Consider the following 63,884-nt stretch of genomic DNA (forward strand, 5'->3'; position numbering starts at 1 on the left):
ATCAATTAAAAGAAAAATTGTGACTATATGCTTGTTCATTATTGAAAACTACTTTATAAATCTGTTTTTTTGTTTTAATTACAAGATCTGTATACTTTTTGATATAAATATCAATCTAAATATAAAATAAATTAGTTCGACATTTTGAAAACTAGTTTTTTCTATTTTAAGTAGGCTTAAATACTTTTAATCAATTAACTTTGAATTTTTTAGAGTTAAGCAAAGGTTTAAATAGTTATTATAACTTAGATTAAATAATAAATACTATCATAAGGAACATGTTATAAAGATAAACAATAACACAGAGAGTCAAAGCTAATTCTGTAGCTGTTATACAAATAAGATTCAAATAAAGAAAGTTCTATAAATGAATTCAATTTTTGTTAGTAACTTAATCTTCGAATCAATCTACTGAAATACATAATAGCATAACTATTTCAATTTTAGAAAAATTTAAGATATTAATTTCTTAACACCGAATATAAAGTAGCATTGTTTTTATAATTTTAATATCATAACTAGAACAAGTGAAACTTAACGATTAAATAGACTATTTACTTTTGTGTTTACAAAATATGATTTGATCAATAAAGCATAGCTTTAGTTGTATGTAAACTCGTATGCTGATACGAAATATATATTAGTTAATTATAATTTAGCTGGTTTAGTAAATTTCAATATAAAACTTGAGTATTATATGTTTTGGTTTTAAGAAAACAAATAGAGAGATCTCAACTACTGGAGGAGAAATAATGAATTTATTCTTTCAAGAATTTATTCTACAAACTAAGTTTCGGTCAAAGACCTCGTCAGTGCTTAAATAATTCTTATTCAAATAGAATACTTATGCATGATAGGTTTTGTTGTTGATGATATCTTTAGCGTAGTATTTTAAAAGAGCTTATTATTGTTTAGTTCTATTTAGCTCTTAACTGTGTTGCATTTTATAAGCAGTTTTATTTAAACATCGTAATAGTTTTCGAAATCGACAATAAATTAACTTTTTAAGTAACTTTTATTTTATTTTGTTTTTTGTATCAGCTAGTATCATATGCTATAAATTAAGTACATAAATGTTACAGTACTTGTATTTAAATTTTCATTTATAAAAGTTAAGTTCGATTATGGTAGAATTAACTTCTTTAGAACTATTTAAAAAAAATACAATGGTTTATTTAGCTATGCAAACGTAAAAATCTTATTACTGTTCAAGTAAAATTATTTACTAAAGAAGAAAAATTACACTTTTAGCACAAATAACTGATAAATTTTAAGGTAAAATATCTCAAATATAACATTTTTACCTTCTGTAAAAAGTTGTTACTTATCATTCAAGTATTCATATATTTGCTATTAGTATTGTTTATCTCCTTTTGTAAGTTAATTAAAAGTTATTTTAGTTCTTATGTTATTAGACATGTTTTTAAGTACATTTTTAAACAGAAAATTTTGTTGATTTTTGTTTAGTTTTCTTTTCTTTCATTTCGTTTAATTTATTGATTTATTACTAAAAATTCAGTTATCTATATGATAAAAAAATTAATAGTAATAGCTCGTAAGAAATTGTATAAGAATGTGGTGTACGACTCGATAAGCGAAAGGTTCCTTTGTACACCAGGTCCTTAGACCAAACTTTTTAAGCGCTTTTTTTATCGTTCAATAAATAATATATACAAAAAAAATTAATTACAATGTAGTTTACATGATTTATAGATACACTCAGATTAAATAAAATTTGATTAATCAATGTATTATCTATCAATATTTTTCATTAGTTTTGTTTGCAGCATTTTTCATATAAAACCAAGCTTAGTAATAATATTATCGTAAAAAATCAATTACATTTACGAGTGTTTGGCTTGTAAAAGTTCAAAACAAATAAAAAATAAAAGTTCAAAACAAATAAAAGCTCGCGAACGAAACGATTAGTTGCCTGGCAACCGGCGACAAAGCTAATATTTGGTTTTGAGCGCGTTTTAAGTGAATGTGGAAAAAATACTTGAAAGTTGTTAGGAGGCATGCTAGACTTTCCACTATGAATTGCAAATCGCACAATGAAAATTTCGCAGACGCGCCGTTTGGGACGCAAAATAAAAGGTTTGGTTGTTTTTGTAAGGAGTTTGTTTTATTTGTTTTTATTTTAATGAAGCAAAATAGAGATTAGCGATTTGAATAGACAAGAGTAAGAAAAAGGCTGTTTTCTTTTCAACAAAGAAAGAGTTTTGTGACAATACTCAGAAAATTTAAAAAACTAAAAATAACTTAAATAAAAATAACTTCAAAGCTAGTAATGAAAGAAATTAAGTTTTCATATAAAAATTGCAACACTTGAAGACCATATTGTTTAATTCTACTTAGTTTGTCAGTTTTAAAGTTTGATTCTACTTAATTTATTTGTTTTATGTTTTTTTTTTTACTAATTTTTATTTTTAAGTTATCTATTTCATTATGTTAGGCCAATCCAGTTAAGTATGTACATTTAAAGGCAAGATGAAAAAATAATTAACAAGCAGCTTATTTTTATTGAACTTATTATTTGTTTGGAAAAGCCAAAAAAAAAATACTTAATAACATTATTAGCTGAACTTTGGTATCTTCTTTTAAAAGCAAAAGTAAAAGTAAAACAAATTTTAATAAGCTAGTAACAAAAGATTTTTACTATTTTAAAAATACTGTCTAATCGTGCTTGTTTAAAATAAAAGTTTAAATGTTTGAAAAAAACGTCTCTGGTTTTGTTGGATTTAAATTTAATTGTGCTTTAAATCTGAATTTAAATAAAGTTAAATACTTTTTGATAAAAACTTAAAACATCAAGCTTAACACTTTACTATTATAAGAACATTTAAAATAAAAAAACATCTAAATTTGTTTAAAAATTATGTCAGTTTTAATTATTCAAAATATAAATTTAAGAGTTTGCTAAATAAGATCCTAGCGAAACAAGTTTAATAGAATATATAATTATCACACATTTAAACAGTACTCTTTCTTTATTACACTGACATATGTTTCTGTGGATCAACAAGTTAACACACTTCAACGGAGCTCTGTAAAAAACAAATACTGTAAGGAAAACATACAAGCTAAACTAGGTATAATTATATATGTGTTTATTAAAAATAAGAATAAATACTATAGATTTTTGTAGATTAGTGCCAAATAGTAGATACAATATATAATGTTATTTCCGACTGATATAAATCACTTAACATTTGTAACTATTAAGTCTAAATTAGATAATTTAAAATAAAACACAAAATAAAGTAATAAATCACAACGTTAAGCATCACATGAATGTTCATGAAACAACAGTTTAATACTTTGAATCAGTATTGCTTAAACTTTCATGTGAGTTTTTTATGTTATGATTTATTATTTTGTTTTGTATTTTACTCTACTTTATTTAATTTAAACTTAATAAATAGTTTTAATTATTATGTGATTTATACCAGTCGGATTTAACATTATATATTGTATCTATTATTGAGCATTAATCTACAATAATCTATAATATTTATTCTTATTTTTAATAACACCTACTTAAGCTTGTATTCTTTCCTTACAATAGTTATTTTTTACAGAGTTCCGTTGAAGAGTGTTAACTTGTTAATACACAGAAATATGTGTTAGTGTAATAAAGAAAAAGTACTGTTTAAATTTGTTTTGTCAGTTTTACAAAGTCCTAAATAGTCAAGTACATTTTGATTATGCTAGTTAATGCTAATTTATGCTATTTCATTGTTACGTTATGCTAATTTGTTCAACTTACCAAACAAGTTTGATTGGTTCACATTTCAATTAGACTCAAAAAAGTCAACTAAACTTGAATTAAGTTCAAACAAAAAAAGCTTGTACTTTTGTTTACAGCAAATAAAGTAATTAATTATTATAGGTTTAGTGTTATACCTTCTATACATCCGAAATTAACAATGCCTGGAACAATAATAAAGAACCAAAATCCTAAGTAAGTTGTTTACACTTATTTTTATTAGAAATTTGAATAATTTATTCATAAATTATTCAAAAACTATTTTCAATTCTAAAGGTAAACAAAAATTGTGTACAATAGATTAGTTATTTATAATAACTTCTAATAAAGCTTTAACTTTTATGGCTTAGTTGTTTTTGTTAGTAAAAATAACTTCAAAGATCGTTATTAAGTAGCAAAAACAGATTTGTTAAATAAAGTTTAGAAAAATTATACTTTTTTTTGCAAATAGTCATTGCTCTACAAAACTTATCTAATCAAAAACAACTTTTTTTAGAAACTCTGTTCTAAAGTATAGGCTGCTATACAAAAAAAGTTTAAAAAGGTATGCAGTTAACAAAAAAAAAAACTAATAAGATACTTTGAATCTATAGCTTTGAAAAATTGCTAAAATAATTTAACATTGTTTAAATTTGAGTTAATCTTCTTTTTTATCTAAAAGTTACTAGCTAAAAAACAAAACTGCATTAACTGTTCTGGTGAAATAAAAATAAAAATGGTTGCAATTCATGTCGAATGTCAGTAATTAAAATAACAGTTTGTATAAGCACTGGTTAAACACATCTGTTACAAGAGTACTTAATAAATTAAATAACTATTTCGAAATATGTTCCTATAACGTTTTATGTAGTTGAAATTAAAACATTTTTATATAACTTTTTGTCTAATTTTGTAAGTATTAAACAATTAACTTTACCTTTATTAAAGCTTTTAAAGCTGCATTTGAAAATCTGAACTAATAAACTTTATTTTTCATATTATAAAAAGTATAAATATTTGATTTAGTGATCATAATACGATTTACATTAGTTATAAAAACTGCAAAAAAGTGTTTCCATTTATCATAAACCAAAGTTTTGAACACACATATACTCATAAAAACTCTAGTTATACTGTTTTATTTTTAACATACTTTAATTTAAGCTCATCAACGCTTTCAAAACAACACTAACAAACATTTAAACTATAGTTTAGGACCTGGAACGTACAATATAAACTGCAAAAAAAAATTTTTGATTGACGATGAAACTTTTATACAAATAAAGTTATAAAAATGTTGTTTTAATTAGTTTCTTTATCTTTTATTCCACTAAAGTTTTCAAATAAAACTAACAAAAATTTGAAACTATAGTTTGGGACCTAGTACGTACAATATAAACTGCAAAAAAACACTTTGATTGACTATAAAACAAAACTTATATACTAATAAAATTATAAAAATATTGTTTTAATTAGTTTCTTTATCTTTATTCCATTAAAGGTTTCAAAGCATTACTAACAAAATTTTTTAGTTTGGGACCTGGTACGTACAATATAAACGAGTCCACATTGAAAAGACCGTCAACCGGACCCGGATGGGCTAGACAGCTGGACACGGAGAAAATGGCTAAAATACCTCATATTTTGTACAGGTATCTATTTTAAACTTTTTTTTTTGTTTTTTACCTTTCAGTTCAGTAAAATTTTGTACCATATAGACTAATATTAAAGTTTCTTTTGAAGGTTGTAATCAAAATACTTTTTTTATACGTTTGTAACTCAATCTTTTTTTATCGTTCTTTGTATTACGAAAATCTAAAGAATTTTTTATATATTTGTTCAACTTTCATCAAGAAGTTTAGTTATTAACAAAATTTTTACGTCTTAACAAACAAAATATACGTTTTATATTTTTATATTTGAAATATATTGTAACTTATAAAACTTTACTGAAAAGAATTTTTGCATGATGAAATTAACTGAATATATCGTAAAAAATTTTTTTCCAACAATGTATTTTGTGTTTCGTAAATAGTATAGTAAATAGCTTTGGTAATTTTATATAGAAGTTACACAATAAATATTATTATGTCTGTACTTCACAAGTTAGTAGTTATGATAAGCTACAAAAAGTAAATAATGACAAAATACAATGTAATTGAATGTTTTCTGAGGTTGTTAAGTACGTTTGTGCTCTTATAGTTGTATATAGTGGTTTGATAGAATAAATAATAAAAATACTATACGTCCATATATCTTATTTCAAAAGTTGTATGAAACTTTAGAGTTTTACGTAATAAAAATGAATTACATTACTATGTTTTAATTATTGTTTGTTTGGCGTTAAGTTTTACCTAATAGAAATTAAAAACAGCACGTCATTTTGTAATTATTGTTGTTTTAATTGTTTAAAAGTTTTACAATAAATCGTATGTCATGAATTTCAAGAGTGGATTTATGTTTTACGTAGTAGAATACAAATAAAGTACATATTAAATTAAGTGTTATTAATGATTGTTGTTTTAACTTCGAAAAATAGATATTTCGCATAACGCATGAAACTTATATAGAAAATGTTTTTTGATTCAAAAATAAGTGAAAAATTTTATGATAAACTTCACAGACAGTAAAAAATACATACAATAAGGTCTAAAACTTGATTTAATTTTATCTAGTTTATTTTAATTTATTTTTATTTCATTCAAAAAGGGAGACATGGCAGAAGAACAGGGAGATAGCACGTCTCAGGGGCCCGGGGATGCACAATCCTAAACTCCCCGTGACTGGAACAAAATACCTGAGCAAAGATTACCAACGAGGAATGATTGATATGAAAAGCGACCGATTTAACTACAGATATGTTGGTTTTTGATAAGAAAAATAAATAACAAAACTTTTTATTGATAGTTTTACTTTAATCGTATTTTGCTAATTAATTTTGTTATAAAATTTTTTATTTGTTTTTAGTTTAAAAATGTAAATTAGTAATACTGAATATTTCAATTTTTGTAAAACATTAATCCACATAATTAATAATATAACAATTATAATAACAATAATGTAAATAAACTGATAAAAAAAAGTCTAATAGAATTTTAAAGCAACAACTAAATAAAACAAAGTTTTGAGTTTATTAGTTTGAATTTTTTTCAGGATACCTATCCGGGACCCGGTAACTATGGAATACCCGATCAAGTTGTCGTTGCTAAGAAACAATTTTCGAGGAAGGGAATGTTAGATGCAGGTAATTAACTTTAATACAATTATAAAATTTAATGATAAATTTTTATTTTTATTTGTTTGGAAACTTTATTTGTTATTATTAAGAGTATTCGTAAATATAATCGAAATTTTAGATATTTAAATTATAATTTTTTTGTTATTAACTTACTTATTTCAAAACAATTTATTTAAAATTTTGTATTTTTAATTTTAAGTAGTTTAGATAGCTGTTAACTTTTTTTTTTTACTTAAACTTAAGGTGAGAAAAAAAGCTAAAACTGAAAACTAACTATTTGTAAATAACTTATTCTATAATTTTTTTTTAACTTTAAGTGAGAAAAAAAAGCTATGTTTAAAAAAAAAAAAATTTTTTTTTAATTTCTTAACCCTGCTAATTATTTCATTCAAAGAAAAAAAATTGATAACTTTTTTTGGTTTTTAGTTTTTTTAGTTTGTTTGGCAACTTAAAGTAATGGAAGAAAAAAAGCACTATTGTTAAATACTATTTAGCTAAACAATTAGTTGTTATAAAACAGTTATAAGTGTTAGCCTATGTTTTTTAAATCTACTCGTTTCCAAGGCAACCGAAGCAGGGAACTGCCCCACGTCGGCTCCAAACTTCCCCCGGGAGCCTACGACCCCGAACTGGGGTTCGCCAAGAAAATAACCAACAAGGTGGTCAGTTTGAAGGGTCCGTACGAGCTGTTCACCACGGACAGGGGGAAGTACCTGACCGGACACCGACTCGAGCAGGTTTCGAATTAGGGAAAGTACCTGAGTAAACGATTATGATTGCTCGTTTTAGCAAAACTAAAAAAAGAATTTGCGATTTAAACAAAATTTATTACCATTAAGCTTATTTGTAAATAAAATCTACTTGATGACGTTTATTCAAAACATAAGTTGTTCTTTTAAAACCGTTTATAATTATAACTATAACCCAATCTTAAAACCATGAGTTGAATTGAACCACGACAACAAAAGTTAGTTTTATTGTATTTTCTCAGCACAACAAAGTGGGCCCGGGTCAGTACGAGTCGCCCCCATCGTTTGTTGATGACCTCATCAACAACCCAAGCAAAAAATACCACGGCAGATTTCATCAGGTCAGATTTTGTTTAAATTTGTAGTTGTACACTTTTACAACTTCAACATAGCTACAGAAGTTTTAACCTTTATGGTTGAAACTTAGTTTTTTTATAAACTACCTTAGTTTTGTTGAGATTTAATGCCAGCATTCTTTAAAAGTAATACCTACCTTTCTAAACACTGACTAATTGTAGTTTTTACCGACAACGACCATTTACAAAAACAAAAGCTACCTTGCTCAATAATAAATCAGTTTTATTTTATTGTGTGCATTTAAAACTTTTTAAGTTAAGTAATTGAACATCTTAAAAATACTTTAAAACCTTTTCCTAGTACACAACTGCATTTTTTGTCAACTTATCATCTCTATTCACTAGCTCGCGAAACCGTCAAAGAAGCCAATCGCGTACCAGAACCACGGCCGCGTTTACCAATCGACCCTGACCATGATGCCCCGAAAATCCGGCGACCCCGGGCCCACGACGTACGAGGTTGCCAGGCGACCGGTGACGTCATACCAGAGAGACCCACCCTTCGGGCAGAAACAGAAAAGGTTCGACCGGAGGTTCTGGGTCAAGTTCCTTGGCAACGGAAGTAATGTGGGTTTGAGTTGAAAAAAAAACTTTAAAACTTTTATAAGTTAAAACAGTTTTGATTATTGTTTACTTTTTTATAATTGTTTTTTTAAATGTAATACAAGTTCAGTTTTGTATTTTGGTTTGTATTTTGTTATTTTGCTACAGTAAGAATGATGAATTTTAATGATACTTTTTATCAGCTAAACTATAGTGCTTACAATTACCTTTTGAAGCTTAGTAATTTAATTAAATAAAACAGCCGTTTTACAAATTACTAAGCTCTAGAGCAGGGGTCGGCAAACTGCGACCCGCGGGCCAAATGCGGCCCTTTATATCACTTAATTTGTTATATTTTTGATGTTAAATAATATTTTTCTACTGATTACTAGAATATTTTTTAGATAAGTGCGGCCCTCAAAGATTTTTTTCTAAATAATGCGGTCCGCGCGCAAATTTTTTTAAGAAAATTGGCCCGCGAGTCACACAAGGCTGCCGACTCCTGCTCTAGAGTGCTAGAAAAGCTTTATTGAATATATTATCTTTTTATATATATAAACTAATATTTTTATACATAGAGCCAAGTAGGAGTAATAAGATACATTCCAGATAAAAAGAGCATGATAAATGTTAACTTCATTAATTTTATTAAACATAAAGACTAATATTTTCTTATATAGAGTCAAGTAGGGGTAGGTAGATACCATCCAGATAAAAAGAGCATGAGAAATGTAAATGGATGTCAATCTGCCTTCAAAGCTGCAGTTAGATTTGATGAGTCGAAACTAAAAGCTATCATCCAGTTAGTTGCCTTTGTGATTCATACTTCCGATAGAAAACTTTACTTGAATTTTTAACTTTATTAATTTTCTTTTATATATGTAAAATTTCGTTTTTTTTTAAGTGAAAGCTATTTTTAAGTTGGTTGTTTTTAGAAAACTTATTTAACATAATGTTGAAGTATGTATTTTTCGTCCGTTTAATTCTAAGCTTTTTATAATACAGCTTAAAATATAATGTTAAGACAAAGTTGGTGCAAAAAACTTTAAGTAACTAAATGTTAAAAGTTTTTTAATCATAAATATATTGTTGAACTTTGATAAGTGAGTTTAACTTAAAAAACATTTGTTACCATTTACTAAAATAAACTTTTATAAAAATCTTAAGGACAAACATATCTAAACAGATTGTTAATTAAAGTAATCTTCTTTATAAGACTTCACATTAAACCATGTTTTAACAAAACTTTAGGAAAAAGAAGAAAGACAAACAGATAGAAAATGAGCAGAGAGAAATATTATTAAATCCGCCAATTCAAAATTCTGTCAGTAACGAGCACAGAACTGCTGTTAACAAGAAATAAAAACAACAAATAAAAACAATAGTTAAAAAGAAAAAACAAGCCATAAATTATTAAAACACATTTTTTTGATATTTTAGTTTTTGTTTTAAATTTTAGTGTTTAAATCTACTTATGGTTATTTTTAGCACACAATACGTTAATTCTATTTAATTTTAAAACAAAGACAAACACCAAAGTTTTGTAAAACATTTTTTAATTGCTTTCTCAAAAAGTTTTTCAACTAGTTTTTTTAAAACAATACATTATAATTTTGATGTGTTTTTTTTGCTTTGTAGTGTAAGAAACTATTTCTAATTGCAATACACAGTGTTAAATGAAGTTCATCTTAAAATTATTTGATAATGGGTTTAATCTAATTATGGTAAAGTACAACATTCAACAATTTAATCTTGTTAGTTTCAAACTATAAAAAGTTTTAAAATATATAAGTTTTTTACAAAAAGTACTATTTCAAACAACACACTGTGTCAAATGACATTCATTGCAAAGGTCACACTTTAAACGTTTAAATGTTTGCTTTACAAAATGCCATTAACAAAACAGTGTGACAATATCATTGTTTCTCGTTCAATTGTAACAACATTGCGACACTTTATTGAATAAAACTGCCATATTGCACCTGCCTTCGTTAGTAATTGGGCAGATTTAATATAATTTTGTGTAAACTGTCTATTTTGAATATTTTTACAGTAGAATCTAATTATTATTGTTTTTGCGTGATTGATAAACTCAAATAAACCTGAATTTAAATTAAACTTGAATATTACTAAATTTTTTTAAAATTTTTTAATTGTTTTCAACTTAAATCTTATTTTCATTAATTTTACGTGTTAACTTAATAATAAGCCAATCGAAACATTATATTTTTGCACATTGATAAACTTATAAAATAGCTAAACAAGGTTATAACTAATTATCAATAGTTCTATAACAATTAGGTTAACCTAAATTTACTTTAGTGATTAACTAAAAAAGAGCAGTGAAAATTTAATATCTAAAGAACTAAGTGTATAAACTATAGACAGTTAATATTATGCTTCTAAATAAAATTTTTACTTGAATTACCGAGGTTTATTGTACTAAAATAGTTTTAAAACGACAAAACTAACTAAAAAAAAAAATTAAAGTAATAAAAACATGTTAGCAAAGTGTGTAACAAATTACCAAGTAAATCTTTTAAGGTTTTAAATCTCTCACTTTTGCCGTTTAAAACAAAGACTTAAATAGTTATTAAATTTTAACTAGTACTCTTTAGTACATTCCTAATCTTTATTTATACGACGAGTCTTGTAGTTTGCAAAGTCATTAGTAAAATCACAGTAAACACGTAAAATAATATTATTAAAATATACATGTAAACATTTTTATACAAAACAACTATAAATATTTAACATTTTGCAGTAACCTTCACTGCAAGTTACATTAGAACTTAGTAACAGCTATAAAAAAAAAGCATTTGTCGTAAAAAAACAACATTAATTATTTATATATAAAACTAGCATCGATTAAAAAGTAAACAAGCTCATGGTTTTTGTTCACATGAAAAGATGATTAAAAACGATTTTAATTACACGTAAAATAAAAAAACTATAAAGGGTCTACTGAAGGTAAAGCTGAAAAAGGTTGAATCAGAAGGAAGATCCGCTGACCAGGTTCAGAACCTTCAATAAGTTTATTCTTCGTAAAGTTTGTTTTTTCTAATAAAACTTGTACAATGCAAAAATAATGTAAAATTTTTAAATCATAATATTTTGTTATTGTGAGCAAGCTGCGGTAATACTTTTATGGTTATTTATTCAAAGTAGGAGAGTAATTTTTGTACGTGTTTATATAAATATTTTTTAAATTGAAAAAAAAAGCAATTAAAAACTAACTTTTTACCGGATATATGTAATAAAAAAGCGCATTTTGTTAAAAACAGTTGTGAAAATAAGGTTCAGTGTCTATATTTTGATATATGTCAAACACTGTGGCAAGTTTTCTAAATTGGTAAACGGATATAAGTTATTGTTAAATAAAAAATGAGTCCATTTAAGTGAAATACAATGACACCTGCTGACTAAAGAACTTCCCACTCATGGGTTATACCAGCGTTTCTTAAATTTTTTTTTATATTTTAATCCTTTTTGGAAAGTTGTTACCAAATTTACCCCCAACATACAAAATAGTATTTAAATTAGAAAACAAAGTTTTTTTGAACTTAACGCCTAACAAAAAAAAAATCGTAAACTTTAAAGAGTTTATTTTATTTAAAATACTTTCAGTAACATATTAACTTATAAATTAAAGATACTGTTAAAAACATTGATATACATAACTTAAATAAAGAAAATTTACCCCAGGTTAAGAATCGCTGGGTTAAACTATAACAACAATGATCTTTCTAATGTTGTATTCTACACACACTTGCTACAAAATATTTTAATGTAATTTTTGAACCTAATTAAACTTTGCAATTAATCACTACGTTTGGAACTTTTAGTCAGATTTAAAGCTTCGTTGATTTTTTGTTGTTAAAGAAATTTAAACAGAACCATAACTGTTTTATTACTTTTGATATTGCAATAAAATTGTGGTCAAACTATGCTACAAATAATATTTGATTTATAAAACAAACACATTGCTTTAATAGTATCTAAGTGATTGTTTTTCTAAAGTTTGTATTGTACAATTATACTGTATCGTAGTTTTCGAATAACAACAATTAATAAAAAAATATTAGGCAGTGAAGTTGTGAAGTTATTATTTTTTATCAAATATATTCTAAGAATTTTAAAAATCAAAACTAAGAGTTAATGATTAAAAGAGAAAATAAAACTTTTTGTAACAAATTAATGTTTTTTTTTTAAATATCGATTACAATAATTTACATTTAAGCAGCAGAAAATTATACCAATTACAATTAAAATGATAATCTATAACTTTATAAAACAATTTACTTTCAAACAGTTTTACAAATACTAATTTAGACGCTTTAAACGATACAATAATGCCTGCTGTATGTATAACAATGCTACTGTCAAGTTATAATGTATTACTTCTGTTTAGTATATAATTAGCTAACAGAAAATTAAGATTTTATTAATTAATTGATTTGTTTTCATTAAATTTAAGCTCAACTAGGTAGTTGTTTCATAAGTTGTGTTTTAAATGCATTAAAGTTATTTTGTTTGGTCAAATATAGTAAATATACTCGTATTAAAGCTTAATTGTATTAGTTTAGTTAAAGTGATAACTAAATTTGTAGTCGAGAAGTTTTAGTAAAGTTTTAAATAACAAAAATAAACTACCTGAACTTTAACATTTATCGATTACTAAAAATTAAAAAAAAAAATCAAGTTTTGTTTATCAAACTTGCTATTCTGTTATTTTGTACTTTTTAAAGCGGTATAAAAACATTGTTAAATGTTACTATTGTGAATAAAATATGCTTAGACTGATTTTAGCTTATATAGGCAACAAAATATAAACACTAAGTTAAGTTTGCTCTGATTATAACTTAAGTAAATACTTAAAAAAAAAAAGTTTTTGTATAAACACCAACTATTAATTAAAGAAATAACTAGGAAAACTAAATAAGTTTTCTTTTTTTAATGAAAAGCTAATGTAACTGTGTCAAAATGTTTTCTATATGTCTTGGACAAGACATTAAAAGGTATCTATATATATTAAAAGGTAAATTGATAATCGAAAGGTTCTTCGTGCACCAGGTCTTAGGACTAAATAATCTTTATTTTTTATTTTTTGTTCAATAAATTCCATATATATGTACGTGTTAAACTTTATGCTCAATAAAAAAGTAGCTAATAATTTTAGTGTTCACTTCAAAAATTCTTAATATTAAAGTAAATTGTTGAAGAAAAAAGTTTTTTTTAGCAGTTGAATCTACAAAAAACCAAAAAGTAACCAAAAAGATTCTTAAATCCAAGTATTTTTGAAGACTGCACTTTTATAGAGTTATTTCTTGTTTTTCATATGTAAGTGCTATAAACTGGTAGGCTTTTATATGTACATTAGTTTTTTTAACTTGCACTGGAAAAAAGCTGTTAACTTTTTGTAAAAAACGATTTGTATTTAGTGTAATTAATAATAAACTTCAAATGGATATACTAGAATGGAGAAATTATTATTATAAGGTTAAAATATTACAATAACTATCATAGTCAGTAATATTTACTTTTAAAATTAAAAATATTTTGAGTACTTAAGACAAAGCTGCAGCTCTGTTCAGGATAACAGGATAAACAAATATTTTTCATAATATTTTATATTGTAAAAATCGAATAATTTAATTGCTACACTTCATAACACATTTAATTTTTTACTGAACTAAATTTTTACTGATGTGTTATTAGAGGAAGGTTTTTTGTTTTGCATATTTTTAAAAATTAATATCATAAAATAAAACTTACTCATTTTTAAGTTGATGAAACTTTCTTTTTTCACAAAGCTTTTCAATTTAGACTTTACATCCTAATCAAATGATAAACGAAATAACAATTACTTTGTATGCTTTTAATGCTTAAAATGTTATGCCGTAAACGTTTATGAAAACTTACATACAAAACGAAATCTTAAAATGCTTAGTGTCTAACAATAGTTAAAAAAAATTTATTATAATTAACAGATTGGTAGAAGTTGTTTTTGTTTTGATCAAGTTGTTTTGAAGCATACAAACAAGCCAATGAAAAAAATAATTTTGCACTGAATTATAGCTTTTTAGTATAAAATTTTACCATAACGACTTAAAGTTTATTTATAGCAATGATTTTGTTTCCTAAGCTTAGAATAAAAAAAACAAATTAAACTAGAAAATAAGTTAAAGCGTAACTCTTGTCAAAGTAGAAAAGCATTAATATCGTATTAATTTAAAAGTTTTAACTTATTGTTTTTTGGTAGTTTATTTTTACAATTAGTAAAAATAATAAGTTTTAACAATAAGTTATCTTTTTTAAGCTAAATGAATGAAAATATTACACAGCTTGGATCAGGCTTTCCCCTTTTGGGTGATTTTGGGTATTATAGGGCAACAAATAGTAACGGTACTAAAAAGTATATGGGTAGTTTACTAGTAAAGGGGCAATGTTGGACAAATGCGGCGGTAAAGTTTTAACTTTCTGCCTAAAGGGAGATTAATTTTGGAAACCTTGACTTAGACGCATGAAATAAAACTTATTATGAGAAAGTATAAAAACAATAGAGCTTTAAACTCGTAATAAATACTTTGTGAAGTGTTTACTTTAGTGGTGTATGACTCGATAACTTGAGATTCTTTCCCAAAGACCAAAATTTTCGAGCGAATTTTCAAATTTTTCATTGAATTAAATATATGTATAAAACTCTTTTGTTCGAATTTGTTTTTGCTTCCCTATTTCTTAAGATAGTTTGTCATCAAGTTTAAAAAATATGTTTGGAGTATTTGAAAAGTTTAACCAAAACTGCTTTTGTTTTAATAAAAAATACAAAATAGTTTTTCTGTAAAACAAAAAAGCTTAACATTAATAAATAGTTGTTAACAAAAGTATCGAACACTTTAAACTTAATTTTAATTATTAAGCTTAGTTATTAACTTTTTATCGAATTAAAATAGAGATACGTATTTATATAAAAGAACATATTAACCTTTAAACAAATTAAGTTTAAGAATATCGTTTTATTTCTAAAAAAAACGATTTCAGGTTTTCAAACAGAGTATTACCATTTTTTTTGCTGTCTAAAGACAATTAGAAATTTTTCAATTTAGACCATAAGACTTGAAGAAAATACAATTATATTTCAAAGTGAAAATAAGCATAAGAAAACATAGTATAATTTTATAATTAAATGAATAAATTAGTGCTTCATAAACTCTTAAATTACAATTCTTATTGTTAGAAAGAAGTAAAAGCAAATTAGCTCAAACTAGTTTGCGTGCTTTATTAGTAAAAACTATTAAATAGCGTACTTAAATTAAGTTATAAAACTGTTAACTTCAAGTAACATACTTATGTTTAATAGTTATTTCTATTTCTAATGGTATCTAAATTTCATTCTTGGGTGGGTAATTAACTTTTTATTTTTTTAGCATACAGACAGCTTCATAAATAGGAAAAGTACAAAAATCAGCTCCCATAAGACCTAAACTTTTGATTAGTTTTTAAAATAAAGTTTTACTTTTAAAGTATTCTTAAGTTAATAATTAAACACTACGTTTAAACAGATTTTTAAAATATCTCATCTGTTTACAATCTTTGAGTTTTGTATTTTCGAAAAAAGAGCTAAAATCTAAGAAGCATTTGAACTTTCTTACTTTAATTTTTCTTATTGTTTCCGGAACAACAGCTATTGAATTTATTAAAAAATTAAAAACAATTTTTGTCACAAACATTGTGTTAAATTGCAAGCATAAGTTATAATTTAAAATACAACTTTGTTTGTTTAAAACAATCAAAGTAAAACAAACAGGAAAAAAGCGGGTTTTTATGAATTTTTGGTTATGAATGTTTATAAACTTTTTTGAACTATCTAGTTGATGAGTAATGTTTTTTAAATTGCTGGTTGAGCAAGTTTTGAAGCTATTACAACCATGTTATATTACACCATTTAGTTTGAGTTGTATCATGATAAAATTAGCAATTTCAGTTTTTATTTATTACATTTGTTTTTTTTGTAAAATTTGTTTAGCTGTTTTTTATCTTTCATCAGTGTGGTCATAAAATTTTGTTGATAAAACATTTACAAGTTCAAAAACACGGTTTTAGTTTAATTATTAACGTTTAGCTTCAAAGTAAAATGTTTATTAGCAAAACTTGACAGTAAAAATCCAGCTTGTATTAATTTTTGAAAGATTGTTAGTGCAATGTGCAATTTATTTTGCATTTTTAATTTCCTTGTGATAAGTTTTGTTGACAAAGTAGTTGTTGTTAAGATTATGAAACAAGTCTTATTTTGGTAATTTTTTTATAGGTGTTTGTTCTAGTATTCTAAAGTAAAATTTTCAAGTTGTATGTTGAAAAAAAGTCAAAAAGGTAGATTAATAAACCTTTTTTTGTAGAGTTATTGTAAAAAAACAAGTTAATATGCATTTTGTTTTTATTCAAATAAAGAATGATTATTTTAAATAAAAGTTAAGTTTTATTTTGATTAAAAATGATTTGAAGAAAATTTTGTATTATAAAAAGTTTAAAATTAAACATTAGTCTTGTTTACCAATATACATATATATATTTTTAATTACAAAAACAAACTCACTTTACAAACAAAACGGTTGGTATTTTCGTAATTAATTAGTCCTAAAGCATATATACAGTTATACTTTTGTACTGAAAACACAAAAATATACCAAAAATTTAATGAAAGGTATTTTTTTACTTTAGCACTTCATAATTACAACTATCAAAAAATTTTTTTTTTGATACTTTTAAAAGTCAGTTGTAGTAGTTTACCTTACTGTTTAATACTAGCTTAGTATCTTTTTCGTAAAACATTTTTTCATTGTAGTAATACTTTAGTTTTGAGCGTAAATCGTACATTTCAGAGGAAAGTATTCTTTGTAAAGACGATATTTTTATACCCAGTAAAGCGTAAAGATATAACGCTAATCTTGCAATCTATAGAAATTACGCCTTTCTTTTTACCACTCAAAATTCAAAAAAAGTTTTCTTATTGTAACAATTACAGTTCATATAAGTTTTGTTGCTAAAGGTTTATACGCTTTTTTTTCTTTTTTGAAAAGTTTATATTTTAATATTTCAGTGTTTATAATTTTATGCTTAAAAGTGTTTTTGACAAGGGTTTAAAAAATACAGCTGTATGTTATTAGCTTACTAAAAAAAAACACATTTAAACTTTGTTTAACAAATATTTCAGAAACTAAACTTGTATGTATTGCATTTGTTAGTTGTATAAAATTAATAAATGTTTGTTAACTTAAAGTTTGATTTATTTTTCGTTTTTTCACTAAGATAAAACATTAAAAAGCGCGTTTTTTGGTAAAGTTTTACATAATCAAGACCATGTTTATTTATAGTTACAAATTTTCGTTTAGTTATGCTATTTAATCAGAAAGTGTTTATCTAATTTAAGTTTACATGAGTATATACTTTATTTAGTCAACTTTTTAATGTAGTTTGATCAGCAGTTATATTAGTTTTTGTTTATTTTTATAAACCTTAACAAGACTTCAAAAACCAAAACGTACATTTCTTGTATTTTAACTTCAAAAGTTGCTTTTCTTGAAGTTAGTTGTTACTTAATACTAATAAAATAGATTAAAAATAAACTTTTACTTATTTTCAGCCTAGTAGATTTGCAAAACGTAAAAAACTAATGCTCATAATTTATGTTACCTTGTTTTCTAATAAATTATAAAGTATTTTTGAGTTACTTCTTAACTTACACTTGCAGTTTTTCTTATATTTATCTTTAGACATTGTTAATAAAACCAAAAAAACGTTTAAATGCATGTCACAAGTAAATGCAAAAGTTTTTCTATTTATTTTTTTAACATTTCATTTAAAAAAAGTTGTAAACATTATAAATGACCGTTTAAAAAACAGCTTTATTTTTTATAAGTAAAAACAAAATATTATTTAGTTCAATAGTAAAAAAAAATGATAACCCTATATGGAACTAAATAATTGATAAGTAAAAGATAAAACTAGTTTTATATTTTTTTATAGTTCATTCTAATCGTTTTTTTAGTTTTCCAATTTTGTGTACATTTTATCTCAAACTTTGCTCAAGATAAAAATCGTCCAATGTCAATTATGACGTGTATTGCAAAACACCGATCAGAAAAATTAACATTTCTTGAAAATAAAATTGTTTTACATTGGCTTCTATACAAAAAACAAAACAGCTTTATATAAAATAGAAAAGAAAACAACTTTATATTTACCATAGTTAGCGTTTATCTTAAACAGTTTAAGGAGATTATACAAAATAATGAGAGTATAATTGTAATAATGTTTAAAGCTTTAAGAGTTTAGTAGTACTAAAAATAGATAGCACAGTAAAGTTTATTTAAGCTTTCATAAACATTTTACTTAACTATTTAACGATTTATACAAACAGATATTTTAAAAGAAGTTTTATTTAGAGAATAAAAACTTGATTGAAAATGTCAAAAGATGCAAGTTATGCGAAATCCGTAGAACGGAAATGTCTTGGGTCATTAATATTAGTTTCAGTCGCTGAACTGTTAAACTTTTCTGCTTTTATTTCGCTAGAAGGTAAAGTTTATAAACGTGTATTTTTAATTTATAAATATTTAACTAAATTTTTTTGAACTTAAATACAGTAAAAAAAATTGAAAACAGAAAGTTCTGTATCTACAAAGCTTTTGTTGTTTTTTATTTTGTGTGTGTTTTGTTTTGTACTCGAGTTTTGACCAAGCAATTTGTTTGCATATTGTGTAAAATTGCACTTAAACTAATGTATTTGCAAAAGCAATAAAACTTTTATAGCTTTTGTAGTACCCCGCATTTTTGTATTACTTTGTTTTTGAATACTTTTTACAAAGTTTTTTGAATTTATAATATAAGTTAAAACTGACAAAACAGTTTTTATGGAATATGCAAGTTAAATACTATAACGATTTCGTCTAAAACCAAACCTTTAGAACATTTACATATATATGTTATGATTACAGACTAAGTACGATTATACATCCGTTTAAAAAGTTCAATGTTCTAAACAAAACAGACAAATTTATTTTGGAATATTTATTGTTTATAGCTTTAAAGAAGGTAATAAATATAATTAATGTGTTGCAAAACTCTCAATACAGTTTATATACCAAATAATTGCATAGAAAAACAACTTTTGCATTTATCATTAGTTTAAAGCGATTGAAAACTTTTACAACTAAGTCTTGCTTACTAAGTATTTTACAGCTATTGTTAAAAAAATAATAACATTTAGAAGAAGTTATTTATTTTAAACTCTATTAATGCTAATATTAAAACTTGTCATAATATTTCAGGTTTACAAAGCAACCTGAACAAAGAGGTTGGGATGATAGCTTTGGGTCTCTTGTACCTGACGTTTCTCCTCACTTCCATGTTCTTGCCCCCTCTAGTGATGAACAAACTCAGTTGCAAGAAAATTCTCTGCATTTCAACTCTCGCGTACGCAACCTACACTGCCGGTTTGTGACTTACATTTCAAATAACTAACAATATTAGAATTTTATTAATTTACTCTCTGAGAATAAAAAACTATAAGTTTTAACAAAACCTACACTGCCGGTTTGTATACTGTTTGTGGAATATTTTATAAAAAACAATGTTTTATTAACTTACTCCTTGAAATAAAAAAGAATAAGTTAATAAACAATTTTTGTCATAACCTACACTGACGGTTTGTACATTTGTATATATTGCTGAATAACTTCATAAAAAGTTATGATTTATTAATTTACTTATGATATTCTGATTTGCTTTAAATTAAACAAAAGAAAGATATGTAGCTATAATGAGACGAATTAGACCTTATTTTTGCAAGTTGTTAAAGTTAAAACAATGTTTTTACACAGTGAAACATTATTTTGGGTTTATAATCTTCAAAAATAGAGTTTAATATAGTTATTAAAAATAGAAACAGTAAATACTGAGGTTACCGTTTAATGCAACTTATACAGCTGGTTTGTTGGTGTTTTTATATTCGGAATATTTTATAACAAACAAGGCTTATTAATTTACTCGTTAAAAATAAAATCAACAGATTAACAAACAATCTCTAACGCAGCTTACATGATTTGTTAGTGTTATAATAACTTTTAATATTTTTTATAATAAACATAAATAACAGATAAACTTAATTATTTCATTGAAAAAAACAATTATCGACTTTTAATGCCAATTACACAGACGTTTTTAGATATTTTCATTGTAACATATTTTTTGTACTGTGGACAGCCACACTTAAAAGAACAAAAAACATTCACTTTTGTTTATTGAAAGCAATTATTAAAATTAAATATGAATTTTAGACTACGTTTTGATTTTTAAACACTTTCATAAAGTCTATACAGTTAACAAAATGCAACAAAAGTACATAACAACACTTAAAACTTAAGGTATGTGGTTTCCTAATTGATTTTACTGTGATCTAACTGCATTTATTTATTATGAAAATAAGAACTTGATAAAAACTACCATATTTAATAGTTAATACAACTTAGTTGAAGAAAAAACATTTGATATGTAAAGTGTTTTTATACTTAATGTTTTTTTCATAGACTGTGAATATGTGACAACTTTTATAATCACTTCCATACACAAGTTTTTTCTTTTAAAACGTCTAAAAATGTTTGAAAGTTTATTAAAATAATTAAACTAGTAACTAACAATCTACTCTGGAGTTTCCCAAACTCATTTTCATAATCGCCTCCCTTGGTAGAAATGTTAGAAATAGTTGCCCCCCCCCCAAACTATTTGAAGTCAGCCAGATATTAGTCAGTTATAGAAAGTCAAATGGGTTGAAATAGGTTGCTATAGATTAGTTAATAACAGTTTTATAGTACACTTATTTCAAAAATGATAAACTTATTAAGTGGGAAAAGATAACAAGTTGACAAATAGTCATTTCCAGGATTTAGCACAAAATTTCAACATTGGAGAATCTTAAGTTATTTAGTTAAGAAAGTCATAATTTTATCTTACATTATACATATAAACTAATTTTCATCAACCATATACATTTTATTACATACAAACGTTAACAGCACAGTTACTATTTCTATTAAACATTTTTATAAACAGTGGCTTAATAAAATTTAAACGTTATGAACCAGCAGAAGTTAAATTACACTTAAGTTAACAGGTATACACCACTCGATAAATTATTCCAACACCAACTTATACATCAAAACATTTAAAAAAATTGTCGGCTATTGATAACATATAAAAAATAGAAAATTAATTTAAGACATCTTTAATAAAACTAATTCATAGATTTACATTTAGATTAAAAAGTTTAAATCAAACATTTAGTTTCAGTAACACAACTTTTTAGATAATTTAACAAATCGAAATGTGCCAAAAAGTTTCTTTTTTCTTAGTAAGGGGATTCACCGAAAGTGCAATTGTCACACCTCCGACAACCACTCTACCAAGGTGTCTCTTTCCACTTCGGCCAAATTCTCCTGTTCCATTTTCCTATCCAACAGTTCCAACACGTCGGACACGAAACTTTTGATGATGGCCTTGTTCCTGTTTCCGATGTTGTCGATCACTTTCGCGAAATCCAACCGCTTGTTCCGCTTCACAAAAAAACCGGGGCTTTCCCTGAAAATCTTCAGCCACTTGTCGTAGAAGTCGCAGGCGTTGTTCGCGACGGTCCTCAGCAACAGGCTAACTTGGTCCTTGTCCAGCACAGAGTCGGCTTCGTACTTCAGGATTTCCCGCCTGAAAGCAGAACCGCGCGTTCCGCTGAAACTGACCCTAAGATCTTCGAGCTTGTTCGATAAGTATTCGTCCACTGTGAGAAATAGATCAATGGTCATTGTTTTGTTGGCTGGCTATAAAATTCCTGTTAAAAATCCAGCAGTTACTTATTATAGTAAGCAAGATAAAATTAAAGAGATTGTTAGGCTTAAATTATTTTAGGATGTTTTTAAACTTATTTGGATCAAGCTACTTTTGTTGCCTTTTTGTTTGCCTTGAAGTATTAAAATTTGATTTAGTTCTGCTTAAAAAAAGGAACTGTAAGTAACATAAAAAGTCTGTTAACTTTTTAAAAAGGAACAGTTAGACTTTAACATTGTTTGATTTTCAACTTGTGTTACAGTATACTATTTAGCATAAGGAAATAGACTTTTTTTAATCTAAGTACCAAATATATTTTCAGTTTTTGAGTTCTTAAAACAGTAGTTAATTCAAATTGTTAAGCGCTGACATAATAAAAAATAGTAGTCTCGTAAAAAACTAGTTTTAATTATTTTTGTTTAAAATTTTGTATCATTTAGTAAATATTTAGATTATTTTCAAATATGTTTCAACATTATCACTCAGTTCTAAACAGAGATGTTATAGCGGTAAAAATTTCCTAGTCAGTTTTTATTTTACAATATGTTTTTTTTTCAATTAAAATTTATTTTAACTATTGTTTGGTTAATAACTATTCAGTCAACCTACTCATAGAACCTATAACTATTGAATCATATGAAGTTTAAGAAAACTTCATCAGTTTTGTCATTCTCTTTACTATTTGACATCTGAAACTTATAGATTTAAACAACTGTAACCGAATTAACAAACCATTTACTGTTTTAAAAGTTTTTAGTGTTAATTAGAAAAATGTATAAAATTTATTGTAAAACTTTAAGGACCAACAAAAATCTGTTCAACACTGTTTAGTGTAGTAGTTCAAAATAGTACTTTATAAGCAAAACACTTATCTTTCTTTTAAGAGTTTAAGTACCTTAATTATGTTAATAAGTTAAACAATTACTAGCAGTCTAAGCTAAACTCATTTATATTTATATTTGAGTCTACGATAACTTAATTAATCCTTTTATGTAGACGCTAATTGAAAAAACTAATTATATTTTATTTCCCCTTTTATGATATTCTATTACACAGGTTTCTATAAGTTTACCAGGGCTTAGGTTGACTTAAGTTGCTAAATTTATCTAGTATTCCAGCTTTACAAAGACATAAAACCTTAAACGAATTTATAATGGTTATGTATCGCAAAAAGTTTTTTTTTACTTTTTAGTAAGAAAAACCTAGTTTTAGAGTTTAGTTGTTTTTTTACATCGGTAAAGACAAACTAAAAGCTTACTAAACTATCTTTAAATCGTATAAAAACTGATAAGTACTTTTTTTTACTACTTTATTCTTCAGATATTTTTAAAAAGCAATTAACACGTTGCGTTCTAAAAAGGTTATATTCAATTGTATTATGCTTTATAAATAATCAAGCTAAAACACTAAGTCTTGGTGATTATTTTCAAATGTAGATACACGTTTGTAGTCTATTAGAAAACTTATATTTTCAGGTTGTATACAAACACTTAAGCTTACATTTTTTACATCTTGCTTAAGTTTTTGATATTTTTGTAAGTTTTTTACAAAAATATTTGCAACTTAGGTAAAAATTCTATTCTCTACTAAAAGTTTTATTTAGTAGATTTATTAATTTGTTTGTCATTCGATTGGTTGTTAATCTAAAAAAGGGTTTCCTAAAATCACTATCATAAATGCCCATAAACATAATTCACATTAATAGAAATGATCGACTTTACTCAATACAAACCCCAGAACTTTATTGTATATTTAGAATATCTTGTAAAATATATCTCAGTACTCCCTATCGCCCCTTTACTCTTCACGCCTTCAACTTTGGCCCCTTCACATCTTATTACTGAGTTGTGGAGATGGCCCCCAAGTGGGCTACATGGTCCACTTTGGGAAACCCTGATCTGCGCCATATCTACCAATTGAAAGATACAAGTACTTTCGAAGGCGGATAAATAACAAATGAAGCTCCTCTAAGGTTGTAAACTTTTGTTTAGTTTAAATAAATTTGTCAACACAAGGCTCATGCTGATCTTAATTCAACATTTCATACGCTAACGCTAGATTTACATAAACTTCATTTGTGGAAACAATTTTTAACCACTACTAAGTAAAACTTGTCAGCAAAATTTCAGACTCATTACTTTCTAAAAAACTTCTTCATAATGTCGCAAGTGTTGAGTTGGTAAACAATTTAAATTTATCTAAATAAAATAAGAACATTTAAACACGATTAAATTTCTTAAACAAAAACTTCTTATGTATTAATCACTTATTTAGAATTAAAATAGTAAATTAAAAAATAAATAGTAAAAAGTAAATACTCATAAAGTTATAAAAAAATTTTGGTTGAATCTTGAAGTAACCTGATTTAAAGCTACCAAATAAACATCTTAAACTCAAACATCTTATTTTTATTTTTCACAGCAAACTTCTACCCGGTGGCTTACACGATGATCCCCGCTGCCATGTTGCTGGGGATGGGCGCCTCGTTGCTATGGAGCACCGTCAGGGTCTACGTCACGAGGGTGGCGACGTGGCATGCCACCGCGCGGACGAAAAGTGTGGAGAAAACCACCTATCTCTTCTTCGGAGTGTTCTTCACCATTTTCTCCTTCGCCGTCGTCATCGGCAACCTCGTCATCTCCTTCCTCGCTTCCATGACGTCAACAAATAACGTAACGACCAACCTGACGTCACAATACAACTCCACTCAAGCGGAGTGCGGTCTGTTCTACAAGATGGGAGAAACTCCGCAAAACTCCACACAGGAGGGAAACTCCCTTCCAAGGGAGAAAGTCAACACGGGCTTGATGGTCTTCCTCGCCATGCAGCTCGTCGGCGCCCTCTTGTGCCTGTTCCTCTACGAAACCGAGCCCGACTTCCACGGCAACGAGCAAGTCGAGCTGGTGGAAGGGAAATCCCCTGATGAGAAGAAGGAGGAGAGCACGCTGGGGCTGCTGAAGCTGATGTTCAGGATTTTGAGGAGGGACAAGCCCGCGCTGCTGCTCATGCCCATCACCATGAGAGGGGGTTTTTTGTGGGCGTTCGTCATGGGTCAGTTCACATCAGCGTGGATCTCATGCGCCATCGGTTCGTTCAAAATAAATAAAAACTTTAAGTTGAAAAAAGAAAGCTGTATCAGTAGATATACAACTAGTTTAAAGTTTTTAATTAAAAATACTAAGAATGCAACAATGAGATTTGTACAAAGCTAAAAGTATGTAAAAAATTAAAAAAAATTGTGCTAAATAAAACTCTATGAATAATTTAACATAATAAATAGTTTTAATCACATGACAGGAATTTAATAACCAATTTAAATATTATTCAATATATATGTTCTCCAGGCATTACCCACGTGACAAACTGCATGGCGGTTTTGGGGGCGACGATGGCGATGAGCAGTTTCTCCTCCGCCTACCTCGCCAAAAAAATCCCCGTTTCCGTGTTGATCCTGGTGACGGCACTGCTGGAAACCTGCATCCTGATCACCCTGATCGCGTGGCAACCTACTGACGTCATCTGGGTTTATTACGTCATAGCGGGCGGGTTCGGGGTGACCAACGGAATCATGAAGTCACAGGTTGGTAGATTGTTTGCTTGTTGATATATTCGTTGAATTTGTTTTGTGATCAACTGTGCTATTCTTTGGTTGGTAAAATAGTTTTAAAGTTTTATCAAAAACATCTGAATGTGAGTAATGTAGTTTTGTTTAAAAAGTTATACGCTTTTACAAAAAAATAAAAGCACCGATTATTTGTTTTAATTTTAAGTGAGTTAAGTCTTAAGAACTAAAAAACTATTTATTCTCGTTTTTACACTTGTACTGTGTATAGTACTTGCATATATTGCTTTACTTCTAAAAAACTTACCTATTTTTTATTTGTAGTTCAGACTTTAATTATATTTTCAAAATTTTTCAGGTACCCGCGGTCTACAGCCTCATCTGGACTTCTGGCGACGACCTGGCAGGCAGCTCCGCCCTCCAGAGCCTCTGGGAGTCCGGGGCGTCCACCGTATTGTACGGACTCAGCGGGGTCATGTACCCCGTCACCCAACTGGTGTTCGTCATGGCAACCACGACCGTGGGTACCGCAACGTTGTTGGTCGCTTGGAGGATCCGCGACAAGGCGTCGAGGTTTTGGTAGAAATTATTTGTCCGCTTGATGGCTGTGGAGTTTAGTGTTTAGTTTAAGGGATTTTTTTGGCTCTAAAGCTGATTTAATAGGGCTTTTGTAGATTAAATGGTTTATATTTTTATTACTATACAGTTATTTTACACTAATATTTTTTTTTAATTACCATTTTAATGTGCTGCAAAAAAAAAAAAATTAAGCTTTAAAGTAGAAACTTTAATAAAGATTAATTATTTTGACTGTTCTAGATTAGTTTATTTAATTAAAGTATTTTATTGCTTACAGAGTTTAAGAGCTTCAACCATTTATTAATAATTTTATAAGCTGTGACTTTTATTTAACTTTTTTTGTCTTCCGTAGTTGATTTTTTGGAGATATTGTATTTCTTGTTTTTTTTTAATTATTAAGAATATTTGATATCTATAGAAACTATTTATTTCGTTTTCTTACGTATATATTTTCGCCTTTACTTGTCTAATATTTTTTTCTATTGTAGACGTTTTTAGAGTACTATTGTAATTTTTCTATTAAGCGTGTATTTTCTTTAAAATTCATTTACGAGTTTTGTTTTTGTGCAATTTTATAATTTGAACTATTTTTGTAAGTGTTTTGATGTATAAAACATATTTTATAGCAAAAGTTAACACAAAACGAGTTTTTTGATTTTCATAAATCAGTCCTGGACTTTTGTCCTGGAGAAGGCATAAAACTGTATCCATGGTGTATGATTCAATAACCAAAAAGTTTTTGATACACTAGGTCCTTGAAGTAAACTTTTGAGAACTTTTTTTTTATGGTTCAATTAATTACTTAATTAACTTAATAGTATAACTTTTTTACTGACATCAAATGAAATTTTAAAAACTACCAAAGTAAGCTTTTTCATTGTTTGATTGCAATTTGTATTTTTTTACCATTTAAATTATGTTTTTAGTTATACAAAATACCTCATAAAGTTTTTAAAAATAAAATTTTTACAGTATTTTCTGATTTTAGTTAGATTATGAGCCGTTAACTTCGCTTTATAGCCATATACAAATTTAAACAAAACTGTAAATGTTCCCAATGTTTTGTTTTACAAAACTTTACTTAAAATACTTTTGTATAACAACTTTTAATAGTTTTTATCTTATCATTTCTGACTGTAATAAAACTTAGAGGAAAATATTTCAAATAGTTGCTGGAATAGTGATTTATTTATCTACAATTATATAATATATATATTTTTTTATTTTAAATTTTGTTTAATATTTTAATTAGAAATTTGATTAAATAAATTACTTAAAAAAATATATAGTAGTTTTGCATTCTTTTTAATTCTCAACCTTAAAAACTTTTGAAAACTGTTATAAAATGACGAGCTAAGACATAAATGTTTTTATCGATAAAACCTGCGATTGAAGTTATTAGGGGCATTAATACTTAAGCTTATAGTCTACTAGCGGTTGGCAACGTTGGCCCGCGTAGTGAAAATAAACGGCCTGCGAGCATGTAAATTTGTCCATCAAAAAAAATTTTTTAAACTTACATCAGAAAATCTCAGATTAAAAAAAAAAAAAAAAAGTTCTTAGGAACAACTTACGAAAAAATTTAATCTTACATTAGATATGAAAAAAACTAACTTTATCGAATTGAGTTCGACAATCGAGTAGTTTTCGTTATTTTAATTAAATTTAAGATCTCTGGCCCGCCAAAAACTTAAATCACCACATCTGGCAAAGCGACTAAAAATGTTGCTCACCCCTATCATTGTCCCTGCTACCTACATAACTTTTTTATGTTTTACATAAAGAAATATGAATATTTTGCTTTAATAATTTATAAAAACTACCCTGTAGAATTTTATAATGTAACATAAGTTGCAATACATAACAACACTTAAGTACTTGAGATGTTATCTTTCTTAATTGATTTTATGTGGTCTAACTGCCTTTATTTATTTAGAAAAATAAAAACTTGATAAAAACTACCCTGTAGAATTTAATAATGTAACAAAAGTTGCAATACATGGCAACACCTAAGTACTTAAGATGTTATCTTTCTTAATCGATTTTACTGTGGTCTAACTGCCTTTTTTTTTAGGAAAATAAGAACTTAATAAGAACTAACATAGTTGATACTTCGTAAAACTTAGTTGAAGTATATTAATTTGTTATATGTAGTTTTTTTACCTTATGGTTTCTCATAAGCTGTGAACTTCTATGGTCATTTTTTATACACAATTTTTTCTCTTAAAACGTCTAAAAATGTTTAAAACTTTTTAGATAATAATAAAACTAGTAACTAACACTCTACACAAAAGTTTCCCAAACTCATTTTGTTAATTGCTTCCCTTGGTAGAAATATTAAAAATAATTGCCCCCAAATAATTTGATTTCAACCCTTTGCTAGATAGTTTCCTATTTAATTTTTTCCCTCTTCTTTACTATTTATTGCCCTTTTATAATTTCTACCTATCTTTCTTTAAAAACAACTTATAAAACGTAGTATAATTTGGAATGACACTTTTAACTTTTTTCAATCTGTTATGATATTTTAATGCTAAATTATAGCTTTTCAAAAATAATTAATAAATCTACCTTTTTCTTAAAACGATGTTATCTGCATTAAAATATATTTTTATCTAGTACTTTTTCAAGTTTAAGATTAAGTTGCTGGTATACGAACAACCTGTTAATAGCCAAAGTTTAACTAAATGTTGCAAAATTAATACTTAACTAGGCTTTATTTTCTAATGTTACATGATAACTTTACTTGTTGAAGCATAAAAGTAAAATAATACCTAAATAGGTTTTTCAACTTATTAGTCAGTTATACAAACTCAAATAGGTTGAAATAGGTTGCTTAAGATTAATTAATATTACTTTTATAGCACACATATTCCAAAATTGATAAACTTATTAAATTCAAAAAGATAACAAGTTAACAATTTTGTAACAGGTATATAGTGAACCTAAAGTTATTTTGTTAAAAAACTCATAACTTTATTTTACATGATACATATAATCCATCTTTTGATGATTTTATACTTTTTATTATATACAAACGCTAAAAGCACAATTAATATTTCTATTAAACATTTGTATAAACAGTAACTTAATAAACCTTAAACGTTATAAATTAGCAGAAGTTAAACTAAACCTAAGTTAACAGATTTACACCACTTATTAAACTATTCCATCACTAACTTATACATTAAAACATTAAAAAAATTTCGTCGGCCAATGATAACATATAAAAAAGAGCAATAGACATCTTTAAAAAAACTACTTCATAGATGCACATTTAGATTAAAAAAGTAAAAATCAAAACAATATATATCATTTAGTTTCAGTAACACAACTCCTTAGATCATTTAACAAATCTAAAAATGCCAAAAAGTTTCTTTTTTCTTAGTAAGGGGATTCACCGAAAGCGCAATTGTCACACCTTCGACAACCACTCTACCAAGGTGTCTCTTTCCACTTCGGCCAAATTCTCCCGTTCCATTTTCCTGTCCAACAGTTCCAACACGTCGGACACGAAGCTTTTGATGATGGCCTTGTTCCTGTTTCCGATGTTGCAACCGCTTGTTCCGCTTCACAAAAAAACCGGGGCTTTCCCTGAAAATCTTCAGCCACTTGTCGTAGAAGTCGCAGGCGTTGTTCGCGACGGTCCTCAGCAACTGGCTAACTTGGTCCTTGTTCAGCACAGAGTCGGCTTCGTACTTCAGGATTTCCCTCCTGAAAGCAGATCCGCGCGTTCCGCTGAAACTGACCTTGAGATCTTCGAGCTTCTTCGATAAATATTCGTCCACTATGAGAAATAGATCCATGGTCATGATTTTTTGACTGGCTATAAAATTCCTGTTAAAAATTTAAAAGTTACTTGTTATAAATAGCAAAATGAAATTAAGGTGGGCTGCAACTAGTTTAAGATATTTTCAAACTTATTTGGATCAAGCTACTTTTGTTGCCTTTGTTTGCCTTGAATTATTAAAACTTGATTTAGTTCTGCTTAAAAAAAGGAATTGTGAGTAACATAAAAAGTCTGTTATTTTTTTAAAAAGGAACAGTTAGACTTTAACATTGTTTGATTTTCAATTTGTGTTACAGCATACTATTTAGTGTAAGGAAATATGCTTTTTTTTTAATCTAAGTACCAAATATATTTTCAGTTTTTGAGTTCTTACAGTAGTTAATTCAAACTGTTAAGCGCTGACATAATAAAAAATAGTAGTTTTGTAAAAAACTAGTTTCAATTATTTTTGTTTAAATTTTTGTATCATTTAGTTAATATTTAGATTATTTTCAAATATGTTTCAACATTATAACTCAGTTCTAAACAGAGATGTTATAGCGGTAAAAATTTCCTGGCCAAAACTTTTTTTTTTACAAAATGTTTATTTTTCAATTAAAATTCATTTCTACTATTGTTTGGTTAATAACTATTCAGTCAACCTACTCATAGAACCCAAAACTATTGAATTTTATGAAGTTTAAAACTTCATCAGTTTTGTCATTCTCTTAACTATTTGACATCTAAAACTTATAGATTTAAACAACTGTAACCGAAATTAACAAACCATTTACTGTTCTAAAAGTTTTTAGTGTTAATTAGAAAAATTTATAAAATATATTGTAAAACTTTAAGGACCAACAAAAATTTGTTCAACTCTATTTAGTGTAGTAGTTCAACATAGTACATTATAAACGAAACACTTATCTTTCTTTTAAAAGGTTAACTACCTTACTTAATTATGTTAATGAGTTACTTGCAGTCTAAGTTAAACTCATTTATATTTATATATGAGTCTACAATAACTTAATCAATCGTTTTATGTAGACGCTAATTGAAAAACTAATTATATTTTATTTCCCCTTTTATGATATTCTATTACACAGGTTTCTATAAGTTTACCAGGGCTTAGGTTGACTTAAGTTGCTAAATTTATCTAGTATTCCAGCTTTACAAAGACATAAAAGCTTAAACGAATTTATAATGGTTATGTATCGCGAAAAGTTTTTTTTTACTTTTTAGTAAGAAAAACCTAGTTTTAGAGTTTAGTTGTTTTTTTACATCGGTAAAGACAAACGAAAAACTTACTAAACTATCTTTAAATCGTATAAAAACTGATAAGTACTTTTTTTTACTACTTTATTCTTCAGATATTTTTAAAACGCAATTAAAACCTTGCGTTCTAAAAAGGTTATATTCAATTGTATTATGCTTTATAAATAATCAAGCTAAAACACTAAGTCTTGGTGATTATCTTCAAATATAGATACACGTTTGTAGTTTATTAGAAAACTTATATTTTCAGGTTGTATACAAACACTTAAGCTTACATTTTTTACATCTTGCTTAAGTTTTTGATATTTTTGTAAGTTTTTTACAAAAATATTTGCAACTTGGGTAAGAATTTTATTCTATACTAAAAGTTTTATTTAGTAGATTTATTAATATGTTTGTCATTCGATTGGTTGTTAATCTAAAAAAGGGTTTCCCAAAATCACTATCATAAATGCCCATAAACATAATTCACATTAATAGAAATGATCGACTTTACTCAATACAAACCCCAGAACTTTAATGTAAATTTAGAATATCTTGTAAAATATATCTCAGTACTCCCTATCGCCCCTTTTCTCTTCACGCCTCCCACTTTGGCCCCTTTGCATGTTATCACCCACTGAGTTGTGGAGATGGCCCCCAAGTGGGCTACATGGTCCACTTTGGGAAACCCTGCTCTACGCCATATCTACCAATTGAAAGATACAAGTACTTTCTGAAGGCGGATAAAATAACAAATTAAGCTCCTCTAAGGTTGTAAACTTTAGTTTAATTTAAGTTAGTTTGTCAACACCAGACTCATGCTGATTTTAATTCAACATTTCAAATGCTACCGCTAGATTTACAAATACTTCATTTGTGGAAACAATTTTTAACCACTATTCGGTAAAACTTGTCAGCAAAATTTTAGGTTCATTACTTTCTCAAAAACTCCTTTAAAATGTCACAGGTGTTGAGATTGTAAACAATTTAAATTTGTCTAAGTAAAATAAAAACATAGGTACTTTTACAAATCAATTAATTTTTTTTTACAAAAACAGAAAGCTTCTTAAGTACTAATCACTTATTTAAAAACAAATAAGTAAATTTAAAAAAAAAATTAAAAAGTAAATTAAAAAATAAAAAAGTAAAATCTTGAAGTAAGCTGATTTAAAGCTACCAAATAAAAAATCCTATACTCAAACATTATTTTATTTTTTATATTTTTCACAGCAAACTTCTACCCGGTGGCTTACACGATGATCCCCGCCGCAATGTTGCTGGGGATGGGCGCCTCGTTGCTATGGAGCACCGTCAGGGTCTACGTCACGAGGGTGGCGACGTGGCACGCCACCGCGCGGACGAAAAGTGTGGAGAAAACCACCTACCTGTTCTTCGGAGTGTTCTTCACCATTTTCTCCTTCGCCGTCGTCATCGGCAACCTCGTCATCTCCTTCCTCGCTAGTATGACGTCAACAAACGACGTAACGACCAACGTGACGTCACAATACAACTTCACACAAGCGGAGTGCGGTCTGTTCTACAAGATGGGAGAAGCTCCGCAAAACTCCACACAAGAGGGAAACTCCCTTCCGAGGGAGAAAGTCAACATGGGCTTGATGGTCTTCCTCGCCATGCAGCTCGTCGGCGCCCTCTTGTGCCTGTTCCTCTACGAAACCGAGCCCGACTTCCACGGCAACGAGCAAGTCGAGCTGGTGGAAGGGAAATCCCCTGAAGAGAAGAAGGAGGAGAGCACGCTGGGGCTGCTGAAGCTGATGTTCAGGATTTTGAGGAGGGACAAGCCCGCCCTGCTGTTGATGCCCATCACCATGAGAGGGGGTTTTTTGTGGGCGTTCGTCATGGGCCAGTTCACATCAGCGTGGATCTCATGCGCCATCGGTTCGTTAAAAATAAATAAAAACTTTAAATTGAAAAAAGAAAGTTGTATCAGTAGATTTACAACAAGTTTAAAGTTTTTTTTTTTATCAAATTTTTAATTAAAAAACTGAGAAAGCTACAATGAGATTTGTACAAAGCTAAAAGTGTGTTAAAAATTAAGAAAAAAACATTGTGCAAAACAAAACTCTATTAATAAATTTAACATAATAAATAGTTTTAATCACGTGACAGAAATGAAATAATCAATTTAGATATTATAAAATTATATTTTTTCAGGAATTACCCACGTGACAAACTGCATGGCGGTTTTGGGGGCGACGATGGCGGTGAGCAGTTTCTCCTCCGCCTACCTCGCCAAAAAAACCCCCGTTTCCGTGTTGATCTTGGTGACGTCACTGCTGGAAACCTGCATCCTGATCACCCTGATCGCGTGGCAACCTACTGACGTCGTCTGGGTTTATTACGTCATAGCGGGCGGGTTCGGGGTGACCAACGGAATCATGAAGTCACAGGTTGGTAGATTTGTTTGTTGTTTAATATTGTTTTTTTATTTAAATGTCAAAAAGGGTTTTTTTTTATAAGATATAATTTATTTGTAGTTAGTAAAAATTAAGTTTAAAAACGTTTTACATGCCAAAGAAAAATTAATTGTATGTAAAGTAGTTTCGATTACAAAGAATTATGTCGTATATTTCAGTGCGTTATTTGTTTTAGTGTTCAATAAGGCACAGTTTTAGCAATTTATTTTTTATTGAAAAGTACTCACAAATTTTAGGTTCCTTCATCAATAATTGTATATGTTTTTTTACTTTCGCAAAAATCATACCAAGCTTATTTGAACATGTTAAAGCTTTTATTATTTATTTAAAACTTTTGAATTTGTTCGAATAAATTTGAATATCCATATAAGTTTTTTATCAACATTTTTATATTTTTACACTTTCAGCTCTTCTTTTTTTACAAGTGAACATTTGAAAGCATTCTTAATATTTCATTTCCTCTTTAAATAATATTTTCACAACTTTCAGGTTCCTTACTTTGTATGATATATTTGATACATTGTCTTTTTCTATTTGTTTTTTTACTTCCAAAAAAGTTGATGTTATTTCCAAAAATTTCCAGGTACCTGCGAAAAAGTGTATACAGATTGATTTTTAAAGTTCAACACAGCTTTTAAAGTACTTTTAATGTTAAAAAAACCTAAATACAAAAATCCATTAACGTTTTTACACTTTCACAATGTGCAAGTACATTTAATTACTTTAAAAATATTACAAGTTAAAACTTACAACTTTCACTTATAGTATAACTGCATAAAACATCTTCAAAAAATTTCAGGTACCTGCGGTCTACAGCCTCATCTGGACTTCTGGTGACGACCTGGCTGGTAGTTCCGCCCTCCAGAGCCTGTGGGAGTCCGGGGCGTCCACCGTACTATACGGCCTCAGCGGGGTCATGTACCCCGTCACCCAACTAGTGTTCGTCATGGCAACCACGACCGTGGGCACCGCGACGTTGCTGGTCGCTTGGAGGATCCGCGACAAGGCGTCGAGATTTTGGTAGAATTTTTATCCGCTTGAAGGCTGTGGAGTTTAGTTTTTAGTTTTGGGGGTTTTTTGGCTCTAAAGCTGATTTAATTGGGCTTTTGTAGATTAAATAGTTTTTATCGTTATTACTATACATTTATTTCACACTAATTTTATTTTTAATCATCATTTTAATGTGCTGCAAGAAAATTAAGGAGCTTTCAAGTAGGAACTTTATTAAGGATTAATTATTTTAAGTGACTGTTCTAAATTATTTTTTTTTTAAATTAAAGTATTTTATTGCTTACAGAGTTTAAGAGCTTCAACCATTTGTTAATAATTTTATAAGCTGTGACTTTTATCTAACTTTTTTTGTCTTCCGTAATTATTTTTTTGGAGATTTCGTATCTCTTGTTTTTTTTTAAATATTAACAACTTTTTATATATGTAGAAACTATTTATTTTGTTTTTCTAACATATAAGTTTTCGTCTATACTTGTCTATTTTTTTTCTATTGTAGATGTTTTTAGAGTACTATTCTAATTTTTCTATTTAGAGTGTATTTTCTCTAAAATTCATTTACGAGTTTTGTTTTCATGTAGTTTTATAATTTAAGCTATTACTTATATTTTGATGTATTAAACATATTTTATAGCAAAAGTAAACACAAAACAAGTTTTTTAACTTTCATAAAATAGTCCTGGACTTTTGTCCTGGAGAAGGCATAAAACTGTATCCATGGTGTATGATTCAATAACCAAAAGGTTTTTGATACAACAGGTCCTTGAACTAAAATTTTGAGAAAATATTTTTTGTGGTTCAATAAATTACTTTAATAACTTAATAGTATAAATTTTTATATTGACACCAAATGAAATTTTAAAAACTACCAAAGTTAGCTTTCTCATTTTTTGATTGCGTTTTGTATTTTTATAGCATACCTTTAAGCATTTAAATTATGTTTTTAGTTATACAAAATACCTCATAAAATTTTAAAAATTAAATTCGTTACAGTATTTTCTGATTTTAGTTAGATTATGAGTCGTTAACTTTGCTTTATAGCCATATAAAAATTAAAAAAAAACTGTAAATGTTCCCAATTCTTAGTTATACAAAACTTTACTTAAAATACTTTTGTGTAACAAATTTTAATAGCTTTTTATTAACTTATCGATACATACTGTAATAAAACTTAGAGGAAAATATTTCAAATAGTTGCTGGAGTAGTGATTTATTTATCTGAAATTATATAATCTTTTTTTTTCTTTTAAACTTTATTTAATGTTTTATTTAGAATCTTGATTAAATAAATTATCTTAAAAAATAAATATTATTTTTGTATTCTTTTTAATTCTCAACCTGATTAACTTTTGAAAATTGTTATAAAGTGGCGAGCTAAAACGTAAAAGTTATTATCGATAAAACCTGCGATTAGGGGCTTATACATAAGATTATAGTCTAGGCCTAGGGATTGGCAACGTTGGCCCGCGCAGTGAAAATGAACGGCCTGCGAGCATGTAAATTCGTCCATCTAAACAAATTTTTAAAAGTTACATCAGAAAATCTCAGATTTTAAATAAAGAACAAAAAAGGTCTCAGGAACAATTTACAAAAAAATGAAACTCACATTACTTAAAAATAAAAAAAACCAACTTAAAATTAGAACTTTATCGAAATGAGTTGGACAATTGAGTAGTTTTCGCTAATTTAATTAAATTGAAGATCTCCGGCCCGCCAAAAATTAAAATTACCACATCTGGCAAAGTGACTTAAAATGTTTCCCACCTCTATCATAGTCTCTACTCCCTTCATTACTTTTTTATGTTTCACATAAAGAAATCGAAAGATTTTGCTTTAAAAATTAATAAAAACTACCCTGTAGAACTTCATTTAATAAATCAACAAGAACACTTTATTCAATCATAAAAACTTTAAAATTTGCATTAAGTAAAAATTAAAACTTAAACAAAACAATTCCAGGTCAAGAATTTTTCATACTGTTTGAAAAATGACTTGTTGCTGATGGTTGTATTGTGCAGTGCATGTTACATGATTTTAAACTTTACTTTTTTATATGGTTTCATTTGTTGAATTTCACAGTCATTGAGCCAATTAAAATTGAATTTTTAACAAAAAAGCATAGCAATTTTAAAATAAAATTACTTATTATAATTTTGGTTCTTATTAGGGGAAAAATGTAGTAGAAAACTTAAAAAATTACTTACGTTTAGATGACAAGAATAATTATGGAAATTTTATTAAAAAAGTGGTGTAAGTTGCTTTTATTGTTTTAGTTTTTAGTTCTAAGCTGAACGATTTTATATTTAACCAAATGAATTATCAATAAGTTAAAAGTTGGTACATATAGCAAACAAAAAGCTATTTTTTGCAAGTTTTTTAACAAATTTTGTACATTAACTAACCTTAAAAATTTTAATTTTAACTCGTACTAAGTAATTCCTTTGACTAACAAACTTACATTTTTAGTTTATAGACTTGCGTCAATAAAACTAATTTGATGTCAAACTTTATATTACAAACTGTAAATAATGTAAAAAAATTAAGTAAGGTGTATTTTAACTCTACAATGTTTACTTTAGCTTACAAACTTAAAAAACGATACAAAATTATAGACTGATTAAAATCTAGTTTATAAAAACCTTAATCAATTAAAACATATATAAAAATATAAAAACTTCTTAATAATTTTTAATTAGTAATCTACGGGATCTGGTTATTTTTTTGAAATTTTGATCCGATCGGATTCGAACCTTTCTATTACTTTCAATTTTCCCTCATTATATAGTGTAAATTTCGAAATTAAAGACTTAGAAAAAGTTTTAAGACTCCCCGCAAAAATACCTAAAAAGAACCTTTTTTTTTTGGTTTTAATTACAAACTTTTAGCGAGAATATATAGTGTAAATTTTCTTTGATCCATTTGCCTAAACTAATGATCTACTGGATCCAAAAAATAGGATCCTGCTGCCGGATTCGGATAAAAAAAATCTTGATCATTTAAAATTTGAGTACAAAACCATTAAAAATTAAATACCTGCTAACCTGCTTATCTAAATACAATATAGAATAGATTTAGAATAGATATAGAATAGATAGAAAAACAAAAAACAAAAACTTTGACCTCAAAAACAAATGGGCCATTTTGGAAAGTTTATCAAAATAAACTTGGTTAACTTCAAACTGAAAATGCAGCAGCATTAAAGGTTACATAAACTTGATGAAACAAAAAAGTAATTATTCATTTACATTTCAGACAGTTTTTACACTCTAGATTGTTTTCAATACAAAGTTTTTAAACATAAACTGCTTTTAGTACACGTGTGTCTTTAAATAACTTGGTTTTTGTAAAAAAAAAAAGTTTTTAATGTTACTTTAGAAGAAGGAAGAGTAAGTCTGATGTTTTTCTACCATGAAAAATAAACAAATAGAAATATGTAAAGAAGCATCAGTATCACTTATTTTATTTTGCAAAAATTAAATTTTCTTGATCAAGCTAATTATTCAATTTAAAATTCCATAACCCAAAGTAGGCAATTTACATAGATTGACAATAAGTTTGACCTGATGGCTTAGTGGTCCTAATGATCTGAAAACTCTCAAAGTTAAACATTGCAATATTGATTCCCAGTGGTCCACACATTTACATAAAAAAGGGGAATTTAAGTACTGATATATTTTTTTTTATAAAATAAAATTTATCATTTTAAATGAAGACCTTGGATTTTTGATAAAAACCCAAAAGATTGAGATCTTTAGGTTTAAAATCATTTAAACCCCTAGTCCTGGACAAGACGTTAAAAGGTATCCGTGCAACTTGATGACCGGTTCTTTGTGCACCAAGTCCCAAGAACGAATATTTTGAGCATCTAATCAAGTGTTTACTAAATTAAAATAAAACACACTGATCAATACTACCCAAAGCACCTCACAATCAATTTATTTAATTATAGCACAGAAATTTAAAAAAATATTTATAAAGATATATTATAAAACACTTATTTAAAAAAAAAAACTGTTGTCTGATGGCACAGGGTTCCTATTGATGGCTTAGGAAACTTAGTTTTACTTCTAACTTTATATATTGTGCACTAAAATATACTGAAATTAAGATTATAAGTTCAAAAAAAGCATTTAAAATTCTAAACTATAATAAATTATTTAAGGAAATACATATGGTTTGTTATTTTTTAGAATTTAAGGGTATTGGGCATATTTTGCAAATGATAGCTTCAACTATTAGTCAGTTTTAAAAGAATATAGATATTTTCATTATCTTTTTAAATAAAATAATTCTTGTAAAAAGTTTATAATACAAGCAGATAGACCACACTTTTTTCATTGTCCATTTCCTCAGAAACTCATAATTTAAGGTTGGCTTTTTTTGCCTCAAATAGTGACAACCCTGTAAGTAAAAGTACTAATTTAAAAAAGATTATTTATAATGGTAACTATACTATACTCAGTAAGACTGTAAAATAAATTCAATTATTAATTATGTACTATAAAAATCTAGGTTTTCTAGCAAATTGCATTTAATTCTAAAAATTTATACTAGATTTAAAAAAATTTAGTTTAAATCAAGTAAATGTTTGATAAGTGTTTCTTAACACTTGATGCAAGTGTTACAAAAAACTTAGTAACTTGCTTTTCATATTGTTTTATGTTGGTAATGTTCGAATTTAAACCTGACTATGTGGGTTTTTGAGTTTTTGTTCGAAATTTGTTATCTACCAGATCTATAAAATCTGGTAGGATCTGAATCCTTTTTCTAATAAGATTTTGATCCGATCCCAATCCATGTCACTTTTAAAAAACTTTATCATATTTCTTCAATATTGAATTTCTTATATAGATACAAGTTTATTCAAAGTATATTGTATATATACATTGAGTTCTTCATTACAAGTTTAAGTTTTGGTTTGATTTTTGAGTTTGTTTTAAAACTTACATATTGTAATAATATATTTGCAAAGTTTTTTTTTTGATATATTGGTTTTTCAACTCAAGTTTTTGAATTTTATTGTCAAAAAAAAAAAGTTTCACTTGTTTGAAATAGTTCAAAGGAGATCCTCATTCGAATTATTTTTTTAAAAAAGAACACTAACTGTTTTTTCAACAAATTTTAATCTTACAGCAATGTTAATTAAATACAATAATGTTTTACCAAAAGTTAATATCCACAATATCTAAAAGTTACCAAGGAATAATTCACTCCAAGACCAAATCTAAATTAGAAACCTTCTTACAATTGTTCAGAAACCAGCAGTCTTTAGTTCCCAGAACTGGACTGATAAGCGAGAACTTTAGCAAATTAAACAACAACTACTACAAACAATTTTTCAAATTAAGAACTAAGCCAAAATTAAAGGACAATAGCTGGAAGTGGAAATCCAGTTTTTTGTTTGTTCCTTTTAAATTGAGGAGAAACAAGTCTTTTTATTTTCTCCTGAGTGCTGCAGGCTTGTTTTCTTGGGAGGAGAATGGAATCAAAGACAACGAAGTTGATGAGTTAGTTTTAAAACTTTATTTTTAAAAATTAATTAAGTAATTTTCAGTCAGCTATTTTTATATTTTAAATTAATTTTAGGATTTTTAAAACTTACAAAATGTTATAATACTCATTACAATGTTGATCAGTTAGTTTTTCAATACAGAATATTCTTTATTTTTATTTAGATAAGTAACTTTGAGTTTCACAAGTTTACAATTTCAATATTTTATTAAAATTTTTTTTTAATGTTGAACTCATAAAAAATGTTAGTTTTACTTTATAAACAACCTTCTATAAAAAATTTATAGTTTTTTGTTTTATTTGTTGTATGTATTTCTAAACCAAGTATTAAGCTATTCTAGTGAGGACTATGTAATTATTTTCTCCCAAGTTTCAGTTCAAATATATAATGTACACCTTTTAAAAACTACTTAATTTTTGATGAAAAATCTTAGGTTTTTAAGCCACAAAGTATGTGTGAAAGCCATATAATAGTATGATGCTAAAAATTTTTTTTTAGGCTTGTGGGTGAAGTTTCAATGCTGGAGCTTGGAGAACATTTAGATAAACCTTGCTTGCCTAAATTAGAAGGTTAGCTCAGTTTTTAGTAGAAAAATAATTATATGATTCAAATTTTAAAATACTACTACTTTCTGTTATATGAATTGTTAAACTGTTGAGCTGTGAATTATTTTACCACTTTATGTAAATAACTGAGTATATGTTGTTAAAACAAGAAAATAATTTTTAAATTTAGACACGTTTTACTTCAGATAGTTTGAATAAGTTGTTTAATAACCATGTGTATTTTAATGAAGTATGTATGGTTTTGAAGTATATGAACTAATTATTAATTTATACATGTTCTATGTAACTAATACGTTTCCAAATATTTTTAGATAAAAATTGCTTTTAGATGTATAACATTAGTTTCATTAAAAAATTATCAAATAAAATAAACTTATTATAGAACTGTCCTTTTAATACAACTAATGTATACATTTTCTATTCAACTTTCAGTGTTGCCACTTTACCTGGAAACCTGGAAAAACCTGGAATTCGACAATTTAGGCAAAAATAACCTGGAAAAACCTGGAAATTGAGAAATTTTGAAAAAAAAACTAGAAAAACCTGGAATTTTGATCAAAAAACCTGGAATTTTCAACAATTTTAACATTTTCAGTTGTAAAATTTCAATTTGACACAAAAATTCTATAATATGAATAAGATTTTTTGTCGTCATCAAAACATTTTTTGTTAAAAAAAATTTTTAAGTAACTTTACAGTATATTTCAGACAGAAAAGAGCTTCCTGATAATTGGGAGAGTATATTTGACTCACCAGACATTCAGATGTGGAAAGTAACTGATAAAACGACTGGGGAAGTCGTTTATAAAGGTTTGTCACAATTAAATCACTGTATACTCATTACTCATATGTTTAAAAAAAAACAGACTTTTTTTGATTTTAAAAAATCAAGGTTTATTCAACCTAGTTTTTGCTTCACAAATTGTAAATGTACATTAAGTATAAAACATTTTAATTCACAAAAACTATTTATTTTATCAACTTTTTTTCCATACTTTAACACCTTCTACAGTATTTTGTCGCAACATAGATGTAAATCCAATGTATGTACTATATGCATTTAAACATTTATTTCACACTTAAATGATTTATTACAAAAAATACACAAAACTCAAGTTTGAAACCGTTTAAAATTATTAAAGCACATTTATTTTAATTAAACTTGAGGCTATATATATTTTGATAAGAAAAGCTAAATCGTGTGAACAAATACTTTGAGAACACTAATCTTTGTTTTCATAAATTGTTTTATAAGTTGTTACGTATATTTTAGTTATTAATTTTTAGTTGCATTGTAACTAGAAGTACTTATGTATTGTTAATTACCCTTTTCTCTATTATTATTATTTTTACATTGATTACATTTTCACTATATAAGCTAGATTTGAAACTTTGTTTTTATTGATAAGTAAACAACTGATGAGTTAAGCATGAAATATATATTGTTATGAAACTTGAGTCTTGTGTATTTTTTGTAATAAATTATATGTATTTATTTATTTAGTATTAAAACTTTTTGTTTTTCCACAGTATTGGGTCGCAACAATATGGTATCTGCATCAGATTTCTTTGCAGTCCAAAAGAACATCGAGTACAGAAAAGTTTGGGATAAACTTGTAATTTCAATAGATGTCGTTGATGATAATAACAATGTTAAAAGTGAGAGTGTTGTTGAACAAGTCCTAAGATGGATCACTGCTTTTCCTGTTTGTTTAATTATTGTTCATTTTATTATTATTTGTATACTTAACTTGTTAAAAGTGATAACATTTTTGAAGGAATACTAAGGTGGATAATTGCATTTTATGTTTGTAAATTTTAGTTAATTTGTTTCCTTATTAGTATTTGTTTTGTTATTCTTATAAATATTAGAATTATGTTTAAATATGTAGAAGAGTACTTAGATAGATCATTGTTTTCTAGTTTGTTTAAAAGTTGTTCAAAAAACTCAATTGGAAATAAAAAACATTAATTGTAAAATGTAGATAATTAAGCTTTAAATATCATTTGTACAGAACAAAAACTTAAAGTCGTATTATAAATTATTGTTGTTATTCAATATTATATATTGCTCCCTAACTATTTTATTTTCTATTGTATTAAGATATGTGTATAAACAAAATTAATGCTATTTTGATTTAAATAGTATGTATGGTTTTTTCAAATTAAATTTTATGTCTTTAAGTCTTAACCTTAATTATTTTTTATCTGAAAGTCCTAGGGAAACAGAAAGTTGGAAATACTATTACGATATTTCAATTTTTGTTCTGATGTAACTAAAAATTACATAAGTAATATAATAATTATTAATTTTGCAATATAATTTTTTAAATTACTCTAAAATTACTAAGAATAATTTTTTTGAGTATATAAAGTTATCATTTTTCATTAAAGCACTGTTTTGAATTTTATAATAACGTTTCATTTACCAAAATAAAACAAATTCAGTCAGAAAATAACAAAATGAGACAGATAATTTCTAATTTATTTTAGCAAATTTGATATATAATTTTAATTAATTTTAAAATATGTTTTTGTTGATCATTTTAAAGACAAAAAATAGGTTTATAGAAAATAGTAAATACGGTTAAAGCGTACGTTTGAATATACAGTTTGCATCAAAACGAAAAAATAAACCACATTTTTACTTAAATTAAAGGTTAAGCTGTTCATGCCTTTGTATTGCATTTACTTATTTTGCTGCAAATATAAATTTAACCAAAACCATTTAGCTGTGATTTAAGTTCAAAATATTTAGAAATATTTGTGTACTGTTATCAATCCTTTTTTTGTTTGATATAAAACCTACTTGATAAGAATAAAAATATGGTTCTATTGTATTGTTCTTTTTACATTGTGTTGTTTAAACTATTTCATATTTATTTCTTATAATAAAACTTTTGTCATTTTTCAATAGTAAAATTGAAATTTCACTTTGTTTTAAAGTTTAGAACATTGCCATTTTTTATTACACACATTTTACCTAAATATAGTACTTTTACCTAGTTACAATTTTTAATTTTTTTTAAATATTCATCAACTGATTTAAATTAACTTTTTATTATAATCTTGGTATAAACAAAACTTATACTATCTTCTATTCTCTCTTCTAGTAGTTAACAAAATTCTATATCATTTGAGCGTTTATTTTCTGAACACTCAAATATTACTTTAAAACAAGTAAAATAATTTGAAAAATAAATATTTGTTTTTTTGTTTTTTCATTTGTTTGATAACTCAATTATTGAGTTATTTAAAATGTAATGTATTTATATTAAATTAATAATACTAAGATAAAATAAATATTTTATTTTCAGTATCCGTTCAGTCCTAGGGAATAAAAACAGTAAATTTAATTGAACTAATTGTTGTAATATTACCAACATAAATGTAATTTAATTGATGTAGTTTTTGATATAAAATAAATATTTTATTTTCAGTATCCATTCAGTTCTAGGGAGTAAAAACAGCAAATTTAATCGAACTAATTGTTGTAATATTACCAACATAAATGTAATTTAATTGATGTAGTTTTTGATATAAAATATTTTGTTTTCAGTATCCGTTCAGTCCTAGGGAATAAAAACAGTAAATTTAATTGAACTAATTGTTGTAATCTTACCAACATAAATGTAATTTAATTGATGTAGTTTTTGATATAAAATAAAATATTTTATTTTCAGTATCCATTTAGTCCTAGGTAATAAAAACAGTAAATTTAATTGAATTAATTGTTGTATAATTACTAACATAAATGTAATTTAATTGATGTAGTTTCTGGTATAAAATAAATATTTTATTTTCAGTATCCGTTAAGTCCTAGGGAATAAAAACAGCAAATTTAATTGAACTAATTGTTGTAATATTACCAACATAAATGTAATTTAATTGATGTAGTTTTTGATATAAAATAAATATTTTATTTTCAGTATCCGTTCAGTTCTAGGGAGTAAAAACAGCAAATTTAATTGAACTAATTGTTGTAATCTTACCAACATGAATGTAATTTTAATTGATGTAGTTTTTGATATAAAATAAATATTTTATTTTCAGTATCCGTTAAGTCCTAGGGAATAAAAACAGCAAATTTAATTGAACTAATTGTTGTAATATTACCAACATAAATGTAATTTAATTGATGTAGTTTTTGATATAAAATAAATATTTTATTTTCAGTATCCGTTCAGTTCTAGGGAGTAAAAACAGCAAATTTAATCGAACTAATTGTTGTAATCTTACCAACATGAATGTAATTTTAATTGATGTAGTTTTTGATATAAAATATTTTGTTTTCAGTATCCGTTCAGTCCTAGGGAATAAAAACAGTAAATTTAATTGAACTAATTGTTGTAATATTACCAACATAAATGTAATTTGATTGATGTAGTTTTTGATATAAAATAAATATTTTATTTTCAGTATCCATTCAGTTCTAGGGAGTAAAAACAGCAAATTTAATTGAACTTATTGTTGTAATATTACCAACATAAATGTAATTTAATTGATGTAGTTTTTGATATAAAATAAATATTTTATTTTCAGTACCCATTCAATCCTAGGGAATAAAAACAGTAAATTTAATTGAACTTATTGTTGTAATATTACCAACATAAATGTAATTTGATTGATGTAGTTTTTGATATAAAATAAATATTTTATTTTCAGTATCCATTCAGTTCTAGGGAGTAAAAACAGCAAATTTAATCGAACTAATTGTTGCAATATTACCAACATAAATGTAATTTAATTGATGTAGTTTTTGATATAAAATAAATATTTTATTTTCAGTACCCATTCAATCCTAGGGAATAAAAACAGTAAATTTAATTGAACTTATTGTTGTAATATTACCAACATAAATGTAATTTGATTGATGTAGTTTTTGATATAAAATAAATATTTTATTTTCAGTACCCATTCAATCCTAGGGAATAAAAACAGTAAATTTAATTGAACTTATTGTTGTAATATTACCAACATAAATGTAATTTGATTGATGTAGTTTTTGATATAAAATAAATATTTTATTTTCAGTATCCATTCAGTTCTAGGGAGTAAAAACAGCAAATTTAATTGAACTTATTGTTGTAATATTACCAACATAAATGTAATTTAATTGATGTAGTTTTTGATATAAAATAAATATTTTATTTTCAGTACCCATTCAATCCTAGGGAATAAAAACAGTAAATTTAATTGAACTTATTGTTGTAATATTACCAACATAAATGTAATTTGATTGATGTAGTTTTTGATATAAAATAAATATTTTATTTTCAGTATCCATTCAGTTCTAGGGAGTAAAAACAGCAAATTTAATCGAACTAATTGTTGTAATATTACCAACATAAATGTAATTTAATTGATGTAGTTTTTGATATAAAATAAATATTTTAATTTCAGTATCCGTTCAATCCTAGGGAATAAAAACAGTAAATTTAATTGAACTAATTGTTGTAACATTACCAACATAAATGCAATTTAATTGATGTAGTTTTTGATATAAAATAAATATTTTATTTTCAGTATCCGTTCAGTCCTAGGGAATATAAACAGTAAATTTAGTTGAACTAGTTGTTGTAATATTACCAACATAAATGTAATTTAATTGATGTAGTTTTTGATACAATATAAATATTTTATTTTCAGTATCCGTTCAGTCCTAGGGAATAAAAACAGTAAATTTAATTGAACTAATTGTTGTAATATTACCAACATAAATGTAATTTAATTGATGTAGTTTCTGATACAATATAAATATTTTATTTTCAGTATCCTTTCAGTCCTAGGGAATAAAAACAGTAAATTTAATTGAACTAATTGTTGTAATATTACCAACATAAATGTAATTTAATTGATGTAGTTTTTGATATAAAATAAATATTTTATTTTCAGTATCCATTCAGTTCTAGGGAGTAAAAACAGCAAATTTAATCGAACTAATTGTTGTAATATTACCAACATAAATGTAATTTAATTGATGTAGTTTTTGATATAAAATAAATATTTTAATTTCAGTATCCGTTCAATCCTAGGGAATAAAAACAGTAAATTTAATTGAACTAATTGTTGTAACATTACCAACATAAATGCAATTTAATTGATGTAGTTTTTGATATAAAATAAATATTTTATTTTCAGTATCCATTCATTCCCAGGGAATAAAAACAGTAAATTTAATTTAACTAATTGTTGTAATATTACCAACATAAATGTAATTTAATTGATGTAGTTTTTGATACAATATAAATATTTTATTTTCAGTATCCGTTCAGTCCTAGGGAATAAAAACAGTAAATTTAATTGAACTAATTGTTGTAATATTACCAACATAAATGTAATTTAATTGATGTAGTTTCTGATACAATATAAATATTTTATTTTCAGTATCCTTTCAGTCCTAGGGAATAAAAACAGTAAATTTAATTGAACTAATTGTTGTAATATTACCAACATAAATGTAATTTAATTGATGTAGTTTTTGATATAAAATAAATATTTTATTTTCAGTATCCGTTCAGTCGTAGGGAATAAAAACAGTAAATTTCTTGAACTTATTGTTGTAATATTACCAACATAAATGTAATTTAATTGGTGTAGTTTTTGATATAAAATAAATATATTATTTTCAGTATCCGTTCAGTCCTAGGGAATACGTATACGTAAGGAGATGCCAGGTTATAAGTTGTTTTATTTATTTTCTAAATTTAACAATTAAATAAAGAATAAAATATAGGTTAGACACACAATACCTAAATAGTTTGATAGTGTTTTTATGACAGCAAATTTTATTTTATATATAAAACTTTTGAATAAAGCATAGATAAAGTTTTTGACAATTTTTTTTAAGATCTGAATTCAGTACTTTTGTGCTTGTTTGATTTATTTTGTGAAACAATTCTACAAAAAATGTAATACTTGAAAAGTGTTTTAGTTAGACTTAAGTTTGAATAAAATAAGTTTAAGAAAACTACAATTAATAATCAAAATTAGGATAGAGGCTGCTTGAAAATAGTTTAGATATATTTCCACTCTTTTTACTACAAATGTTAATTAGTAATGATAATTACTATTGTTGTTGTAGACATTTACTATTTTTATCATATTACTATAATTTGCAGTTATCAATATATATATTTTTAAAGCAGCTCTATTTTTTCAGGTTATAAGTTTGTTTATAAAGCTATTGGTATCACATTTAAATTGAAAATAGTTATGCTGTAAACAGTATAAAATATATAACATGTATTCAGCTGAGAAGCAGTTTTAGACAAGTTATAATCTTAGAGTAATTAAAAAAAATTTCCAAATAACTTGTACTGTTTTCCGTTCTTTTCAATAAAAAAGTAAAGCAAAAACGGTCAAAAACAATTAATTTATCAGTTTATTGCATTTTATATACATATATAATATGTATTCTGATAAAAGTTCAAATTATTTAGAGGTTACACGTATATATTCTGCATGTAATATTTTCCGTTCTTTTCAATAAAAAATAAAAAAGACAATAGTTATTTGTTGATTGTGTTTATTGCAATTTATATACATATATAATATGTATTCTGATATAATTTTCTCGAATTTAAACATACACAATCTGCATGTAATATTTCCCTTTCTTTTCAATAAATAAATAAAAAAAAGACAATAGTTATTTGTTGATTGTATTTATTGCAATGTGTATACATATATAATATGTATTCTGATATAAATTTCTCGAAGTTACACATATACATTCTGCATATAATATTTTCCGTTCTTTTCAATAAAAAAAAAAGACAATAGTTATTTGTTGATGGTGTTTATTTCATTTTATATACATATATAATATGTGTTCAACTAGGATTATTTCAATGTTCTTGAAGTTACACGTACACATTCTGCATGTAGTATTTTCCGTTCTTTTCAATGCACCTGCTTCCGATCTTCACTCTGTTTCTCTTTTTATGCAGGGCGGCGTAGCAATCACATCTGAATATTATATTAATTAACTTATTGATAATTTATTAATCATTTGTATATACATAATAAATCAATTAAGAACATAGGGGGGGGGGTCCACCTTGATTATCACAAGTTGATCTTATTTTATAGAGTTTTATCTGAGCTATCAGATATTTTTAACCGGTTGAAAAAATTCAAAGTATTTTTTGAGATATGAACGATCAAAATCGGTGACCTCAATAGGTTCCTAATGAAAGGCGCAAACTAAAAACGCGAAAAAAGACTATTTCACTTAAAATCTATCTCCTCTTTAATTTTTAAGCAATTTTTCTCAAATTTTCACAGAAAGTGTGTTATTAAATTTTAAAGAGATTGAATGCAGGAATTTTTGAAATTTTGAAAAATAAAATTTTTATTAAAAAAAAACCACCTATTTTTTTTGTTTTTTCATCTAAAATTTTTACTATTCAATATTTTTAAAATTCCAACATTTAAAGTCTTTTAATTTATATAAGGAGCATTTCCTGAAAGTTTGAGGTCTCTAGCTCAAAAAATGAAGGAGAAGATAGATTTTTAGTGATTTTTAAAATTTGTGAGAAAATTGATCCCAAAAAATTTGCGATCCATACGTTTGTTTCGGAAACTTTTTATAAAAATTACAATATCTCTAAAGTTAAATAAGATTTTTTAGTTATATAAAAACTAGCTTGTAGTTTGTACTTTAAGCTTTCATATAAGATCCAGTGTTATTTTTAGTAAAAAAAAATTTGAACCCCCCCTATGCCCTTAATCACCTGATTCTTACTAATTTCATCAATGTTTCAATTTGTGTTTAAAAAGTTTTAATGTTTATAATTTGAGAAGCACTGGTTTAAATTAAAGTTATATTTTTTCAATACACTACTGTGGCTCTTAATTTTTTTAATTACTTAATTTTGTATTTTTTTTTTACGGATCTTAAAAAAGAAATTTTTTGTCAAACCTTTTCCTTGTGCATCCTGGGTGTCTATTGCCCGTCAATTTTGTATTGCAACTTTTATTTTTCCTTCTCGTTGAAGACCTTCTTTTAACCTGACATTTACTTTTCCTCTGAGTTGTTCTGCATTTCTTAGTTCTTTTTCTTGTTTTTGGTCTGCAACTGTAGAACGAAAATATATTTGAACTAATTGAGACTTGTAGATCTTTTTTAAAAGCTGATTTTTAAATGAAATATACCCTATCTTCTTTTTATCAAGTTAAGTATGTTTAGAGTGAATATAATCATAATCTTTGTTTTATTAGTAATAGTGATTTACCGGATACTATTTTTAATAAGAACCGGATTCTAACTTGTTTATCTGGTAGACAAGTAATTAAAATAGTTAGTAAATTATTACAAATATTAACATTTCAAATTAAATGTTAATGTTTTAAATTTATAACCTGGGAATCTGTTTATATTTTGGTAATTTTAGTGATGTGGAGTACATTAATTTAAATTTTGATAACAAGTAAGTTTACTCTCTTATTTTATAATAACAATTTGAACTTTTTATTTTATTGAGCTTATTATTTATCTTCTGTAAAAATGTTATGAGTAAAAACCATATACCTGATTTTTCTTTTTGTTCGGCAATGCGGTTCAAATTCTGATTCCTCAGAATTATCCGAGGAACATTCTTCTAATCTCTTTTTATAATCTTCATTCAAATAATGGCATTTGTATTGATGGTGCTGGTTTCTCATTTTCCTTTTCTTTGATTTTCTGATTAAAAAAATTGTAATTTGAAAATGTAATTAAAATTTTGAGTTACTTAATTTTTAATTGTTATTCTGTTTTTTTATTTTTATTTCTTTGATTTTCTGATTAAAGTAATACCTGGTCCATTTTATTTTATTGCTAAGAGATTTTTAAAAACAATTATATTTAATATAAAGTTGAAATTTGTTGACAATAGTTTTTATGTTTTAATGAATTGCATTAAGCTTGTTTCTAAAATGTATTTAGTTATTAAAGCTTTTATTTGTGATTGATAAGTTTAGTTATGAAAGAAAGTTTAAATAACAAATTTTAAAACACTTTAATTTTGAGAAAAAATAGATATTTTTACGGAAATTAATTTTATTCTACACGAATTGACCTTATTTTTGATATGATGCAAAGTGTAATAGAACATAAAACATTTACTTCTGATTATAATTTGTAAAACTGTGAATTTATAGAAATAAACAAACTTTTTAATTTTGTAACTGCAAGATTTTCTTCTGCTTGCTGAAGAAGGTTTACAATTTTCAATGCTGTTAATAAAAAATAAATTAAAATAATTATATGAATTTATGTGAAAAAATGTTTAAAAATTCAAGATAAGGTTTTTTATATACATATAAGTTGTTTGGTTTCAAATAAAATTGCAAATGTATTACACTTTGTAAGTATACTTTAACTTTTTTTTTAAATTGATATAACAAGTTTTTTTTTATGTTAAAAATACTTACATACTAGGTATTACAAAAGTTTTGTTTATAGAAAAATAGAAAAATGTTATTTAATGTAGCAAGAGTAAACTTTTTTTCTTGTAAAAGTTTTTTTTTACATACTTTTATACTTGTTATCAATTATTTCCGAATACATTTATCAAGCAAACTCTTTATTGAAATGGCAATAATAATTAAAACTATATTTTATTTTGCAATAAGCTCTAAACAATAAGTAAAGTCAAAATTAAATTAATATTAATTATTATCAAAAGTTAATATTTCAGTGTATGAAACAAACTCTTTATTGAAGTAGTATAGGCAACCCCTTCTTTTTAATATTCCTTTATTTAGCATCCATTTTAAAACCATTTTCAGTATTTTACAGTCCTTTACTTGGTATCTTATTTCAATGTACCTTGAAAATATTATAAGTTACTATATCTAATAAATTTAACTTTTCAAAATTTACTAAAGAATAAACAGTTTAAGTTAACATTTGTTCATGGTTTTTATGTTTATTAACAACGTAAATTTATATCTTTTAAGCTAAGAAACAAAAAAATGTTATTTTTACATTTCTTTACTTGGTGTTTTATTTTCTGAAATTATTTTAAAAACTAATGGTATCATTTCTGGTCAAAAGTCTTTTTTTGAAACTTATTAGATAATTCAATTCATAGTTTAAAGGATATTTTTGATTTTTTTTCAATTTAATTTACAATTGTAACTTCCATAAGAATTTTTGTTAAGATAAAACAAAAACTTAATTTCTAAAACCAACAAAGAATACTTAGTGATAAATACTGCTGACTTATGGACACAAAAAAACCTGTTTTTATAATGTTACTATGTTTATGTGCATAAATAAGTTTTATTAATGTTATATTTATGTTTCATTGGAAACTTAGTCAGGATAGTTTTACTGACCATTATGCAGAAAAAGTAGTTTTTCTGATTTTCTGTAAAAGAGTATCAAATGCTGGCCACTAATACAGTATAGTCTTTTTTTTTAAATAATCAGGTAAGTTTCTTGATTAAATGGCAAAAATTAAATTAAAAATAAAGTTTGATTTTTTTAAATTATACTTTATAGTCAAGTACTAGATTCTATAAGTCGTTTCAAAAACCATTTACCTTGACTTTTTTAGTTTTGTATCTGTTTGACTTTTTTGCATTCATTTTGCCTTAACAACTATGTATAAACTATAAATTTTATATCAATAAACTACAATATAAAAAATGTTTAAGTATCAAAGGTATAGTAAAAGCAAGTACATTAAAATTTTTTATTGTTTTTTAAAAGACGTGCAATTTCTTATGATAGATAATAACAAAAATAATAATTTAAACAAACTTTGCAATTCCCTCCCTGTGTGTCATTTTATAAGGCTGCAAATCTCTAACTGCTGTTTTTACCATTGTTAAATATGATGGGCTTGCAGAACCTAGAAAAATTAGTAGTTTTGTTAAAAATATGGAACACTTTTTTAGTAGTTTGTAATTAGTTTTTTATAGGAAATAGTCTATTATTTAGAAATCTACAATTAAGATTAGAAGGTTCTAGTAAAAAAAAATAATTCCTTTTTATTTAAAGTTTAAACCAGCATTGACTTGAAACTGTTTGATAAATGACATACAACAAATCAAATACAGTTTAACAACAAATAAAATAAACGACAAGTTTATATCAAATGAAAAATGAAAGTTACTCGTAGAATCTATTCGAGAAAATTTATATAGAGTTTAAATAGTTTACTACTAAAATAAACACAACAACATTTAATTTAAAATAAATACCTGAAGGAATTGGAAAATTAACGCATTTTTCTTCCTCCTGTTTTTCCGAAACCAAACTTAAATCGTCTTTCAAAGAAGTTGTAGTTTCTGTTTTGGGGCTTTTTTCTCCAAAATACCCACCACTGGGGAAAGGGGTCTCGATGGCATCACGGCCGGATATTATTTCAATTTCCAAAAGTTTTTCCTCTTTTTTATCTTCGTCAATTGTTTCTTTATTTATTTTGTTTGTCGATTGTTTTTTGGAAACATTGTTTGAACTTGTTGATGGCTCGGGAACTGAAATAAAAAGTTTAAAATAAATAAAGTTTTAATAAATCTTTGAAATAATAGTTTTGAAAAGAGTTTTTAAGCTTAAAGTTAGAGTCGTTAGTTTTCAGAATTTTAAGCTAACTTGTATACAAAACAAATATACCCGTTGACTCTATTTCTGAAGTAATATAAAGTATGCTTTTCAGAGTTGAATTTGAACAAATGAGGTAGTTTTACAAAAAAAATTTTTGTATGCTTTTTAGATATTAAAATAATCATAAACAAACCTTACAAAGTATCAAAATTTGTTTTATTAAACTTAGTAAAAAAATATCAAGACTGCACGAGTTGGTATTTAAACGTTGAAAAAGGATGTTTTTAAAATGAAAATATAAGTTCACCTTTCAAGTTTTGAAGTTCAGATAAAAGTCCCTGCTTAGGAAGTTTGTTAATTTTCTTCTTTTTATTTTTCCTCCTATGCGGCTTTATATCCATGGATTCGAAAGTCTTCTTCTTTAGAACGTACTTCAGCAAATTTTTCGATTTCTTCCGTCTCTTGCCTCTGAAGAATGTCAGGCTTTTAACGTTCTTCAGTTTTGCCTGGGAACGGAGCAGCATTTCTTTCTACAGAATAAAAAAAAAGTTAAAATGATTTTAATTAAGTATATAGAAGCTTGAAAAGTTCTAACCAAGTTTTCTTGCATATCTTATAAAAGGTTTTTATAAATAATGTAGCTTCATTAAAGTTTAATTATTATTATTTAAGAATTGTTTTAGCTGTATTAGAAAAAATCAAACTAACTTTTAATCCTGGGCTATTTTATCTTCTTATTGTTTTAATTTTTAAATTCAGCATCTTGAAAACTTTCTGAAATGTGAAAAATAAAATTCATTCAATTTTTTACAGATTACGTCACAATAAATTTTTTGAAATTTGTTAAATTATTTTATAATTTGCGAGTCATTTTTTTTTGAAAAAGTTGCTGCAGTCATTTAATACAATTAGTTATTAAACAAACATGCTATTTTAAACCCAAAATACAACAAAATGTGCAATAATAGAACACTTATTATATTAAGAGCCTCATTGTATGAGTTTACCAAAAATTTTTTTTATAATGTTATCAGTAGTAAAGTATGTTTATTTAAACTAAAATAGTTACTCAGGCCGCGTTATGTCGACACCTTAATAACTGTTATATGTCGATGCCAGTTAGAAACAAAATTTCTAACATATTTTTTGGTTATTAAAAAAAGGTGCCAGATTTTTCAAGTAATCCCTGCCTTTTTATGCAAAACACAACTTGAAAATTATATTTATAATTTTTCTTCAAGCTTCATTTATTTGTCAAAAGTTGTCAAACTAATAAGCTTATGATATTTATTTGAAATTGTTTTTGTACAAAAATATAAACAGCTACGATGTATATATTTTTCATTTAAAAAATTTATTTAGCTTTCGACAGACTAGTTTCCATTTCAGACTTAAAATACCTTTAAGTATGTTTTTAAAGTACATAGAATGAAGTTATTAAACTTTAAATTATTTTATTTCTAAGTAAAATACTTTATTTAATTATTTTTTTAGGTTTTGGAAGAAGATAACATATTTGCAATATTTTCGAGGTTAGTTTTGTTGATAATAAAAATAATTATACCTCATAAAATAAGTTATTAAAACTCAGAAAAATGAAAAATTGTCAGTTTGTGTCAAAAAACTCATTTTAAGTCAGAGTTAAGTAAACAAAGTTTGTTTAGTGATTTATATTAGTAAATGGGAATTAAAAGTGAATAGTTTTACAACAATTCCAAATTTTAAAATACAAATAATATAATGATACTACGGTTTAGTAAAGCACTCAGTCAGATTAATAATATACGTATCACATGTATAAACATCAAATTGTTTCATAACTAAATATTATTAATATTACAGATCAGTTAAGCACCCATCATGCGAGATCAAATCGAAACCAGTTCGTGTGATCATCTACGTATCTCACATGCTTATAAGACCTCACAACACAGATCATCCAGAACTACCTGGAATGGATTTCCTGTTGACTTATTCCGATGATCCGAGGACTGTTATCAGTAGTAATTTGACATCATGGCTTACTACTAAGGGTGAGATAAAACTTCAAATATTATTTTCAGTATATAAGTAGTATATTTTAATGTTATCAGTTTGAGTCTTACAAGCTTACTACTAAAAGTAAAAAAAAATATATGTTCTAAATATAGTACAGTAGTATAGTATAAATGTTATCAGCTCTAATCAAAGGTTATTAAATTAAATTTTTTATTGATAAAAAAATACTCTTCAATAGAAAAATCTTAAACGAATAAACTACTAAGGACAAAAAAAGTTTTAAGTATAAAAATACATTTATTTAAGTCTTATTTGCTGACGAAAAACCAACAATGGTATAAAATATTTGTGTTTACTAAATTAAATTATTTATAAAAAAAGTAAGCACAACCAATGTAAATTTTCATAGGAATACCAGATTACATCAGCAAGGCTTACAAAGCGTCTGAAGAACTCAGTAAAAAGAAGCAAATTGAAAATTGTCAGGATACTGAAAATGTTACTAACACAGAAAATAATTCAATACCTGTCGAAGTGTCCTGATGTTTTACTTGAAATAATTAACTTAACATAAAGTCTGGTAGTAGTTGTAGTGTTACATTAATTTTGTCTAAGTTTTTACTAAAGTAAAGTTTAAGGGTAGGGGCTTTCAAAAAGACCTTCTTTTAAATCTCAAGTTTACTGATAATAGTTTTTTTATTTTGTAATAACTGTTATATGTTACGTGAGTTTAAGCAACAAGTTTAAAATAGTAAATAAATATACATAAAATCAGTTAATTATAGTTAGTAGTGAATTGTTAAAATAAGTTGAACCAGAAAAAGAAGTTAAAGTTTTAAGCTTTTTTAAACGAGTGTAATTTAATCCAAACTATTTTTTCATTTAGACAAATTTAAATAATTTGTGTAAGATATATACAGTTTTTTGTTAATTTATTTTTCAAATTTTACATTTTAATACGTCCTAATTTTATGCACTCTTTTGCCTTAGAATTGATTTAAACTTTTTATATAGGCAAAGTTGTAAATAATATATATTTTTAAATTTTAGTTTGAACATATTTATTTGCCTGGTTTTAATGTTAGGTAACTTTAGAATAGCACAAATTTTTGCACTAGTTTTTAAAATTTTGTCCTGTCATATAATGAAATTATTTTATTTTGAGTTTTAGATTTAAAAACAAAATCATTTTTACAATTGAACTAATAAATTTTGCTTTAGTTATTAAGTTCATATTTACATTTATTTAAAAGTTATCATTAGTAGTTGATTTAGTTTGTTGTAAAACTAATAAATTATTAAACTTGCTGTAAAGTAAATAATTAAATGCTTTTGATAAAATATAATAAAAATATTATAACTAAAAAAAACTCTAAGACGTTTTACTGTTATAAAAAATTATATCAATAACTTAAAACAAACTAAATTCAAGTTATTTTATATATTTTTTTTCTTTATTATATGTATTTGTGTTCATAAATTGTATATATTTATCAACAAAAGATACTAAAACTTATAAGTGTTTTTTAAATTACAGTTTCTACAGATATGCATACAAACAATAATTATTTTTAAAAAGATTATCAAAACAACAATTGTAGAAACTATCTTAAACTACTTAATACTTGAAGTTTTTTTTTTTTCAATATATGAAAAGTCTCACCAACACACCTCCTAACTTATGACGTATTACTCGGATTATGACGTGATAATTGTAATCACGTGTTACCACAACAAATTAGCATTAATATTTTTTTACATGTACTTAAATTAACTTTTATTTAATTTTATCTTATAAAAATTATTTAAGGAAAAATAAAGATTAAAAATAGCTAAAATATTATTTAAGAACTCTTAAAAACATTATAGTTTTGTAACAAGCCCCTACAGTAATTAAGATATCTACACTTATGCTTTTTAGTCATAAAACTTTTGTTCTAGAACCTCGAAATTTTTGTTCAAAATGAACTTAAAGCTGCTAAGTGTTTAGCAATAACAAGCCCATAATTTTACTTTTTTATTTTTTACCTTATCTACACTTTCTACAAATCTTCTAAGTACTGTATATGCATTTGTTTAGAATGTTGTTGATTTATGTATCCATCTAGAAATAGCAAAAACAAACTGTATTTTTATATATAAAAATTAAATCCTTTAAAATGAAAAAAACCCATTAAAATTTCATTCCTTAGCAGTTTAAAACAAATCTAAAATAGTAGGAATAATATCCAAGAAAACTTCTTTTGAAGATAAGTTTTTATCGAATAGACCCAAAATCTTTATCTTATTAAGAAAGTTAAAGTCATGTGAAAACAGATTTTTTTCTCAAGTATATATACTTTAAACCAGGGTTGGGCAATTCATCTAGGTAGCAGGCCAGATATCTACATAAATTGACAGATTTGTTAGACATATAGACTTTTAACAACACAATAATTTTTGTAGATAAAATCTAAATCAAAAACAGATCTGTTTTTACATAACACGAAATTTTTTATACTAAGTAGTTTTTGTATAATACTTAAAAAGCAAACCGTAATGTATAATTACCAATTTAGAAATTGAATTTTAGCTTATCTACAGCTGGGTCTCCCAGTGTAAAAATGCCACAGGGGGCCATGAGGTCATAATTTGAAAAATTATACTAGATACTCTGCAGTTTATGATGAAGGGGAAAAAAAAAGGTCTTAGGCGTTTTTAATGGTAGATTCAGCAATATTGTCGAAGAAGACCATAGCATTTTTTTATTTTTTCAAAGGGGGCTTTTTGAAAAAAGTTTAGGAAACTCTGATCTACGGTATCAATCAAAAGTTGAGTCAAAAAGTAACTTATTTTAAAACCCAGTTTAACTTGATTTCATCTTATACGGAGCCTGCTAAGTTTAAAAATAATTAGTTTTATAGAAAACAATTTTAAAATACTTACAATAAAAACACAATAATTCGCGTAATTGAATTTTTGAGCTGTATTTTTCAATGATTGTTAAACATTAAACTACGAATAAAGACAACGTAAAACCAAAAAAAAATAAAACCAGAGCTACTTTTTGAGAAAAGAGAGGTATATCTAATTCTTGATAATAAATTCAGATTTCAGTCACTGGATAATGCAACTAATGTTGAATTTTATGTTGTAAGTGGATAACTTTAAAACTATTTGTTATACAGTCTTAACTAGTTATCTAAAAAAATTTTAGTAGAAAATTAATTTTGTCAATAGCCTCTCGACACACAAACACAATTCCTTAATTGAAAAAAAAAACAGATGAAAAACTGAATTTTGAAAATTTATATACTGACTAGATAAGTAATCAGACTATGTTTAGTTATTGCAACGCTTTTAAAATTATTTATAAATGTTTATGTCTAAAATAATCAGAGTGTTCTAAAATCAATTTTTTTTTAATTATTTTATTGCAATACTAGACCAAAGGTTGTGTTTAGTTTCAAAAAAAAAAACAAAGCGGTCTTGAAATATTGTTATAAATGCCACATATTTATTTTTTTCTATTCTTCTTAAAAACTATTTTGTTAAGTAAGTAATTTTGTTTAAACAAAAAAAAAGGTATAACCCTTATGTATATATACTCGATTAAATTTGATGTACTTTGTGAAATATCGCAACTTATTTAAAAGGTTAACAAAATAACTTTTGCGTTTTAAAACTGCATAAATAATCAAATTTTAGAAACATCCTTTTTACGAACAAAACTAATAATATAAAAAGTGTTTTTAAGGTTTAAGTGTTAATTCAAGGTGAAGGACAGTTAGTTTATATGGTTGCACTATACAAAAATTATTTTATAACAACTAAATTAAATTTATCAACTTAAGTTTAACACATTGTAACCAAGGTCGTAGGTTGTCTCTGATGCTGTTGTTGTTGGTCGTGTGGTGAAGGTCATTATTTATTATTATGACCAAAAGGTTGATCATACTAATTCGATAATCAGACCACAAGCCTTCGGTAGGCTAAGACCGGCTTCGACCAGAGGCATACGAAAGTCCAGACTTCTACTCTGCTGACTTTCGCCAATGTTTTTGTTGATTCATGTAACCAAGTAGTTTTAAATACACCAAACATTTTAGTGTAATGTACTAATAAACAGATTTTTTTAGTTTAAAACTCTGAAATTTAAAATTTCAAAAAAAAAGTTTAATAAGTTTTTTTAACGAATTTTTAGTATTTAAATAATGTAGTATTTCATCACTGGAAAACATAGTTTACAATAGTGAATATATTGTTGTTTAAAATAATTTCAGTACAACATAATATTAGGCAATAGATTGGTGACATGAATTTCTTAATTATAAGCATAATTGCTTTAAACACGTGGAAAAACTCAATATTTTAAGAGTTTATCAAAATTTACACGTTGAAAATAAAAAACTAAAAATATTATGTGTTACAGTTTATTGAAAACTTAAAAACTTTGAAAAGTAACCTTGCGCACAGAAAGACCTTTTTGTACAACTGTTATAACTTGTAATCAGACATAAGTACATAAAAAACGATTGAATTCAATTGTATCGCTAACATGTAACTCTTTCAAAATAAAATCGTGACAAACAAAACCAGCCTTCTTTATATTTATTGAACGCGTATCTAGGTCCTTCTATTGTGTAGTACATGAAACCAATTACTTTGTTGCATCTCTTGCAAAATGCATCTTTTACTAAGATCACAGAGCAATTACCACATATGCAATGAAGTCTAGCTTCACCCAAGTTCATATTGACAACTTTTAAAAGTACAAAAAGATTTAATTTTAATATTTTTTTTTTACTTGATGGAAAAATTGCCATAGAGTATATAGCCAAATAGTGCATGTTATGAAAGGATATATACAGAAGAGTATTTAAACTAATTTTACTTCAAGGGTAATGTTTTTTAACTTGTTAGTTATAAACAGCTTTTAGAATGACTAAGTTGTTCACAACCAAATGTTCAATTCATTAACAATTAAAAATTGACTAATTAATGAATTTTTTTGCAAAACAATATTGCTCTTAAATTAAAGAGATTCTCTTTTACAGTTAAATATTATTCAATTAAAACTTTGATTGATGCTCGTAAATAAGCTAAATAGTATATAACTTTTACAAAAAAGTAGATATTTATAAGTTTCAAAAACAATTGCTGTTTTTTTTTGCGTTGATAATTTATTCTTAGCAAAAAAAAAATTCTATTAGCAGCTTTATACTTTGTATCTTGTTGATTTTGTTGTAGAATAACAAAAAAATCTATTATATACAGTTGAAAATCTAAAATATTTATACTAAAAAAAACTATTAAACTAAAACAAAAAAAAAACGAACAACCTTTTTAAACAAAAGTGTAGCATTTTCGCGACCAAAAACCTCTTTTTTAACAAAATGATCAGAACTGGTGAAGTTAGTACCACAATCAACACAATTGTATATTATATTTCACCCATGTGTTCTAAGTATGGTCTTCCCATTTAAGAATACTTTTTTATATTTGTACGATGAAAATAAAACCTTTAGTAAATTAACTGTTTCGAAGAAAAAAAAAAGGTTTTAACTATTTAAATTTATAATACGATTGTTTTTAGATGTGCTCTAATAACATAAAAAAAATAATTAAGTTTAAAAGGAATTTATTTCGATTACTTAATATGGTTGTGCTTTTAACGCTTTGAACGTAATTATATTTTTATCTCTAGAGTTTAATATAGCAAAAATAGAAACTAGAAAAATCAAAACTTAGTTAAAAAAAAATTTTTGAGAAAAAAGTTTTTATCAAAATACTATAATCAAATTAGAAACAACATAAACTTTTAAAAGAAAATATAATTTTTATTTCAACATAAGACAGATAGCAAACAAAATTTTCAGCCTATTTTAATTTAATTATTGTATAACTTATAAAGTATATATTTTTTAATTAACCAGTTCTAAATTAGAAAACAAAACTTTTGCAAGTAAAACCAAATAGAAAAAAAAAAGTTCTGTATGATAAACTTAAAAGTTAAAAAGTTTGCTAGCATATTTTATTTATCATTTACAGACTACAATAGCAAGGGTAAATATCTTGATTTTTTTTAATAAATAAAGTAATTAGTAACTACTAGTGAAATGTCGAACTTTCTAATAAAAAATATTTTTCTTACCATATAACCTACATAAATAAATACAAATATTAGAACAATATATTACTAACAGCTTATATTAAATATTTTCTTACTAACAAAGTATATGAAGAAATATATTAAAAAAGAAGTTATACTGATTTTAAATGGTTTCATAGTCTTTAGAAAGTAATATCTAGATTCTAGGCAGTTATTATTTTAAACAACTTTTTAGTTTACATAGTTTAAAAAAAACATAAGTCTACTTATGTACAGCTCTAAAGGTATTCAACGCTTTAAAAACTTAAGTTTTATTAAAATATAAGTTTTCCAAAAGTATTTAAAAGTTATTTAGTAGATATATTCGCAATTATACGATAAATACTTCTTAAAATAAACTTATCAAAAGACCTTATTCCGTAAGTTCTTTATAAGATTGAAGTCTCATAAGGATGTGTTTAAGTAGTTAAAACAAAGTCTTAATCAAAATTCTATAGTGTTTAAATTGGAGCAAGAACTGTATATTTTTATTTAAAGTATCATACAGCTTAACATTATAAGTTTTCAATAGAGTTACTTTGTAGAATTTTTGAAGCTGTTATAATATAAGTGTTATTTACTGTTTACAGTGTTTTGAAATACTGTGCAAAATATTTAACACAATATTATACTTTATTAAACAAAAAAAAATCTTATGATTTTTTACTAAATGTCAAAAAATTGTAAAAACTTATAAAGTGGTTTAGTAGTGTTAATAACATTTGTTAAAATAAGCCCCTTAAAAAGAATAAAACTACAAAGGTTGCGTTAAGAAAAACTTACTACAATATATTGATATCTTGTAAAAAATTTACACTACACAAATATTTACTTTGATATATTATATAGTTTTATAATATGTTTTTTATCACAATTTTTATTACATATACTCTTCTTGTTTTTTTATTACATTTTCACCTAAAACTAAATCTACTCTTAACTTCAATTAGTAGTATGATCTATCAGTACTGAGTTATAATAATTTATATTTAACTCCTAAAATTTGTTTATAACTTTGTTTTCAATCATTACTGTTTCTGGACAACAAAAAAAGCGCTCAAAATATTTGGTCTAAGACCAGGTGCTTGAAAAATCTTTTGCTTATCGAGTCGCACACCACGGATACCTTTTAACGTCTCGTATTACAACATCAATTAAAGTTTAAAAATCTTTTTGGTACTATATAAAAAGTTTATGAAACAAAGAGTTTTTAAGTTATTTAAGGTTTTTTTTATGTTTTTAATGTAAAAAGTACTACAGTAATCTCTCGCTTATTTACGCACATTGTGTCCACAGAAAAAATTGCGTAAAGATACGAGAGATCGTAAAGATACGGGAGGTACCGAATATACTTACTATAATGGCTGTTTTTTGATATTGCTTCTAGTTAAAAGCAAACTGGGGACTTTCTCACTTTTTAACAATAGTTTAATTTATTTATAATATGAAAACAAAAGATAAAACTATACATATATTAAAAAAAAATAATAAATTTATTAAAAATAATAATACTTTTAGAAAATTTTTAATGATTTTAATAATAAGTAGATTTTATCTTTATTTATATGTGGATTATTTAATACTTAACATTTATATTCTATTCTACTTAGCGAATTCAATTTATAATTTATTATAATCAATTTAATCTATAATATAAGCATTTGTGTTTAAAGTAAACTCTATATTTATTAAGTGTCAATGCTACTTTTTGCTAGGAGATTTCATTAGATTTCTTTTTTAGATGTTTGTTCATATATAGGGCAAGAGTGCTGTACAATTGGTTTGTGTTTTAAACTTTCATTACTTCATTATGCTTTCATTATTTTACACAGTCATATTTCTTTCAGGATTTTAATTTAAACTCTTATTGTTAACAAAATTTCCGATATACTGAGGTATAACTAAATGCTAATCAATTAGTCAAGGAACATAAGTTTACAAAGTCTAAAGATACAGTGAAGTGAGTTAGCATTTAAAAACATATTTTACATTTTTAATAATTAATTTCCTAATTTGTGCAA

The 63,884-nt window shown here is 25.8% G+C and overlaps 4 protein-coding genes across 4 annotated transcripts; all 4 read left to right on the top strand.

The window, feature by feature from the left end:
• Positions 1-1,997: 1,997 nt before the first annotated feature.
• On the top strand, positions 1,998-10,016 carry LOC145838236 (ciliary microtubule-associated protein 2-like). The gene is made up of 10 exons (XM_082945797.1): positions 1,998-2,097; positions 3,893-3,964; positions 5,281-5,400; positions 6,458-6,608; positions 6,902-6,992; positions 7,551-7,723; positions 7,978-8,076; positions 8,437-8,658; positions 9,315-9,436; positions 9,886-10,016. Exons 1-10 carry the CDS (start codon positions 2,036-2,038, stop codon positions 9,995-9,997), a joined length of 1,224 nt encoding a protein of 407 aa, XP_082801923.1. The 5' UTR covers positions 1,998-2,035; the 3' UTR covers positions 9,998-10,016.
• A 9,064-nt stretch (positions 10,017-19,080) lies between these two features.
• On the top strand, positions 19,081-26,798 carry LOC145838278 (UNC93-like protein). Its single transcript, XM_082945847.1, has 5 exons — positions 19,081-19,209; positions 19,962-20,126; positions 24,928-25,593; positions 25,851-26,086; positions 26,427-26,798. The coding sequence occupies exons 1-5, from the start codon at positions 19,098-19,100 to the stop codon at positions 26,649-26,651; spliced, it is 1,404 nt and encodes a 467-aa protein (XP_082801973.1). The 5' UTR covers positions 19,081-19,097; the 3' UTR covers positions 26,652-26,798.
• A 6,092-nt stretch (positions 26,799-32,890) lies between these two features.
• LOC145838071 (UNC93-like protein) lies at positions 32,891-35,132 on the top strand (the record flags this gene model as incomplete). The annotated part of the gene is made up of 3 exons (XM_082945605.1): positions 32,891-33,569; positions 33,846-34,081; positions 34,908-35,132. Coding segments are annotated over 3 exons (1,140 nt in total), but the record flags the coding sequence as incomplete, so codon positions are not given.
• Positions 35,133-40,253: 5,121 nt separating this feature from the next.
• LOC145838446 (stAR-related lipid transfer protein 7, mitochondrial-like) lies at positions 40,254-56,583 on the top strand. The gene is made up of 8 exons (XM_082946038.1): positions 40,254-40,623; positions 41,127-41,197; positions 41,903-42,004; positions 42,725-42,900; positions 47,827-47,871; positions 55,230-55,267; positions 55,578-55,768; positions 56,143-56,583. Exons 1-8 carry the CDS (start codon positions 40,271-40,273, stop codon positions 56,274-56,276), a joined length of 1,110 nt encoding a protein of 369 aa, XP_082802164.1. The 5' UTR covers positions 40,254-40,270; the 3' UTR covers positions 56,277-56,583.
• The last annotated feature ends 7,301 nt before the right edge of the window (positions 56,584-63,884 follow it).

This window comes from Thalia democratica, chromosome 6 (assembly GCF_965202585.1).
Source record: "Thalia democratica chromosome 6, ktThaDemo2.hap1.1, whole genome shotgun sequence".
Lineage (NCBI taxonomy): Eukaryota > Metazoa > Chordata > Thaliacea > Salpida > Salpidae > Thalia > Thalia democratica.

Bases quoted from the DNA above. Each gene is read 5' to 3' on its own strand.
- LOC145838236 (XM_082945797.1), top strand. From the start codon at position 2,036: ATGAATTGCAAATCGCACAATGAAAATTTCGCAGACGCGCCGTTTGGG. The intron at 6,993-7,550 runs GTAATTAACTTT...CTCGTTTCCAAG, and splicing joins GAAGGGAATGTTAGATGCAG to GCAACCGAAGCAGGGAACTG. The intron at 8,077-8,436 runs GTCAGATTTTGT...TCTATTCACTAG, and splicing joins ACCACGGCAGATTTCATCAG to CTCGCGAAACCGTCAAAGAA.
- LOC145838278 (XM_082945847.1), top strand. From the start codon at position 19,098: ATGTCAAAAGATGCAAGTTATGCGAAATCCGTAGAACGGAAATGTCTT. The intron at 20,127-24,927 runs GTTTGTGACTTA...TATTTTTCACAG, and splicing joins GTACGCAACCTACACTGCCG to CAAACTTCTACCCGGTGGCT. The intron at 25,594-25,850 runs GTTCGTTCAAAA...TATGTTCTCCAG, and splicing joins GTGGATCTCATGCGCCATCG to GCATTACCCACGTGACAAAC.
- LOC145838446 (XM_082946038.1), top strand. From the start codon at position 40,271: ATGTTTTACCAAAAGTTAATATCCACAATATCTAAAAGTTACCAAGGA. The intron at 42,901-47,826 runs GTTTGTTTAATT...TATTATTTTCAG, and splicing joins GATGGATCACTGCTTTTCCT to TATCCGTTCAGTCCTAGGGA. The intron at 55,769-56,142 runs GTGAGATAAAAC...AAATTTTCATAG, and splicing joins ATCATGGCTTACTACTAAGG to GAATACCAGATTACATCAGC.